General features: G+C 63.0%; 4 protein-coding genes across 16 annotated transcripts; 1 reads left to right on the top strand and 3 right to left on the bottom strand.

The window, feature by feature from the left end:
• Positions 1-10,008: 10,008 nt before the first annotated feature.
• Positions 10,009-16,422, bottom strand: TESPA1 (thymocyte expressed, positive selection associated 1). 4 transcript variants are annotated; one of them, XM_080368899.1, is made up of 11 exons: positions 16,273-16,422; positions 14,506-14,702; positions 14,381-14,423; positions 13,730-13,779; positions 13,487-13,540; positions 13,173-13,209; positions 12,989-13,072; positions 12,679-12,887; positions 12,116-12,426; positions 10,688-10,781; positions 10,009-10,572 (listed from the first exon to the last, which is right to left on the bottom strand). In XM_080368899.1, exons 2-11 carry the CDS (start codon positions 14,669-14,671, stop codon positions 10,460-10,462), a joined length of 1,161 nt encoding a protein of 386 aa, XP_080225025.1. In that variant the 5' UTR covers positions 14,672-14,702; positions 16,273-16,422; the 3' UTR covers positions 10,009-10,459. The 4 variants fall into 4 exon arrangements, with proteins under 4 accessions (XP_080225025.1, XP_080225026.1, XP_080225023.1 ...); XM_080368900.1 differs by having other exon boundaries at positions 12,128-12,426; XM_080368897.1 differs by having other exon boundaries at positions 11,315-12,426; positions 16,273-16,406.
• Positions 16,423-17,055: 633 nt separating this feature from the next.
• Positions 17,056-26,911, top strand: PPP1R1A (protein phosphatase 1 regulatory inhibitor subunit 1A). 3 transcript variants are annotated; one of them, XM_080368901.1, is made up of 7 exons: positions 18,113-20,946; positions 24,091-24,151; positions 25,046-25,083; positions 25,186-25,249; positions 25,497-25,685; positions 25,791-25,894; positions 26,213-26,911. In XM_080368901.1, the coding sequence occupies exons 1-6, from the start codon at positions 19,546-19,548 to the stop codon at positions 25,892-25,894; spliced, it is 1,857 nt and encodes a 618-aa protein (XP_080225027.1). In that variant the 5' UTR covers positions 18,113-19,545; the 3' UTR covers positions 26,213-26,911. The 3 variants fall into 3 exon arrangements, with proteins under 3 accessions (XP_080225029.1, XP_080225027.1, XP_080225028.1); XM_080368902.1 differs by having other exon boundaries at positions 19,054-20,946; positions 25,800-25,894; XM_080368903.1 differs by lacking the exons at positions 25,791-25,894; positions 26,213-26,911 and adding an exon at positions 17,056-17,147 and having other exon boundaries at positions 19,054-20,946; positions 25,477-25,643.
• A 197-nt stretch (positions 26,912-27,108) lies between these two features.
• Positions 27,109-39,330, bottom strand: PDE1B (phosphodiesterase 1B). 4 transcript variants are annotated; one of them, XM_080368906.1, is made up of 16 exons: positions 39,117-39,330; positions 38,630-38,765; positions 32,789-32,902; positions 32,519-32,704; positions 31,819-31,885; positions 31,210-31,326; positions 30,963-31,103; positions 30,403-30,503; positions 29,875-30,000; positions 29,684-29,785; positions 29,488-29,608; positions 29,326-29,407; positions 29,094-29,220; positions 28,828-28,964; positions 28,502-28,633; positions 27,109-28,424 (listed from the first exon to the last, which is right to left on the bottom strand). In XM_080368906.1, exons 2-15 carry the CDS (start codon positions 38,758-38,760, stop codon positions 28,518-28,520), a joined length of 1,668 nt encoding a protein of 555 aa, XP_080225032.1. In that variant the 5' UTR covers positions 38,761-38,765; positions 39,117-39,330; the 3' UTR covers positions 27,109-28,424; positions 28,502-28,517. The 4 variants fall into 4 exon arrangements, with proteins under 4 accessions (XP_080225032.1, XP_080225033.1, XP_080225030.1 ...); XM_080368907.1 differs by having other exon boundaries at positions 28,502-28,615; positions 39,117-39,328; XM_080368904.1 differs by lacking the exons at positions 38,630-38,765; positions 39,117-39,330 and having other exon boundaries at positions 32,789-33,105.
• A 2,464-nt stretch (positions 39,331-41,794) lies between these two features.
• On the bottom strand, positions 41,795-51,065 carry NCKAP1L (NCK associated protein 1 like). 5 transcript variants are annotated; one of them, XM_080368879.1, is made up of 31 exons: positions 50,868-51,064; positions 50,581-50,691; positions 50,157-50,249; positions 49,990-50,046; positions 49,763-49,905; positions 49,574-49,664; positions 49,350-49,487; positions 49,207-49,255; positions 48,917-49,073; positions 48,634-48,690; positions 48,204-48,300; positions 47,856-47,965; positions 47,529-47,661; positions 47,336-47,417; positions 46,982-47,040; positions 46,676-46,821; positions 46,218-46,350; positions 45,890-46,009; positions 45,499-45,638; positions 45,201-45,332; positions 44,873-45,091; positions 44,623-44,753; positions 44,441-44,538; positions 44,092-44,185; positions 43,882-43,964; positions 43,690-43,770; positions 43,400-43,493; positions 43,120-43,236; positions 42,759-42,868; positions 42,574-42,663; positions 41,795-42,080 (listed from the first exon to the last, which is right to left on the bottom strand). In XM_080368879.1, exons 1-31 carry the CDS (start codon positions 50,967-50,969, stop codon positions 41,955-41,957), a joined length of 3,393 nt encoding a protein of 1,130 aa, XP_080225005.1. In that variant the 5' UTR covers positions 50,970-51,064; the 3' UTR covers positions 41,795-41,954. The 5 variants fall into 5 exon arrangements, with proteins under 5 accessions (XP_080225005.1, XP_080225006.1, XP_080225007.1 ...); XM_080368880.1 differs by having other exon boundaries at positions 50,581-50,653; positions 50,868-51,060; XM_080368882.1 differs by having other exon boundaries at positions 41,941-42,080; positions 42,574-42,676; positions 50,868-51,065.
• Positions 51,066-51,307: the final 242 nt, after the last annotated feature.

Here is a 51,307-nt window from a genome sequence, read left to right as displayed (position 1 = left end):
AGACCCCCATATTGGCATAATTCAGTGGAGGGGCTGCTGGGCCTGCACAGGCTCAGACAACATCTGCTCGTGCACTGGGGGCTGCTCATGGGCTGGGTGTCCTGGTCCAGCTCTGTTCCATCGCTCCTTGACAGTTCCACAGGGGTCTCCATCCCCAGGCAGCCCTTTGCCCTCCCAGCCTGCCTGTGAGCAGGACCATCCATTTCCCCTTGCTCCTCTGTTTGCTCCAAAACTCCCTGGAATGCTCGTTCCAGTACCCAGCCCCATAATTTTGCTAATGAGCTTTTTTTCTCTACGAGTGCCGCAGAATAGCCCCGAACAGGCCAGGGCCGTGAGCAGGAGCTGCACAGCTCCCAAGAGGAAGAGCCATGAGCTGTCCCAGGTCGCTGCAGCCATGATGGCACACACAGCCCTGGGGCCACCTTGTCACCCCACTGTTCAGGAGGACTGTCACTCCCCAGGGAAGGCTGCAGCCCCACCACATACATGTGCAATGGTGCAGAGCCACAAACGGAGCTGGGCAAGCGTCATCTGAGCATCCCCGGGCGGGAGCTGACATCTGCTGGTAAGAAACTTCAGCAGCCGACAGCCCTGTGGGGTGCCCCGCATCCCACTTTGGGTGCTTGCCTGGGCAGCATCTGGGCATCACCGCAAATCTAGGAGAAGTGAGAGCTTGTCCATGCAGAGAACCTCGAGCAGGAGGGCTTGTGCAAACCTGTGTGTCCTCCACCATGTAGGGTCGGAGGCAGCACAGCCCCGGCGATGCTGGGTGGATCTGAGGATGCCAGGACATGGGGTACAGAGCAACCCCGGGGGATGCTGGCTGCATCTGGGGAGCCAGGACATGGGGTACAGAATAGCCCTAGGGTCACAGGACTCTGCGATGGGCACTGCCCTGTGCACCACCCAGCCCTGGGCGCCCCCCACAGCAGCCCCAAGGCTCCCCACCACTGCAGTCACGTCTACCACTTAAACCTTCAGGGTGGGAACAAGAGGACCCTATCTAGGCATCAGCAAGGTGGTCCCCGCCTCCTGGGACTGGATTCTTCCCTGCAAAGGGCTTATTGGGGTCTGCCCAGAGCCTGCCTCAAGTCCCCAGAGGTTTGTCTCCAGTTCCTCTGCTCCAGCCAGTCCCTCTGCAGGAGGAGGAGGAGGAGGAGGAGGGGGAAGATGTCTTGGCTCAGGCGGTGACACTGCTGTCTGGATGTCGACCACGGGCCCCAGATGTTGAGCTGCGGGCACGGCTTTGCCAGGAGCCGCCATCTCTGCCCGTTTGGCAACCTCCTCGCCCAGCTGCTGCCACCTCTCCTCCGGCTCCACAGCCGGGGCTGCAGTCCCCCCAGAGCATCCCTGGACTGTCCCCCGGGACCAACGGTGGCAAGAAGCCACTGCGGCACCTGGTCCAGCTTGGCCCTGACCCAGACATGTAGATTTGCTGGCATCCCCAGAAGGGCTTGCATGGACCTGCGCCAGCTCAGGAAGAGCATCCCTAGGGACGAGGAGCCCATGAATCTCTACAGCCACCAGGATCCAGCCGAGGGGGTGACACTGCTGGAGGAGCAGCAGAGAGGGACATTTGCCAGGGTCAGAACAGAGCATGCCCAAGGATGCCCAGCCTCCCTGGGGAGAAAGGGTTGCTCTTTGCAGGAAACATGGATTTTCCAAGAGTTTACAAGTAAATCCATTAATTAGTTTATGAGCTAAAATTAATTAGAAATGGGTCCTCTAAGGCCTGCTGCTCCGTGTCGGGTCGTTAGGTCCATCTGACAGTAATAGCAGTAAATTGAGTTAACTGAAATAATCGTGGTGACGTCTCCCAGCCAGCTGGGTCAGCTCCAGGCACAGCACAGCTCTGAGCTCCAAATTCAAACTGCACGTGGAGGCTGCAGCCACGGGTGCTCCTGAGGGAACCAGAGCAGGAGGTGATGTCCTGGGATGCTGCAGTGTCTCTGCCTGCTCCTCAAGAGGACCGAGAGCCCAAGACCCTCTGTGAGCTGTGTCCCAGCACCACATCCATACCCATCTCCTGCCTAGAGATGCTTCAGATCCAGAAAAAAAGATTTCCTGAAGCCTCAGAGCTGTCGGATGGAGGTTGGCCCCCAGCTCCAGTGCCCCCCACTCCAGTTACTGGGGACCCTGCAGTCTTTTGCGGTCACCAGCTCCCAGGTGGTGACATCCATCCAGGTGAGCATCCTCACTTGGGGGTTTTATGCTCCGCCAAAACCAGATCCCTTTTTAAGGTCAGTTCTCAAGGTTTAGGGACAAGGCCACACCTCACTTTGTGTGATAGGCAAACACGAGTGAGCTTTTCACGCTGGATTACACCACCCGGCACAAACCCAGGAGGGCTCTGTCAGCCGGAGTCTAATTTAAGCTCCACTCCATCCCCAGCAAATCCATTGCTAATAACACACTAACCCACCTCAGGGAACAATTACAGGGCGAGGAGCTGTCAGGAATAACTTGTGCCGTCTCCCGGGGGACATCCCACTCTGTGGAGAGTGGCAGCGCCACCGTGTCCCAGCTCTCAGCGTACCCACATGGAGTCTTTTCCTGGAGAAAAAAAATAATTTAAAAAATAGCTGGGTTTTTTTAGATGAGATTTATCTCACCTGGGGTGGGAAGCCAGAGGTGGCCGCTGCAGTTGTCACTGCATACATTTATCCACCCCCTACAGTTCCCTTGGCCAGCTCAGAGGGGTACTTTGCCATCTGAGCACTCTTATGTGCTTGCACGATGCACCTTTCACCTGTGAAACCGTGCAAACAAAATTCCTTTATTTACTCAAAAAGCTGCATATAAATGTCAGGAGGGAGGTGGTGGTGAGATGTGCACAGCAGCAGCACTGTACCCAGCTGGAGGAATAGCTGCAGCCAAGGGGAGGAGGAGGTGGAGACAGCTCCTCTGTGGGGACAAGGCATTTGCCTGCTCCAGGAGGTGCTGTGTATGCTCCGAGAAGGAATTTTCTGGGGGGAAAATCATTCATTTAGGGCATCCCACCACTGTTAAAGAAATGAGATGAGCTGGTCACGGGTGACTAGGTTTTGTCAGTCCTCCAAGGGGAAGGAAAGCCATAAGACTCTTCTCACTGGTCTCCCAAGCTGGAAACCAGTAAGCACTGGTTCAGCAACATGCCCTGGTTGCACATGGCTTTGGGGGCACAACTAAAAGCTGTACCCCGCAGACCTGTAACCTTCTCGGAATCATTCCAGGCTTATCCCAAATGGAGCCGTGTCTCTCAGGAGCATCCCATGACTCTGAAAAGACATGGAGCTTCTCCCTCCCCCATCCCCAGGAAGATCAACCTGCTTCCCACGGAGCTGCCAGCATCATCTGCATTGCCATGGCAACCAGGCAGCCCTCCCCCCCCCCCCCAGCCCCGCCACAGGCAGGGTTTGACAGAGCTGGGGGGCGGTGTCAGAGCTGCAAATCCAACACCCCGGCCCCCACAGGACCTCTATGCATGGGGGTGGGACAAGCACAGCGGTGTTTTGGACCCAGGGCCATGGCCAGGGTGGTCCACAGCTGGTGACAAGGAGCCCCTGGGTGGGAGGATCCCCCCTGCCCCAGAGCTGGTGATTGCCTCCTCAGTGATGAGCAAAGGGAAAGGGGGGAAAGCTGCTAGCCCCAAGGACAGAAGATGCTGGATGTGGCAGGTGTGGGCAGCTTGTCCCCAGCCACCCAGTGTCACGTGTGTCCCAGCCCTACTCCCAACCAGAGCACCAGGACATGCCAGCACATCATTGTCCCTGCACTGGTGGTGGGTAACTGTAGAGGAATGAAGGCATTGGGTTGATTGACATTGATAACGTGCAGCTGTGGCCTTGCCTCAGAGGCAGTGGGTTGGTTGACATGGATGATGTGCAGGTGTAGCTGGTTCCCGCTAAGTGGTTAAATAGCCCTGAGGAGGGTGGGAGAGGTGGCTGGGTGGAGGAGCAGGAAGAACCTGGGCCCAGCAGAGGCAAGGAGCAGCCTTGCACCCAGCCTTGCACCCAGCCTTGCACCCAGCCTTGCACCCAGCCTTGCACCCAGCCTTGCACCCAGCCTTGCACCCAGCCTTGCACCCAGCCTTGCACCCAGCCTTGCACCCAGCCTTGCACCCAGCCTTGCACCCGCAAGAAGCCCATGCTGTCAAGTGGGAAGGGTCCCAGGAGCTAATGAACTCCACTAATGAAGGACAGAGTGCCTGGCACCCAAGCCCTGCATGGGAAATGAGAGCCTAGGGACAGAGAGGTCTTGTGGGCTGGGGTCTTGGGATCTGTCTTTGCAGGGCAGACTCAAAGGCACAGCTGGATCTAGCTGAAGCCCTGCAGCTGGAGGGGTCCTGGCAGGTCTGGGAAGCAGTGGGGTGGTCTCTATGCTGGATAAGGACTGAAGACCAAGACTGTAGGGGCACAGCTGGGCCCGGTTTCAGTCCCTCATGGGCACAGGTTGCAGGTAAACAGCAGGCAGGACAAGGCAGGCAGCAGTTAAGGTGTTGCTTTATTGGAAGCTTTGGTCTGGAGTGATGTGTGTATGCGCTGCGAGAAGAGCTGTGGGATGAGCTGGGAGTCAACGAGATCCAGCGTCAGGGAGCTGCAAGATGCTTGTGCAGAGCCAGGAATGCTTGGAGGGAGAAGGGGGATGCATCCTGCTCCCTGCGGAGCACACTGGCACCCAGAGCCAGTCCTGGGAGGGAGCCCAAATCACACCATGGCAGGGGGCAGCTGGTGCTGGGTGCTCCACTGCTCCAAAACTTGCTCTGAGTTGGTCCTCCCAGCCTAGTGCTGGCTCCTGATGAGCCACTGTGAGATGCAGGGATTGGAGGTCCCTACTGTGGGATCGGGGGTGGTCTAGTGGGGTGATGGGGAGGTTTGGGTGCTCAGGGCAAGAGCAGAGAAGGAGCCAGGCATGGTCCTGGGCAGCCATAGGAGGTGGTGGGGGCTCCCAGCACACCCAGAAGATCATCTTCCCCCTACCCAACCCTGATCCCTGGAGCTGCATCCCTGTCAGTGACAGACCAACCCATGTACCAAGGCTCCCCCAGGAAGGAAGGGACTTACTGTGCTGGCTGCACACCGGTCACCTGGAAGAGAAAAAGCACTGAAGTAGTGAGACCTGGCCCACTCCCTCCATGCCACCCTCATAGGAGCACCCAGCAGACCCCCCCCAGCACCCACCCCCACTATGTCCCCCACTGGCATCCACCTCAGTGAGGTGGGCAGGAGCTGGAGACACCCCTTGGGGCAGCAGCATTGCTGTCCCTGCTGACCATGGCGGAGCCCTCCCGTTCCCCACTGCTCACCCAATGATGTTGGAAGTCAAATCGCTCAACAGCCTGTCCAGCACACCAACGAGATGGCTCAGTGCTCCTTCATCAGCCCTCTGGGCTGTCTCAACACCTGGAAGATGAAATGGAGATACCAGAGCACCCTGATGTGCCACTGACAGGGTGTTCCTCATTCAGTTCGTGGTGCCTCTCACCCACCCACCAAAAGCGGTGGCCCTGATGCCTGGCACGTCTTGAGCCTTGTGCTGACACCCTGGCTGAGGCCACCGTCCCCTTCCCTGGCCCCGAGGGAGCTGCCTCATGCTGCAGGGACTGCAGTGAGCTGGGGCTGCTCAGACCCCACCTGTGCTGTGTGGCTCTGACCCACACACTTCCCTGCCTGCCTTGGAGGGAAGAGAGGGATGCAGGAGCAACCTCACCTGGTAGGAACAGCCCCACCTTCAGAACAGGAGAAAAAAATATAAATATTTGCCATTCCCTGGAGGACTCAGGGGTCTTTGGGTGGGTGCCAAACCTCTGCCTTGCTGCCCAGCAACCAGACCCCTTGGGTGAGCAGGATTCACACGTGGGACCCCTAACTCACTGGAGCTTGCAGAAGATGTCTCATCAAGAGGAGCTGCAGGAGGAAGAAAGAAAAGGCACCACCCAGCTCTGCAGGGTGCTGGGACCTCCCATGGCACACAGTACACCCCCCACCCTGCGCCCAGCCTCTTGACATGCATGCCTGCATGAGGAGGCCTGAGCCCCTCCTCCTGCACCCCACCAGGGACCACCCCAGTGCCACCCTGCATCCCCCCGGGGACCTGCCTGACTCACAGCCCGTGGCCAGGCTGCAGGCAAGCCCGGCCAGCAGCAGAACGACCCAGAGCTTCATCATCCCAGAGGATTTCAGACAGTAGCCACCACCAGGAGCCACCCAGGGATGAGCTAGGGCTGGGATCTGTCCCTTATGAAGGCAACAGGCACCCTGCGGCATGCACGGGATTTTCTGAGTGTGGGAAGATGCTCATGCCAGGGGTAGGATTAGCCCGGATTAGCCCTGCAGCCCCTTGGGCAATGCAGCGAGCCCCGCTGCCAGCACCCAAAGCGGCTCCAGCCCGGTTCCCAGGGCTCCCAGCCCTCCGTGCACGGAGCAGCTCCTTAGTCCTCAAATTCCCAGCAGCTCCTGTAGCTCCATGGCTCCCACCTCATGTCATCCCACTGCACTCCATACCACCCCAGTATGGTCCGGCTCACCCACAAGCCCCCCATGCCCTCCCACACACCCTATACTCTCCAAGCACCCCCTCCCCAGCTCACTCCATGGCCCCCTGCTGACTCCTCAGCCCCTATATTCTCCTTGACCAGCAGCCCCCCAGCCGCTGACCTTCCTGCTCATGACGGAGCATGTTTTCAGCTCCAGCGCTTTATTTCTCACCACTTGACAGATAATGGGCAGCAAGGGAATGTGTGGGACAGTGCAGGCTTGGTGAGGTGGAGGGGTGTGTGAAGCCAGCCCGGCTCCAGGCCTGGCAGGGAGAGGGGATGCACAGGGGAGGTGATGGTGGGGTTGGTCGCACTGATAACATTCAGGTTCTGGAACACAGAGGTGACACGAGGGGAGCGCAGCTCCACTTGGGAATTGGGGAAGAGCTGTGCTTGTCAAGTGGCAGCAGGACACGGATGCTGCCAGAGCATCCTTGTGGTCCAGCCTGGCTCCAGCTCCTCATTTCAGGCATGAGTGGAGCAGAGCATCTCTCCCCTTTTGGAGACACAGGTTGAGCTTGTAACATCTTCACTGATTAAAGGGATTAGCTGAGCTAAAGGGGGCTGGTGCTCTGAGGCCGAGGGCATGGGCTGGAGCACAGGAGGGACCACCATGAGCTGCCTAAGAGGAGCCACAGTTCTGCAGGGAGAGGCTGCTGTGAACTGCAAAAAACCTGGAGGAATAATCTCCCCAGCACTGCTTAGCAAACAAACACTGTCCGGGGCACAGGTGAGGTGGGGAGGGAGAGAGCCCCATGTCATGTCTTTCCAGACACGCAAGGCAGGGGAGAAGCGTGGTGCCGACAGCCCTGCGTCAGCATCGCACCATGGCCGGGGAGGATGGAGCAGCCAAGCGTGACCCGCTGTGGTGCCCGCACTGACAGCACTGACAGCACAGCCAGGAGTTCAGCTGCACGGTTTCAGACCTCCAGGCTGAAAACACAGGAAAAAGGTTTAGGTAACATTTTAGGGAAAGCTTTATGGAGGCACTAGGGGAGGGTACCCAGGGGTGCCCCAGCAGGCTGGGTCCTGGATAGGGTTGGATAAGGTTGGATGGGCTGACGGTTGGTACCCAGATATAGGATATTGTCCATGCTTACAGCTCCTGGCCTCTGCCCTGCACCCCAACAAACAGCTCATACTCCTGATGGGAAGGTGCTCCCACGGCTTGACCGCATCATTCCTCCAGCCTTTGGGCAAGTAAATGTGCCCAGCTCTTTTTGCACCAGGCTGTGGGTTGTTCATCCCCGCATTTAAATGCTCTGCACAGTCTCAGGTCTTTATTTTTGATCTAAAACCTGCTAAATCACACTGTCCCTGCTCAGGTGGGGTCTCAGGAATTGCACAGCCTCTTTGCAACAGCCCAGAGCTCAGAGATGAGGGTGCTTATCCATTTGTACCCATAAATCACCACCCCTGGTCCCAAGCAGAGCCTTTGCTGCCTCTTGGCTGCAGACACAGGGAATAAATCCTCGGTATTTTCCAAGCCCTTCTCCTGCCCAGTGCCCAAGGGAAGGTTTGTGCCATGTACCCTGCTTGTTTCTTGTATCTCTAAGCACCCTGTTTGTTCATTCACTCCTGGTGGGAAGGGGGGGGGAGGAGAACCTCAGAGCACCCAGCTCTGCCCTGGGGTGGGATTTCAGGTACCTGGATGCAGGATGCAGGGCCAATCCCCCCGCGGGGGTGCAGGGCAAGCATGAGTCACAGCTGGGATCCTGGCTGGGGGAAGTAATACCCAGATACCCGGGGTGGGGAGGCCAGGGAGCCCATGTACTCACAAAACTTCATTTTGCTGCTGTGCCGTTTTGAAGGTACTCGATCCCACCAGATTAATTCATCACCGCCCTCAAAGCCCCCGGCTCCAGTCTCAGATGCACCGAGGGCTTCAACATGTGCATGAAATGTGAGGAGACTGTTGCTCTTGTTTCCCCAGGTTCAGCAGTGAAGCTGAATGAAGATGTCACACTGCATCCCCAGCCACATGCTGGGCTACTTGTTCCCAGTGATTCCTCCATTCAGTGCACTGGTTTTCAGCCAGGTCCCAGTCTCATTCCTGGTCGGGATGGGGCTGGCCTTGGGTGTCTCCAGGGATGGGTAACCTGCCCCTGAGCTCCTGCCGTGCTCCACCAAGGCTTTTTCAGGAGGCTTCTGACAGCCCGATCCAGGACCTGCCTGGCAAATCCCGGGACAGAGGAGGTTTTTTTTCTTGGATGAGCCAGGATACTGGGATGGCATCTGCAGGTCACTGCCACATCTTGCAGGAGTATCCAGGTTTGGGGGTCCCACGTAGACCCCACTGCAGGAACTGAGGGGGTGGGTAAAGAGCAGTCCTGGGCAGCCTGAGCCAGCATGGAGCCACCTCGGCAGGTTGGGACCATCCTACCCCATGAGACCCACAGCACAGCCGGCACGGGCTGTGGGAGCCAGGCTTCCTGCCAGAGGGGCTGTGGGGCTAATCCAGGATAATCCCATCTTTGGCTGCTCTCCACAGGGAAGCCCTGGGGTTTGTTTGTCCACCAGGACTTCTCTTTTCCAGTAACTCCAGTGCGGATGCCCTGGGGTTGGTGCCATCCTTGCACTAGACAGAAGAGGCTCGTGGACCCTTGCTGTGGTGGGCAGCTGGGGTGGGGAGCGTGAAAGCCTGAGGAGGAGCAGGACTGTGGTGGCTCCTTCCCGAGGTCATGGGGCTCTGACCTGGTGTGCCTTGTGACCTGTCCCCATCCCCTTGGTAGATCTGGAGAGGCAGAAGCGGAGCTGGACCCTGAATTTGTGGCTCAGGGAGACTGTGGGGTGAGCCCCGTGGGAAGCTGCTGGGGTGCCCAGCCAGCACCCACCATCCTCCGCTGTCCAGCTCAGGGCCATGCCCATGCTTGGTGCTCATGTCCTGGGGCAAAAGCCACCAGCAAAGCTGCCTGTGCCCAGCCCAAGATAGCAGCAGCAGCACCACCACCAGCAGCAGCAGCACAGGAGGGGTTAAGGAACAGGCAGCACTGACCCAGCACCATCTCAGTGCGGTTTCCTTCAGATGCCCAGATCTCTAAGAGGGGGAGAACAGCAAGCCAGAAAGATAAGGTGGCAGGAAGATGAAGAACAGGCTTGGAGCTATGAAATACCCCAACATAGAAACAAAAGGGAGGCTCAGCCAGGGCGGGAGAAGACAGCGGGGCCAAAGCACCCCGAGCAGCACCCGCTGCCCCAGTCCTACCCCTGGGCTTGCACCCCAGCTGGCACAAGTGTCTGTGGGGGTCCCTACAGGTCCCCAGCCCTGCCATGAGCCCTTGAATAGGGATGGGAGGGTACCCATGTGGGGTCTGCAGGGCAGGAACACCCCAACCTTGATGGTGGCTCCTCTGCCCCCAAGGAAGACTGTGGGCTGAGCGGAGCCCCCCAGCTCAGACACCTTTGAGGCACCAGGAGGCCACTCAGCTCAGAGGGGGTGGGCAGGGCTCTATGCCTTCCTCCAGCAGCTCCAGGCAGAGACACAGACACCATCATCCCTTTGGGAACTTTATTTCCAGCGTGCTGCTTGCTCTGCCCAGCAAACCCCTCTCCTAGTGTTACAGGTGCTGCAGCACAGGTGACCGACAGTGGCCAAAGTGCAAGTGATGTCCCCAGGAGCCAGGGCCAGGGGTGACATCCCCGGTGTTGTCCCACTGCAGCCATGGCCCCAGAGCCAGCGGGCTGGAGAGAAGCAGGGGAACACGTGTGGCCCTGGGGCAAAAGTCCTGAGTTACAAGTTTTTCTGTGCCAAACACCCACACGTGCACCCACACGTGCACCCATACACACACATGCACTTACATGTGCACACACACACACACACACACACGTGTACACACAGTGCTCAGCCCTTGGCTGAGCGTGGTCTCTGTGTCCAGAACGTGGCAGCATGGTACAGTCCGTCCTGCCGATGCTGGGGCAAGCCCAGGTCCCTCTGCGGTGGCCTCAGGCCGTCTGGTCAGTGCTGTGGAGCTGAGCGATGGGCGTCTGGCCAGGCACTGGCTCCTCCACAAAGCCACTGCTGTCGGACTGGCCACTGCTGGCATGCAGCATGAAGCCTGGAGCAGGGGGACACAGGACATGGGGACACGCGCTGGCACCAGGCACCCACTGGGCTGGCAGCCCCACTGTCCTCAGTGCCCCTCAGGAGGGTGGGGAACCCCCACAACTTACCTTTTTGGATCCTGATGGAGGGATGGAGGGACTGGACAGCTTCATTGCAAGCATCACAGTCGTCATCATTATCTTCCTCACTGGCGCTCAGCACCTGCAGGCAGGAAACGGCAGGGCGGGGTGAGGAGCTGCACCAGGTGAATGTGTCGGTGCACACGTGTGCATGAGGAGCTGTACTGGGCGAGTGTGACAGTGCACACATGCATGAGGAGCTGCACCAGGTGAGTGTGTCAGTGCACACATGTGCATGTGCAAAAGTGCGTCAGTGCATGTGTGCACCCATGCATCCTCCTGTGTGTGTGCAATGATGCTTGTGCATATGTGCAATGATGCTTGTGCATATGTGCAAGCCCACACAGGCACGCATGTGCGTGCAGGAGCTGGCCATCATGCCCATGACCCCAGCTCCCCCTTGCAAGAGGCTCCATTTGATGCTCTAAATCATTCAAACCTTAAAAGCCTGAGAATGCTCTGGAGACATTTCCTGCTCCAGCTCCTTCCCACCCCGCGCCAGCTCACCCAGCATCACCCGCCAGCTGAAGGGGCTCCCTGTACTGCTGCCCTCTGCTCCCAGCCCCCTCCAGCCCCCAACCCTTCTGCACCCATCACCTGGGCATCACCCCTCACCTCCTCCATCTCAAAGGAGTCCACCGGCTCCTGCCAGCTGCGACAGTGGAGCAAGGGGCCCTTCCCAGTGGGCTGCAGCCCCAGTGAATCACCCTGCTGCCGCCCAGGATCCCTCGGAGTACCCCCCTGGAATCGGCCCCTGCTCCACTGAGTCCAGTGGCCTCCAGCTCTTGGTGTGCCTGAGCCAGGGGAATGTACCCCAGTGGGGTCCAGGGGGTCTGGGCGGCACCCATGGGACCCTGCCATCCTCGTGGAGGAGGTCCTCCAGGAGCCAAAACCAAAGCTGGAGTCCCCCTCAGATCTCAGCCCCTCTGAGCACTCGGGGGTCACCCACATCTGGCTGGCAGGGGGAGTCAGGGGACCCAGCATCGTGGACAAGGTGGCATTCACCCATGGGGCAGCAGCATCCAGCCTGTGGTCCTCCATGGTGACCTGTGCTGCTCCCGCCAGGCACAGAGCATCCCCAGCCCCCTGAACCACTGCTGCAGGGCTGCCAACACTCCCCCGGCCATGGGGACAGGACCGCTCCAGGCGTCCCCACACAGCACCCACCAGCGCCCCTGTTGGGGCTGGCTGTGGGAATGGCTCCTGCTCTGCTCCACAGCATGCTGGGGCATCCACACCACCTTGATGGGAACACACAGGGACACCCTGCACCAGCCATGGTGGTGGCAGCATTGGGGGACCACCCTTTGCTCCCCACTCGTGCTGCACCGCCCCTGTGCGCCCACCCCTTCCCCAGCCCTTGAGGACATGGGCTGGGTCGAACCGAAACCTCTCCTCCCGCACCCGCTCCAGCACCTCCTGCACCACCTTCCCCATGGCACTGGGCTGGCTAGTGGGCACGGTGGGCACCCGGCCAGTCCCACGCGGGCTGTCCTCATCCTGCGGGGACATGTAGAGGCACATGGTGGACACAGCCTTCTTCAGACGCTCCACGGGCGAAAGGGTGCTGGGCTTGTTAGGGGTGATGCAGATGTCGGGGACATCTGGATAAGCCCAGGAGAGGTGGGAGGGGGAGATGCGCTGCACAGGGGTCCGTGAGACATAGGAGTAGAGGCAGAAGAAAGCATCTGCTGTGGCAGCCAGAGCCTGGACCTGCTGGAAGCGACCTGGGGGGGATGGGAGGAAATGGGGGGATTGGGGGTGGCTGTGGGCTGAGGGATGCCCGGTGAGGCTGGGAGATGGGGCAAGGGGCTGCAGCAGGGGTGGGGTGGGCTGGCTATGTTCTCCTAGCTCACGCATAGGGAAACTGAGGCACAGGAGCATCTTTCCCACCACCCCGAAGGGGAAAAGCCCAGCCAGCATGGTGGATCCCACTGTGGCTGTTGGCGTCTCCCCAGGCAGGGGGCTTGGGGACTCACTAGCCAGCATCAGGCAGGGGTCCTCCATCTCCATGCGCTGCACTTGGGCCTTGAGGAAGAGCTGGAAGTCGATGCCTTTGGCATGGGAAGGAGCTGAGAAGAAGCGTGCAGGGATGCGGGCCACAGCCCCCGGCTCACTCTGCACAAAGCCCAGGTTGTAGAGGATCTCCTCAGCATCCGCCTGCCACCACTCCAGGACCTCGGAGATGCTGCAGGGTAGGGGGCAGCCCCAGCTCAGCCCCACAGGGACCAGTCTCATGACAGGGTGACCTGACACCCCCCCACCAGAGAACCCCCACCTCGCTCCTACCTGGAGCTGGTCTTGGTGGTGAGGCTGGAGAGGGCACTGGATGCCATGCTGTGCCCCAAGTTGAGGTGCTTGTCCTGCGGAGCTCTGCAGCAAGGAGATGAGCAAAGGGGATAATGCCAGCAGGATGCACAGGGACAGTGCCCCCAGCCTCACTGCCAGCCTCCCCTGGGACCCCAGACCTCACCTGCCTGTGGCCTTGTCGCTCCCTGGGAGCAGAAGAGCTGGAAAAAGGGAGCAGAGAGGCAGCGGGAAATGAGACGGGGTATTTTGGGAAAGGTCCCACACTCACCACCCTGGGAGATGTCCTTCCTGACAGCTACAGCCTGGAGCCTGTGGGGACACAGAGCTTGGGGACAGCCCAGCTCCACCAAAACCCTCCTGGAGGAAAAGCTACCAATGGTGGCTGACCCCCCAGGTCTGCTCCTGCCTGTCCCAAGACCCCCTGCCTCTGCCCGGGCAGCCTGGGGACACCCCAGCGCACCCAGGGGTGGCTCGTACCTTCAGCTCCCAGGGTCAGGTCATCCTCGAAGCTGGTCCCATTGCTCCCACACACTGCAAGAGAGAAAAGCCTTGCAAGGTGCAGGCACAGAGAGCTGGGGACAGGTCTCAAGGTCCTCAGAGACCTCCCTGCTCATCACTCTGCATCTTGCATGCAGCCCATGGGCTGGGTGGGCTTTGGGGACATGCAGGGACCACCAGCCTCAGCCCCCCAGGAGAACCATGGTGGCAAAGCTGACATACCACAGGGGCCCGGCAAGCCCAGCTCCTCTGGCAGGACTTCCCCCGATGACCTGCAAGAGAGCAAGACCCCAGTCACATCCCCATGCCCCTGTGCTGGGGGGCTGGAGGTGGAATGGGAGACCTGAGCAGAGGTGGGGACAGGGACACAGACGATGAGGGACAGGGTGAGAGCAAGGAGACAGTGGCTGGGCTTGCAGGCAGGTGCTCCGTGGTGGAATGCTCAGGAGAGGGGGGTCCCCTCAACAGACCCCCAATCCCAGACCCCTGTGAGACACTGGAGACCTCCCAGCACGGTGCAGGGGGGCGATGCTACCAGCCTGTTCTCCCAGCCCAGCCAGGGATTTTCTGGATGCATCCATGTGATGCCAGGCACAGGACTGACACCCCACGCTGGTGGCCCTGGCATGTAGCAGAGCCACAGCCAGGTGCCACCTGCGCTTCCTGCATGGGGGCATGCAGGCAGTGGGGAGGGAGTGACACTGCCATCCCACTGACACCCATGTGCCTGCTCAGGTGCAACTTCCAGGAAGGGCCAAGTGTGACCATGGTCCCACCACCCTCCCCATCCCCACAGTGACACCAACATTGTTGTGGGAATGGCGTTACGGCACAGGCACCCCCAGGGCTGCCCCCGCCTGCCGCCCAGCTCACCCGCACTCCTGCAGCCACATCTCTATCTTGCTGGAGGGGTTTCCTGGGTGAGGGACAGAAACACCAATGAGATGAGCCGGCGCACAGGGACCCCCATCCCATCTGCAGCCCAGGGCCTCCCCAACCTTCGAGGAAGACATCGTCCAGGTGGGGTGGCTGTAGCTCAGGGACATCCTGCATGGCAGCGGCCGCCTCTTCCTCCACCGTGGTGGTCCGCCAGCACCGGCTTTGTCTGACCCATGCACGACGCTTCTCCCATGAGGAGGGGCTCAGCAGCAATGCTCCCTCCATGGCTGCAGCACCAGACAGGCCAGGATGGTACCTGCAGGGACAGGAGAGCCGTGAAGATGAGGGGTCTCCTCCAGCTCCTGTCCGTGGTGTGGGACTATCAGGTGCTCTACAGGCAGGTGCTGGGTGGGCTCTGGGAAGCCCAGGGGTGCTCAGCCCCTGGCCAGACATTTCCCTGGGTGCCAACACTGCACCAAGGGGCTGGAGGGGGACGGGGATGGAGCTGGCGGAGGGAACGGAAGATCTGGTGGGGCTGAGATAAGGCATACAGAGCTGCACCACAGCTGGGCATGCTCCAGTACAGATGATGCAGAGCTCCAGAGTGTGGACCTTCCTCGCTGGCGAACGCGTGCCTCTCCCCCCAGCTCCCGTAGGGAGGTGGCTCTACATCCATCCCCAACCTGTCCTACAGCCCCTGAGCAAAGCAGGGTACCATGTCCCCAAGGAGTTCCCTGTTCCTGAAGGACCTGAAAGATTACAGGCTCCCAGCATCCAGCTCCTCCATGGCACCCACTGAGGACACCTGGTCCTTTGTCCTCTACCCTCCCCAGCACAGGTCCTGGCTGGGGACAGGGACACCCCCCCCCCCAGCACAGGCAGAACCCCACAGCACCCCTGCAGCCACAGGGGATGGGGTTCTCAAGCTGTATGCCTGCTCCAGCCACGCATCCCCATAGCTGAGCACAGCCAGAGCAGGAGCACCCCAGTTCAGCAATCACCCAAGCATCGCTGGAACAGGAGCATCCCAGTCGAGCCGTCTCCTGCAGCACCAGCATCCTAATCCAGCCGTGGCCCACTGCACAGTTCATCCCCCACCCGACAGCACCTTGCCACAACCCTGCCAACAGTCCCCAGCAGAGGGAGGGCACCCTGTCACCATTTCCCCATTTCCCCTCTTGCCAGGCAGGGTGCAGGACAGGGTGAGGCCCTGGGCAGGACCCGGCAGCACCCACCTGGGCCACCCCAGACCCCCGTGATGCTCAGGGCAGGGTCATCACCCCCAGGCACCCGGCTGGGGGTAGTCAGGGAGCAGCGGCCTCGTAGCTGGGCTCTTCATCGAGGCCACATCCAGCCTGCCTGTGGCACGTGGCTGGGCAGTCTCCCCATCCCAGCCCCTCGGGAGCTGCAGAGCCAGGAGATGCTGTGACCACCCTGTGTAACCATTAACAGCCTACAGACCCCCTGGGCTGATAATGCCGCGGGGGCAAAGGGGCTTTGCAGAGCCCAGCGAGGGGCTGCGGCACACGGGACTGTGGTTGGGGGACCAAGCCAGGGCTCCTTTGTCCTGCTGCATCCCAGATCATCCCAGCCCCATGCCCTGCCACCCCCAGCCCTGTCTCCCTCAGCCCCTCTGGTCCCTACTCTGCTCCCCATCCCTTTGCTGCCATAAAAGAGTTTTCTATTTGCTCAGAGTAAGGGAATCGTCTCTCCCAGGTGCCCAGAATCCCCATCACACTCATGGCCCTTTTTCTTCCCTGCCCAAAACCCAGGTCCATCCATCTCCCATTCTTCTGCCCTCCATCTCTGCAACCCCCAGGTGTCCCCCTCCAACCCCTCATGGGCAAAACCACCCCCAAGTCCCCCTGCGTGGCTCTGGCACTCACCGGGGCAGGGGGCAGCTGGGCAGCCCCACCAAGCGCTGCCTATCTCTGGTGAGGGACCATCAGCCGTGGCGTCCTGCTGCACCACCACCACACCCGGCCCCCGGCGGCATCTGTCGTCAGCAAGGAGGGAGGAAACTCATCTGTTTTGAAGAGGAAATTAAAAAAATCAACAGCCAAACCTCAAACGTTGACCCACATCCGCTACCACAACGGGAAAAACTTAATGAGCTGCCAGCGTGGGTGAGGGTGGCTAATAATAGCCCAGGCACCAACGGAGCCACACAGGTCACCCTTGCCATGGGCAACAGGGCACTCACCTTCTGGCGGGGTGTCCTGCACCCAGCCTGCCCTGAGGTCAGCTGTGGTACCCCAGTGGGGGTCCCGAGGCCCTGAGTTCCCCACAGAGCACGAGGTGCTGGGTCGGCTTTCCACAGGGGATGTGAGGAGGAGCAGGAGGTTTGCTTCGCACCCCGCAGCACCTGGCTCCCTCCCGGCTGAGCATCCCAGGGTCTAGCACACTGCCAGGCTGCCAATGCCAACATGCCAGTCAGGGAGTGCGGAATGGGTGTGTGGCACAGGTGGCTTATTGCCTGCTGGCCATGTGAGTCCAGCACGGCCCCGATAAGGGGCTCTGCCCAGGGTGGATGAGCCAGGCTGGGGGGAACCCATGGGGTGACAGATGAAGCCACCCCCGGTTTGAAGGGTGACAAGGGTGTGATGGAGACAGTTTTCCCTGCAGGTTATTTGCCAAGCTGGGCTGGCATCTCCAATCCCACCCTCCAGCATCTCCTCCAGCAATGGAATGAAAGCACACAGAGGACATCTCCAACATGCAGACAGCACTCACCTCCAGTGGGGACATCACAGCTACCAAGGTAAGATCCCTGGTCCCTCATCCATGCCCTCAACTCCACCAGGAGTTGGGTTTCGGCAATATGGCAGCGAGGAGCCTGGGCACTGCCCCATCGTGAGCCACGATCCCGTCAAAAAAGGCAAGGAAGCTCCCAGCACAGAGCTGGCCAGGAATGGTGCTGCCCGCGGGAGGGATATTTTTAGCCTGTGAGTGCGGGCGAAGCCCTGAATTAACCGTTCCTCCTGCCCGGGGCTTCAGGGGGGGGCCAGATGACTCAGGAGTGGCTTCACCTGGCACATCCCCTGCAAAGGGCAGGCATGTAGGCATGTCCCTGCTCACATCACCCCTTGTCTGGCTCCACTCCAGGGTGGGAGCGGGAAAACGGCCTTGTTCTTCTCCCTGATCACATCCAGCACCCGAGATGCCAGGGCTTGGGGGGGTGGGGGTGGGCACAGAGCCCAAGGGTCGGGTGACATCGTACTTAGCAGCAAAGGGACCCAGGTTGCCACTAAGGTCCAAATATTGGCATTTTTGGCCCTGACAGCAGACAGTTTAACCTCAATCCTGGGGCAGAACATTGCCCCCCCACCCCCACCCCCAATTTCATATGCATTGCCATCCTCAAGCCCACTCTCATCACACTCTGCTCTCAGCCGTACACACCCAGCATCACCATGCCGGCATCTGGACGCCAAGCAGGAGCCAGCCTGTGGCCCAGGCTCCATCTCTCCACTTCATCCTCCCCCACAAACTCCTCTGCTAGGTGCCTACACAGCTCCAAAGATATTTTTATTTCCCCGCTGGCCCCCAAGACTTTTTTTCCCTGACAGAAGCAGCCCCCGCTGCAGGGAGCCAGGATGCTCAGGCTGGATAGAAAGAAGCTGGGAAGGGTTTTCCTGTAAAAGCCCATTGAGGAGCGAAAGGAAATGGCTGTGGGCAGAGCACGGGTGGGCAGAGGGATGCGCAGGAATGCCCCCCCCCCCCCCATCACTCAGCAGCCACAGGGGTCCCTGGGGAGGAGGAGGACCCCTATCTAGGGGAGTGGGGACCGCAAAGGCAAAGCAGCCCTGCGGAGAGAAACCCAGTACCAGGAAGGATTAAACCCCAGGAGCAGGTACACCCCATGGGGGTGTCACCAAATGCAACCACAGGAGTGAGGGGCTGGGGACATGAGTGCAGGGGGCTGGAGAGGGGCACAGCAGCACAAAGTGGCATTTTACCAAGTGCTTTTTGCATCAGTAATTAATGGTGGCTGCATCACATCGGAGCAGGACACCAGGACACGGCCCTGGAGAGCCACTGGGTTTGGGGATGAGGGGCCGTTCATGCCGGGGTTTGGGTGATCCTGCAATTTCACCCCCTGCAGAGCACCCCGCTCTTCTGGCAGCACCCTTGCCCAGATGCCCAGCGCCCTGTGGCCACGCACTGCCGGCAGCAGCATCCCCTTCCCACGCTGCCCTGGCCCCGCCATGGGGACCCCCCAGCGCCTGCTCCCTGCCCGGCGGAGGGCACAGCCCGGGCACCCGGGGGATCAGGCAGCCCCTGCCGCTGCCTCCCCTCCTGCCTGACCTAGTTAGCGAGTTCCTCCTGCCAGATCCCAGCAGCCTCCTGCCTGCATGAATAAGTGATGGGACACACATTCACGGCGGCTGTGGCAGGGCGCCCCCAGCCCCCCAGAGCTCCCCCCTCCCTGCCCCAAGTCCTGGGGGCTTTGCTGGGTGGGGGTGCATGGGGTACGGGGGTGCATTGCACCGGAGGGGTGCAGCCCTGTTGCAGGAGACAAGGGGTGGGGTGGGGGGTGGGGGGGCAGCCCCCGACATGGGTGGGGGCACCCTGCAGACCCCCACCCTGTGCCCCCTCCCCCCAGGATGTTGCTCACCTCAATCCTACAACTAAATTTTTCATCCTCATTTTTTTTTTTTTTTTAGGGTGTCCCCACAAGCTTGCTGCCCACAGCATCCGTGTCCCCGGGATGCCCAGGCCCCTGTGGCCACCCCGTCCATCCATCTGTCCTGTCCACTGGCACCAGGCTGACCCACGTCCCCTCCAGGACCCACTGTCACCCCGCTGGGACCCCCCCTCCGATGCATCCAGCGGGGGGCTGACACCACACCAAGCCCCTTCCATTGCCCTGCAATTAACAGCCTCATTAGGACAGACAAGGGGCGCAGGGCTGGTCACTGCAGAGGGGGGCACAGTCCCCGAGAGCTGCTGGCTGTGTCCCTGGCCCCGCGAGGCCAAGTGCAGGTGAACGATGGCAAGGCCACCCCGTGTCAAAACGGGGGCTGCCGGACTTTGGCCATCCCTGCTGGCACCCGCGGGACCTCCTGGGAAGCCCCCCCAGGGGAGCACCCGTCCCTGTCCTTGTCACTCCCCCTGACAGGCCCTGACCTGGCTGTGCGCACGTGCGTGGGGACTGCATGTGTATGCACACATCTGCAGGTGCACGCGCACACACCCGCCTGCGTGTCATGGGGTGTGCATGTGCATGCACACGCGTGTCAGCGTATGTGTGTGTGAGCATGTCCGAGCATGCAAAAGCATGCGCCGATCAGTGTCCGTCTGTGTGCCCGCCTGTCCTGGTGTCCATCTGCCTGTGCCTGGCTGTCCCACTGCTCGTGTGGCTGTCTCCGCATGTCACTGTGTGCCGGTGCCCGTGTCCAGGTGTCCGTCAGTCCAGGTGTGCGCCTCTGTGTTCACGTGCCTGTCTGTGTGTCCATCCCTGCGTCGTCACCCGTATGTCTGTCCCAGCATCCCTCTGCCCATGTGCCTCTGCGCCCCAGCGCCCGTCCTGCTGTCTGTCTGTCCATCCCAAGGCCTGTCTGTCTGTCCTTGTTTCTGCGTGTCTGTCCCAGTGTCCTGGAGCTTCTTTTTGTGTCCGTGTCTCTGTCCTGTTGTCCCAGGGTCCATCCACGTGTCCATCCTTGTGTCCAAATGTCTGTCCTTGTCTCCTGGAGTCTGTCCTTGTGCCTGTGTGTCTGTCCCTTTGTCCCAGGGTTTGCCCATGTATCTGTCCTTGTGTCCACGTCTGTCTATGTGTCCTGGGGCCTGTCTATGTGTCTGTCCTTGCCTCCATGTGTTTCTGTCCCTGTGTCCCAGGGTCCATCCATGCTGCCACTGTGTCCCGGGGTCCATCCCTGTGTCTGTGTGTCTGTCCCTGTGTCCCAGGGTCCGCGTCTGTGTCTGTGTGTCCTGGAGCCCATCCCTGTGTCCATGTGTCCATCACTGTGTCCCAGGGTCCATGCCTGTGTCCATGTGTCTGTCCCTGCGTCCGTCCCTGTGTCCCGGGGTCAGTCCCTGTGTCCCGGGGTCCATCCCTGTGTCCGTGTGTCATGGAGCCCATCCCTGTGTCCATGTGTCCATCACTGTGTCCCAGGGTCCGTGCCTGTGTCCATGTGTCTGTCCCTGTGTCCCGGGGTCAGTCCCTGTGTCCCGGGGTCAGTCCCTGTGTCCCCGGGGTCCATCCCTGTGTCCGTGTGTCATGGAGCCCATCCCTGTGTTCATTGCGTCCGTCCCTGTGTCCCAGGGTCCGTGTCCGTGTGTCTGTCCCTGTGTCCCAGCCCTGTCCATGTGTCCATCCCAGTGTCCCGGCGCGTGGTCCCAGTGCCCCCCTCTCCGTCCCTGCGTCTGTCCTGGCGGGTCCCACCGCCCACCGGGCGGGGGCGGGGCGGGGCGGGGCAGCCCGGGCAGGGCCGGGAGCCGCCGGGAGCCGCCGGGAGCCGCCGGAGCCGCCGCCCGCCATGGAGCCCAACAGCCCCCGCAAGATCCAGTTCACGGTGCCGCTGCTGGAGCCGCACCTCGACCCGGAGGCGGCCGAGCAGGTGGGGGGGGGGCAGGCACGGGCGGGGGGGGCGGGGACACCGGGTGGACACCGGGGCCGGGGGGCGCGGGGGGAGCCGGGGGGTCCTGCCGGGAGCGGGGGGGACAGCGGGCGGCGCGGGGGATTGCGGGCACGGCAAGGGCAGGCCCGGGGGTGGGGGGGTCACCGAGCGGCCCCCGTGCAACCGCCGTGGTGCTGGGGCGGTGGGCGATACGGGGACGCGCCCGGGCGCTGCCAGGTGGGTGCAACCGCCCCGGCACTGGGGACGCTGGGGGACACCGGGGGACACCTTCCCGAGTTCCACACACACCCCGCAGAGCAGCCCCCGCTGTACCGCGGCCACCCCCGTGGGCTCGGGGCTGGCTGTGCCCGTAGGGACCGGGTGGCCGTGCCAGGGCCATGTGCTGGCTCAGCGACACCGCGGGAGCCATCCCGGGCCGGGTATAAGGTTACCGCCCCCCCGGGCCCTCCCCCGGGCCCTCCGGCCCTTGCTCAACCCCTGCTCCACTGGAGGGGATCCCAGAATAACCTCGGGGCCGGGGCAGCGCAGCTGGGGGGCACGGCAGGGCTGAGGGCTGCCCGCAGGGGACCAGGAGCCCCCTTGGGCAGCCTGACCCCCCTCCCTGCCCGCCTCGCCCCACTCTGGCAATGCCCCTGCACCCTGGGGGCTGCAGGGGACAAGAGGAGTCCTGGGGGGACCACCCAGCCACACCGCAGTCCCCATCATCGCCAGGCATGGGAAGCTCTGCAGGCGCTTGAGGATGCTGATGGGGGGTGGGGGGGACTCTAGCCAGTGGTCCCAGCTGAGTTCCCCCACCCAGACTGGGGGTCCCTAGTAGCCAGGTGGCTCCTGGCTGAGTTACATCCGTGTGCCAGCGGCGCCAAGGCGAGTGTGGGCCACCTCCCTGGCAAGCATCTCACTGTCGCTAAATACGGCCACGCACCATCTGGGGCTGCTCACAGCTCATTTGCAGCGCGGCCCCCCCAGGAGGAGAGGGCAAGAGCCAAGGAGGGGGTGAGTGCAAGACCCCCGGCACCCGCCCCGGCTGCAGTGAGGAGCAGGGGTGCTCACGCCCACCTCCCATCACAGCCAGGCTATGGGAGGCTCAGGCATGACCCTGCCCTGGGGAGTCCCCTGCTTGTCCCTGCCTCAGTTTCCCCTCCCAGGGGAATTCAGCCACGTTTCGGCGTCTGTCAGAGCCCTGGTTTGGCAGTGCTTGGTGGTGTGGCAGGGCCCCAACAGCCAGCCCCATGTGGTGGCAGTAGGTGACAATGCTGATGTCCCCTCCCTGCATTTACAGCTCCCCTTTTTTGGGGTGTCCCTGCAGAGGAAGGCCTGATGTGGGTTCCCCTCGTTGGGGGCTTGCGCTGATGGGGAGCTCAGATGTGTCAGTCCCTTGCCAGGCTGCAGCACAATGTCCCTGTGTCCTGCAGGGTTGTCCCCAAGCCTGTCCAGCCCCACCCTCCAAAAGAACCTTGTCCCCATGGACTTTCTTGGGTCTCCACTGGTCCCGCAGCCCCTTGACCCCCACCTCTGGGAAGAGCATCCACCTGCCCTGGCACTCCTGGGTGCCACCCACGGGTGCCAAGCCTGGTCCAGGGGTTTGTCCTGCACCTCTGCCCAGGACCCCAGCTCCACCCTGCGCACTGCGTGTCCCCAAGGCTGGAGGAGGACCATCTGGGGGTGTTTGCTCCCATCATGTTGAGAGATGAGCTGGACCCATCCCATTCCCATCCCCGATGATGTTCCCATCCCAGCTCACCCCTGGATCCAGAGGGATCAGCCCCCCAGCGATGCCATGCCTGCTGCAGGCTGCCAGGGCTGGGACCTCTGCCACTCTCAGTCATGGTGGTTCTTAATCGATGGTGGAGATCGATCTAAAAATAGCAGCGGCAGGAGAGTGCAGCGCCCCAGCCGATCTGGGGATGGAGGGAGGGAGGAACAGAGGGATGAAGGATGGACAGACCAGAGCATCCCTTCCCAGGATGTCGGGGTGGGAGCTGTGTCGACGCCTGCATCCCCTGTCTGGTCTGGAGCAGGAAGGGGAGCACAGCTCAGGGGGCTCAGCTCCACCTGGGTGACCTTGAGCAGGTGGCACCAGTGTCCCCCACCCCATCCCAGTGCTGGGTGGCTGCACCATGGGGCACAACCCTGCCCCACACCTGGGGGAGGCTTCCGAGGTGCTAGAGCAGCCCGGGGGTGGCTCTGGCTTCCCCCAGTCCCTCACCAGGAGCTGCGGGGCCGCATTCAGCCCCGGGGGGAAGCCCAGTGCAGCCCAGCCCCATCGCTGGGCTGGGGGGGTGGGGGGTGGGGCGCGGTTGAACCCCAGCCTCACAGTGCAGGCTGGTCGGGAATCGCCCTGGCCCTGCCAGGGACCCACCGATGATTCCCAGCTCCCTGTAATCTCCGTTTAAAATCCAGATCGCAGGTTTCTATGGCAACGGGGCCGACACAGAGAAGATGCGCTGGGGGGGCCGAGGCTGGGGGAGGTGGGGAGGGGGCTCCCTTTCGCCCGCCCAGCTGCTCGCCTGCCTCATTAGCATCTCATTAGGCATCCCGCCTTGTTAGGGAATCCTCGCTGGGAAATTCTTTTTTTTTTTTTTTTTTTGAGCAACTTGTTCTGTTAGTGGGTCAGTGGGGAAAGGGGGCGAGGGAGCGCCTGTGGGACGTGATGTCACTGCTGTCACCACTGCCAGCCCTGACACTGGACAAAGCTACTGAACCCTCCAAATGGGCCACCAAACCCCCCTGATGGCACCGAGAAGGGGAACATGGGGTAGGAGCAGTGCAGGATGCTCGAGGTGACCTTGGGCAAGGACACAGTGCCCACAGAGGAAGGGCAGGTCCCCGGCACTGTTGCCGTACCGATGTCCCCGCGCGCTTCCTGGGGCTGGGGTATAATTAGCTCCCAGCTGTCATTAGGGCTGGCCAGGAGATGTTGATTTAAAAGACACGTGTGTCCAGGCACGGGAGCCGCTGGGTTCAGGGCCCCAGCCAGCAGCCTCCGTCCCCATGGGGCCGCCACTGCCCCAGGGACGAGGACGTTGCGGGGGGGGGTCTTGGTGCTGGTGGGGCTCTAGGTGGGTGTGATGGGGCTGGGAGTGCAGCTGCAGGTTCCAACTCTCTCCTGTTGTACCCTCCCAGATCCGGAGGCGCCGACCGACTCCTGCCAACCTGGTCCTGAGCAGCGACCAGTCATCCCCAGGTGGGTCTTCGCAGGTATCACCCCGCCACCCCAGGCTCCAGCCCAGCCAGGCAGCCCCCCAGCAGGGTGCTCAGGACCACAGCACACTGTTGCAGTGGGACTCATCCTTCACCCTGGCACAGCAGCACCCCACGTCCCCCACCCTGGAACTGTCCCCATGTCCCACCGAGCCCCGCTCAACTCCCACCCACTCCAGGGCTGCACTCCCAGGATCGGGCCCCAGTGTCACTCAGCCCATCCATCTCTGGGGGAAGCAACTGGCTGTGACACTGTGCCGGGAACACTGGGGTCGCCAGCACAGGGCCACCCTGCTGGCACAGGGAGCAGGGGACACCAGCTGTGACATTTAAGTGCTCCTTGGTCATCAGCCCAACCTGGCATGTGGCCTTTGGGGATGGGCTCCTACATGTGGCTGTGTCACAGCCTCCCTGCCCCACCCAGCTGGGTGGTGTCATCTGTCCCCTGCTTTGGGGACACCCCAGTGGATGGGACATTGTCCCCAAGTGCCACCTCCAGACCCTGCACCCACTCAGGGCAGCAGCTCTGGCTGTGAATAAACCAGCTCCATGTGACTAAGCATCATCCCAGGGTGGGTCAGGATGTGGTCTAGGGGCTGCCAGCCTGGCCCTGGCCCTGGTGCGGGGACACTGCCAGCCACCCCAGCACGGCAGGGGATGGGATGCAGGTTCCTGTGGCAATGCAGGGGGGTGATGACAATGCTGGGGCAGGGAGCAGGACTGTCCTGACAGCACCCACAGCCATGCTGAGCACCTACGGGTGACAAACAGACCCAGTGGGGCCGAATTCGCGTCGGGGGTGCAGGATGGAGCACAGCACCCCACACCCTCTGCTGAACCGTGGGTCCTACTGCCACCCCCTCTGTTGCTCCCCCAGAGATCGATGAAGACCGGCTGCCCAACCCACTGCTGAAGGTAGGTGCTGCTGTCATGCGGGGCTGTGGGGGAGCCCCCAGCCCCTCGGTGTACCCCAGTGTACCCCTGACCCCCACTCACGCACCTCCCCTTGCCTTGCAGTCGGGTCTGGCCATGTCGCCCCGGCAGAGGAAGAAGGTTTCCCGCACCACCCCGACCATGAAAGGTATTTGGGGGGGGACACAAGGTGACGTTCCCCCCAGAACCGCAGGGGACGTGCAGCTGGGATGCCACCACCTTTGCGCTGGCCTTGGACCTGCCCAGGGCAGAGCATGGCCGTGCCTGTGGGCATGGCAAATGCCACCAGAGGGGACAGGAGGCCACCAGGCTGCATCTCCTCATTGTCACCGGGAGCATGGGGACGGTCACCACTGCCCCCCGCATCCCCCACAGCACCGCTCCCTGCCTGGCAGAACTGCAGATGATGGTGGAGCATCACCTGTGCAAGCAGGCGCAGGGTGAGGAGGAGGAGGAGGTAGCTGCCACCAGCCAGGAGCGTGGTCCTGGCCACTGCCACCACGGTGACACCGAGCACAGCCACAGCCCTGGCGGCACCTGCCCGCTGGCGATGCACGAGGGTGGCCCTGGCCCCGGTGGCAAGCGTGAGTACCAGCACTACCCTGGGAGCCTCCACACACCCGGAGCCGGGGGGTTTGGGGGGGCTGGGGGGTGCGATGAGGGGCTGGAACTCAGCCCCTGCCCCACGGTGCCCGCAGGGACCCACGGGGATGGGCGGCAAAGCCTGGCTGAGGAGGGCACCCATATAGCACCAAAGGAAGGCGCCAGCAAGGGCACTGCCAGCAGCCAGTAGGTACGTACTGGGGTAGTGCGGGGGCACTGGGGCAGTGTGGGGGCACTGGGAGGCACTGGGGCACTGTACTGGGGCAGTGTGGGGGGCACTGAGACACAAGGTGGTACTGGGGCACTGTATTGGGACACTGGGGGGGCACTGGAGCACTGTCCTAGGACACCGAGGGGGTACTGGGGCACCATGGAGGTATCCTGGGCCCTGGGCCAGGGAAGGGGAAGGTGGCACCGGGCGAGGGTGGCTCTGGTGTTGCTGGGGCCTTCGTCAGTAGGGACCCCCACCACAGATGCCATCCCCAGCGTGACTGTCCTCTGTCCCCAGGTGCCAGTGGCAGCAGGAGCGTGGCCGCGGCCAGGTTGAAGGAGTCAAACACCACGTTGGTTTTTTTTATCCGATCGTTTTCTAAGATTTTGGCTGTTTTGGGGCTTCCAGAGGATTTTTTTTTTTTTTTTTTTACTGCTGTGGGCAGGTCCCCGCCCCGGGCAGGGGCTCTGAGGACAATGGCGAGCCAGGCTGCCTGCCCTGTCCCCTCACCCCCCTACAAACAAGTCCCCAGGGCAGGTGACACTGGGGACACCAAGCAGCACCCTCCCCAGCATGGCTCATGGCCGCCCCTCCCCCCCCCCCCCCCCTCCCTTCCCCGAGCTGTCCCCAGGGTCACATCCCCAGGCGTCCCACTGTCACCAATCCCCCCAGGCTGGGGGACATGCAGCCCTGTTGCTCCCAGGCACTCGGGAAGTTGCACCCCATGTGACACACACATGTGTGCATGCACACGCAGGTTGGTGTGCATGCTTGCACATGTGTGATAGGGGTGTGCACATGCATGCACCTGTGGGGGAGACCCAGGCATTTGCACACACCCCCTTCCTTGTGCACACATGGACACGGGGGCATGCCTGTGCACTTTGCACATGTGATTCGCATGCACGCCCATGTGCATACACATAGAGCACGCGTGCACACCTGGGTGGGCACGGGGACCCCCCACCACAGCCGGTATTAAAGGGATCCCTTCGCCCCGCTGCCTCCTACTTGCCTTCGCGCCGGGGAGAGGGGGCAGGACCCCTCCTTGGGTGCTGGGGTGCAGCACCCACCTCCAGGCTTCACTCCCTACCCCGGGGGCCTGATCCACCTGTGCCACCCGGGCATCCCAGCCCCCTGCCACCCCCCCGGGGTCAGGTGTGGTGCCCAGGACAAGGGTGGGACGTCCAGGCTGGTGGTGGTGTACGGTTTATTAATTGCTTATTAGTGGCAGCGCTTTGTTTCACATGCGTGGGTGGGTGGGTGCGACGTGGAGCTCTGCCAACAGTGACCAGGTGGGGACACAACGGACACGTTACTGCAGGGTAGAAAAGTACAAACACAGAGGGGCTGTGCCGTGGCGGCCAGGCGCTGGGCAATGGGCGCAGCAGGGCAAGGCGGCCCTAGCCGGGATGCCAGAGCAGGAGGATGCTGGGGCTGGAAGATGCTTGAGGCATGCTGGAGCCAGGATGCCAGAAGACACTTGAGGCACACCAGGATGCCAGAAGATGCTCAAGGCACACTGGGATGCCGGAGGATGCTCGAGGCACACCAGGATGCCAGAGGATGCTCGAGGCACACCGGGATGCCGGAGGATGCTCGAGGCACACCAGGATGCCAGAGGATGCTCGAGGCACAGCAGGGCCAGAGGAAGCAGGGGGAATACTGACAGGCATGCTGGAGCCAGAGGATGCTGGAGGCACACTGGAGTCACGCTGGAGCCAGCGATGCTGGAAGCACACCGGAGCCAGAAGGTGCTGGAGGCCCCCTAGAGCTGGGGGATGCTGCCACCAGGGAATGCTGGAGCCAGGGGCTGGCACCACCACTTCAGGGCCCGATCCTGCCCTCCCACCATGTCCCAACCCCAGCCCCCATCACCACCTTGCTGCCCCCCAGCTCCCAGCCTTGCACATGTAAGGCAGGACCCCCCGGGGTACCTCTGAGGTGCCCTTGGGGCCAGCAGACCTGGGGACAGGGATGGGCAGGTGGGGCAGGATGGGGATGACACAGGGGAACAGTAGGGGCCACCCATCACGGTGTCACTGGACAGACCCAGCAGGCACAGAGGGGACTGTGGTGGCCCTCAGGGTGATGGTGTATCCCACATGGCTCCTCCATCCCTTGGTCCCCTGCTGTCCCCAGCGTCAGTGTCACTGTCAGTGTCTCGAGCACCAGGCTCCCCAGTGGGGTGAGAAGAAGCTTTTTTAAAAAGCCACCAGGACAAAACCTGGCAGGAGGAGGCCGGGCAGCCGCTGGCATGGCAGTGAGAGGGTCGACATCACCGTCACCCGTGGCCCGAGGCCATGTGGCTCGGCAGCCAGCTTGGCACAGGCAGCCGGAGCTGGCTGGGCTGGGGGCTGCCGGGGGTGCCAGCCCCAGTGATGCTCCTGGCACGAAGGCTGGCATGGATCCTTGTGCGGCCCCAGGCGGCTCCTTCCCTGCAAATGGTGCTGAACTCGATGGCATTGAAGACTTTGGGCGAGACGGTGTCACTCGGCCAGACAGGGACCTGCCGTTGGGGTGGGGGACAGTCATGACAATGCCACCATTTCCCCCCCCCAGCCCCAGTTTGCCCCCTGGGCCCACCTCACTCCTCCCAGTGCTATTCCACATCCCCGTTCTGCCTGTGCTGGCTGGGGACCACAGGCGGTGGCTCCTCACAGGGTGACAGCTCCTCGATGGACACCTGGTTGGTGATGCCTGTGGCAGGACACGGGGCTGGGGGGGTTCACTCCTGCCACCCACAGGGGCTGAGACCCCCCAGCTCGTGTCCCTCTGCCCCACAAGTCTGGGGGCCACCATCCTGTGCTTGGGCCACCTCCCCACCCAGGGATGCTTGGCACAGACATGGCCCCATGCGTCCTGTGACAGTCCCCATCCCCTCCCTGGTGGCCACAGTGGCTACCACCTACCACTGGCTGCCCGCTCCTTCCACTTCTGCTTGTTCTCCTGGATATACTTGGCCCAGGTGGAGCGGAAGCCAGCCAGGTCAGCCTTCATGTCCCCCAGCTCCAGGTGCTCATCCAGGGATGGCTGCCGCCACTGCGAGCTGCAGGTACAGGGACAGATGGAAACAGGGCAGAGCCACCACTGCCACCTCCCAGGACCCAAAATAAGTGGGTGCCCCCACCACCTCCCCCTGGCGAAGGGGTATCTGAGGCAGGACGCCGTGGCCGACCTGGCCTGCTGGCTGGCCACTGGGTTGCCCTTGGCTTTGGTGCCATCCTCAGCGACAGGCAGCACCATCTTCTCAGCCACATCAGTCAGCACCGAGAAGGTGGGCTCCACGATGAAGTCAATGAAGCCTGTGGTGGGGAAGGGACACAGTGTCAATGGGGACACCCCCTGCCTGTGGCAGGGCTGGTGGCTGGGGACAAGGTGGGGACGGGAACGGACCCACCACCACTCACCAATCTGGGACTGGGCCACCAGTGTGGAGGTACGGTCGCAGAGGGGCGAGAAGGGCAGCCCCAGCTCAGCCTCCTTGTCCCCCTGGCAAGGCAAGGGAGACATGTCCCCAAGGGGTGGTCCCCATGTCCCACCACCTGTCCCCTGGGACACAGGCACCCTACCTGCCTGAAGAACTCCTCCATCAGGGCTTTGGTCCAGCGGCTGTGCACCGACCACTGCTTGGTGGGGTGGCTGATGTCGGCCGCGTGCAGCAGCAGCGACAGCACCTTGGACTTATCAATCCTGGGGAGGAGACCCCGGTGCTGAGGTTTGTCCCCAAAACCACATCCCCTGGGCCAGGTGGGCATCCACACTCACCTCTCCAGCTGCTGCAGGGACGTCTTCATGGACTTCACTTGCTGGAAGTGGCAGGACATATCAGTGGCCAGGACCATCTCAATCACCAGCGCCCGCAGCTCCCTGTGCCCCGGAGAGGGTTGTGGGGAAATGCCATCAGGGTCCCGTGTCCCCGCTGTGGACAGCCATGGGGAAAGGGACAGGGACCTTACGCAAACTCATCCTTGGTGAGATTAACAAAGATGTTCATCTCATCATCCTGCATCATGCGGAAGACAGCGCTGATGTGGTGGTTCTCCAGCACCGAGCGGTCGTTGTAGAGGATGGCACAGTCTGACCTGCGGATGCAGGGGAGGGTGGGACACCGGCACGGTGGCAGGCAGGGGAGCAGGATGTCCCCAGGGTGCCAGCACGACTATATCCCAATTGTATCAGCAGCCCTGGGTGCCCCCAGGGTGCCAGCACATCTATATCCCAGCCATATTGGTGGCCCTGGGTGTGTCCTGGGTGTCCCCAGGGTGCCACTCAGTCCTTTCCGTGCCCCACGTGTCCCCATAACAGGTCCCCAGCCCTGCCTGCTCTGCCCATGCTGTGCCATGCCACCAATGCCGCGCCATCTGCACCATGCCATGCCACCTGTGCCACGCCATGCCACGTCACCTGCACCATGACATCACCCATACCATGCCCTGCCATGCCACCCGCGCCATGCCGTGCCGTGCCGTGCCATCCGCCCTCACTTGGTCTGGATGTGGAAGCTGTTGGTGGTGCCTGTGTGCTCATAGTCGTGGATGGCGGCAGCGAAGATGATGGCCAGGACCTCGATCTCCGTCAGGTAGTGCTGGGGGGACGCAGGCATCAGGGGGGTGGGGACCGGCACTGGGTGCTGCGGTGCCACCCCGTGAGGGACACGAGGCCGAACGGTCCTCTGTGTGTTTGTGTTTGCACAACTGCATGTGCGTACACACATGCACAGCCACACATGCCTGTCACAGACACGCATGTGAACATGCCGTGAGTGTGCGCACGCGTGTCTGACAAGTATGACAGCTGTGTGGGGACAGCAGGGCACACGTGTGCTGCAGGCGTCACCCCACGTGTGCCCACACATCCCCCAGGCTGAGGGCACCCTGTCCCCCCATCATCCTGGTAAAGTTTCTATGGCAACAGCGCAGTCGCTAGGTGGCGACATCTCCGTGGCAACAAGCATCATCTGGACCAGCCAGACGGGCACCGGGCACCAACTCGGCACCCAGCCAACAGCCCGGGACCCCCGTGCCCCACCCCGCGCCCCCCGTACCAGCATGCCGGTGCGGAGCAGGAAGCAGTGGACGGTCTGGGTGACATCAGCGGCATGGACTTGGTTGTGGTAGGGGTTCCGGTACTTCCCATAGCCAGCCTCCAGTGCGTCCAGCAGTGTCGTCAGGAAGACGGTGGGGATCTAACGCACGGGCACACACGCTCACAGATGCACTCACGTGTGCAAAGCCACTGGCACGTGCCAGGCACCCAGCCCTGGGGGCACCCATGGGTGGGCATGGGCACACCTTGAAGCGGCTGTTGAGGTTGTGTCGGGTGAAGAGCTCGAAGACAATGGTCCTCAGGGAGTGATCATCTGTCACCCGGTTCAGTGCAAAGACATCGAAGCACCACAGGTCGAGGCTCTGGGGGGAGATGGGGGTGTTACACCAGCACAGGGGCAAGCCCAATACCTGGTGACACCCAGCCATGGCTAGCCATCCCCCAGCAATGCCCAGTCAAGCCCAGTGATGCCCAGCAACTCCCAGCGACACCTAGTCACACCCAGCGATTCCAGGTGATGCCCACTGAAGCCAAATAATTCCAGGTGATGCCCAGAAACACCCAGCCGTGCCCAGGGATGTGCAGGAATGCCCACCAAAGGCCAGCAATTCCAGGTGATGCCAAGGGATGCCCAGTGAAGCCCAGGGATGGCCAGCAATTCCAGGCAAGGCCCAGCCATGCCCAGGGATGCCCATCGATGCCCAGCAGCGCTGAGTGCTGTCTCCCCCAGGCAACCTGGGCCATATCCTACGGAGCCCATGGTATGGATGGAGCAGCCATGCCCAAGTGTTGCCAGGCTGGGGCAGCACGCCAGCACCTCGTGGGGTATTTGGGTGCCCCCCCACCCCCAGTACCTTCAGGCAGTTCAGGACGGAGGTGGAGTAGCTGGGCCCCACGGCTGTGTATGTCCGGCGAAACATCCTGTAGAAGGCAGGGGGGGAGTCTGGGCTGATGTAGGTGCCGGGGAACAGAGCTGGGTGCTGGGGGACCCACCTGGGTGCTTGGAGACCCACCTGACTGTTCAGGGACAGACCTCAGGTACTAGGGGACAAACCCTGGGGGCAGGAGATAGACCTGGGTGGTCAGGGACTCAGCTGGGTGCTACGGACAAACCTGGCTGCTGAGGACAGTCCAGGTGCTTGGGGACCCACCAGGGTGCCAGGGGACAGACCTGGGTGCCAGGGGACAGACCCTGGCACGTGGGGACCCATGTGGGTCACAGGGACAGTCCGGGTGCTCAAGGATGCACCTGGGTGCAGGAGACAAACTGGGTGCCTGAGGACCCACCTGGATGTGGGGGACAGCTCAGCTGTTTGGGGACAGACCTGGGTGCTGAGGACAGCCCTTGGGTGCTGGGAGACCCACCTGGGTGCTTGGGGACCCATCTGGGTGCCTGAGGATATCCCCTGGGTGCTCAGGGACCCACCTGGGTGCTAGGCACAGTCCCTGGCTGCCACAGGACAGCAGGGGACTGCCCTCCCACCCCCTCTCTCCATCCCAGCCGTACCCCCTAGACCCCTGCATTACCCAGGGCGGGTGCCCCCCAGCACCCACCTCTCCACAAAGATGCCAGCCTGGACAGCGTGAACGATGCTGCGGAACTTGGGCTTCTCCTCTGCGCGGCGCCCCTTGGCCCGTGCCTGCTGGGTGAAGGTGGCTGCCAGCCAGTCCCGCACCTCCGAGGGCACCGCTGCGTCCGAGCCCATCTCTCGCAGCTCATCCTCTGTGTCCAGCATCTGCCTGCAGGCCAGGAACAGGATGGGTGGCATCAGGATGGGCATCGTCCCCCACGTCCCCCTGCCGCCCTCCAGCTCTCACCCATACCTCGTCTCATCGATGTAGACGGCTTCCAGCAGCGAGGCGGCATATTCCAGGTTCCTCTTCAGCTCCTCCACATTCACCTCTCCTGTCTCCAGCTGCTTCACCATGTAACGCAGCCTGCGGGCAGCCGGGCACCGCGTCACCAGCCCCCCCAGGACTGGGGCAGTGGGTGGGGGTCCGCAGCAGCAGGGCCCCGGCTGCCCTGCGGATGGATGCACACGCCCTAACACGCGTGGGCAACACCTACAGGTGTGTGTGCATGTGTGTGCGTGTGTCCCACGCTGGTGCGGAGTGGTGAGCATCCACCCAGGGGACCCCCCACAGCATGGCCGGAGGAGTGTGGGGGACTGCCAGCAGCCAAAGCTGACCCTGCAGCACCCTGCACCCGAAACCCTTCAGCCTGCACCCACACAGCACCCAGAGCTCATCCTGCACCCAGCACCTGGAGCTCAGCACTTGAGGAACCCAAAAGGCCACAGGGCTCCCCCCAGCACCCCAAGCTTGGGGGTCACCCCATCCCCCACCCAGAGGGCAGCTGTCCCCACCACGTCACTCTTGTGGGAGTGCTGGCGCTGCACAGGGCCCTGGGTGACACCAGGGACAAAGTCCCTGCCAGCCCATGGGGTCAGTGGGGCCACGGCAGCAACTGGGATGTCCCTGGGGACGGACAAACCCAGAAAGGTGGGAGGGTGCAGCCTGGGGTACAGGGGGCTCCACAGCGGGGTGGCTTCACACCCTGGGGACCCACAGTGGGGTCAGGGTGCTCAGCCCCCCCCCAACACACTGCCATGCCTCAGTTCCCCCCTAGAAGCCTCCCTCGTGCTGGGTGCCAAAGGGCCAGGGGTCCCTGGGGACTCACCAGAGGATGGGGCCCCACAGGTTGTCCCTGCACCCAGCTCTGCCGTGGCAGAGGGGTGGCAGTGACACCCACGGGTGCCCGAGCAGCATGGGGACATGAGGACAGGAGCCCAGTGTGGCCACGCTCCCCTGCTGGCTTATGACACCCACACAGGACACGAGGACACAGAGCCATAAGGACACGGCAGTGTCCCAGCAGGAGGGCCCTGGGTGGCACCGAGAGAAGGGAGAGCACCCAGATCTGTGCACACACCAAGTGTGCACACATACGTGCCTGAATGCAGGTGTGTGCACACAGGCATGCACACATATGTATACACACATGCCCAAACACACGTGCAAGATGCATGCACACCAGCATGCACATATGCACACATACATACACACACGTGTACACAACACATGCACACATACAGTGCACACAAGCACACATATGCACACTCAACACAGCTACACACATCACATGTCCCAACACCTGCAAATACCCACCCACAGTGCACACCCCCACACACACACACGCATGCACATATGCACACATGTGCACACCTTTCCACTACACACACGCACGCCGCACACGCATGTGCACAGAGGGACACTCTCTCCCCAGCCCCCACCCTGGGCAAGCCCTCCCTGTTGGAGCACGCACGTGCCAGCCGGCCGCCAGCCATCTGTCTGTGTGTCCGTGTGTCTGTCGGGGGGGGGGGTGGGGGGGTGGGGGGATGCATGGAGGCGGTGGCAGAGGGGGGGGAAATCCCGTCTGGCCGCCTGGGGAAGCACCTCCCCCGCAGCCATGTCTCCCACTACAGCCGCCTTGCTCGCACACCAGCTGCCACTGGTCCCCATAGGCCCCCACGGCTCCACCAGCTCCCCCTGGGAGCAGGGCAACAGGGCAAATGCCAGCCCTTGGTGGGACACTGGTCCCTGTCCTGGTCCAGCTCAGCCCTGTGGCCACCCTGTCCCCTCCCAAAGACCTCACTGTCACTGTCATCAGTGCCCAGCAGGTCCCTATTGGTACCCACTGGTCCCCATCACTGCCTACCTGGCACCCACTGGTCCTCATCACCACCACCAGCACCCAGTGGGTCCCGATGGGTACCTGCTGGTCCCTATCGCTGCCACCAGCACTTAATGGGTCCCCATGAGTCCCCATCACTGCCCACCTGACCTCCACTGGGTCCCCGCCACCTGGCCACATGGTCCCCAAGGCTGGTGGCACATGTCCCCACTGCCAGCAGTTTCCCATGATGCTGCCAGTCTGGCCCCTGGCTTGGGGGACACCTCAGGGTGACCCTGACACCCAGCCATGGGAAGGGGACAGCACACAGTGACAGCCCCGTGGGATGGGGGGACACAGCGCTGGGGCAGAGGTCAGCCACCGCCTGTGCCGCTCCCATGGCCGCCCCGAACCAACCTCTGTGGCAGGATGCGGCGTCCCTGGCACCATCACCCTGTGTCCCCGCGGTGGGGACGTCACTGTCACCGTGGCCACAGCCCCAAGTGAAAACCCCGGAAGATCTATGCAGCAGCAGCTTCTGGACGGCTGCTCCAGCCGGTGGCTCCCAGTGGTCCTGTGCCTCGTTAGCACTAACGAGCTGGCAGCAGGAGTGAGGGACCTGCCAGGTGGGTGTGCGGGGGCAGTGAGACCCCGCGGGCCTGCGCACGCTTGTGCAAGGCTGTGCAAGGTCACACACACCCGTGCAACACCGTGCAGGTCTGTGCATGGCCATGCAGGGGGCACGTAGCCATGCGTGTCTCTGCCAGCTGGCCCCCAGCCACCCTGTCCCCACCAGCCTGGTCCCCTGGGGAAACTGAGGCACAGAAGGGGCCAAGGGTCATAGGCATGGTCCCAACTGGGGTCACAGGGTCCCTGCCACACCGGCTCCTCAGGGACCAGCCCCAGACCCACAGGTCACCAGCTGAGAGGAGACACCATCTCCCCTGTCACCCAGCACTGGGGACAGCCACTGCCAGCTCAAAGCCCCACGGGAAGGACACAACCAGTGGTGACCCTGCAGGTGCTAGCACTTGTCCCTGACCCAGGGGACAGTCCCCAGGCGGGGGCACTGCTGTGACCCCAGACAGCCCAGGAGGGACTGGCACCAGCACGGGGGCCAGGAGGGCCGTGGGACCCCGTGGGAACAGGGATCCTGGTCACAGGGAGGGGACAAGGGTCCCGCCACCTCTCTGGTAAGGGGCAAAGCCACTGGGTCCCCACGGCTGGGGGTCACAGGGCACTGGCTGTGGCGAGGATGAGGAAGGCTGGCAAGGGCCAGCATCCACCCTAGCTCCAGCAAGATTTCCTGCCTACTGATGGCAATTAGTTTTAATTAGCGGCTGCCACCCCTCACCAGGGGACCCACACTGCAGCCAGGTTCACACCCTGAAAGCATCCCCAGGTCTCCCCCAGGGTCCCCCTCTGTGTCCCACCCTGTGTCCCACAGCCTCCATGCTCCCCCCTGCCCCTCCCAGCACCTAACAACCTCCCAAACCTTGTTAGTGCCATCCCGGCCTGGCCGCACAGCGGGCAGCAACCTGTGCACATGTGTGTGCACACGGCAGGGGCTGGAGACCCCCATGTGTGGGTAAGTGTGTAAATGGATGCACAAGCCCACCCGTGTATGCACATCTGCATGTGTGTGTGTGTGTGTGCAAGCATGTGCAGCTGCTCGCAGGTGCCCGCACATGGCTGCAAACCAGAGTGTACACAAGCGAGCGTGGACTGTGCAAGGGCACACGTGTGGCTGGTGCACACCCACACCTCGCCCTGGTGCAGCTTCGCAGGTGGGGGCCACCACATCCCGCAGCCAAGGTGACGGTGACAGTGACAGCTGCCAGCGAACGAGCGAGTAAGGGGGGCCGGGGGGGGTGGCCAGACGTCACGTTCAAAGTCAGCATGAAGCTCCCAAGCCCGGCGGGCTGCGGGGGAATGTGACCTTGGGGAAGGTGGCTGTCACCTTCCCGCGCCCTGCCACCTATCCCTGGGGACACCCACCCCCTCAGGGACACCCATGCCTGCGGACACCCACCCTCGGTGACACAGCCACGGACGACCTTTGTGCCACTTGCCCATCACAGACCCCCAAGTGGTGCCCTGGGACGAGGGACAGCCACCACCCAGCAGCGGGAGCAGGAGTTGGGTTTCATCACGCTGCCAGGTGGGTGCCACCCACGCCCACAGTCCCCACGGGCTGCCTGTCACCACCCACATCCCCCCGCTGCTGCCAGCCCCCTCCTGCCACCCCCTGCCATGACCCAGGCCTGCTGTAGGGATGATGGTGCTTGCAGAGCCACTGCCACCCCGTAGATCCCTGTGGTGACACCGATGTCCCCAGGGCCACCCCATGCCCAGGGCGGGCTGCACATTGGCCTCAGGGTGCAGCCAGTGCTGGGGAGCTCCCCAGCACAGACACCACCGCCCCACATGCACCCACAGGTGTCTCCACTCCTCCATTGCCTCTCCTGCTCCCTCCCGCAGGGTCCCCCATCCCAGCTGATCCCCACGCTGGGGACCTGCCACCAGTCCCCAGTGCTCGGGGGGCCGGGACCCTGCAGCCAAGGGACAACTCGCTGCTCCCTCCTGTCATCCCAACTGGGAGCTGGGGACCGTCCCCAGGCTAGGGTCCCCACTGCCCCCTCAAGGCTGGCAGGGAGAAGGGGACATGGGGGGATGCGGGCTGGGATGCCCAGCCCCACCATGCCCCGCAGCAGGGGCAGCCACCAGCGATTTCTGGGAGGGGGAGGTGTGTGGGGGCAGGAAGCAGGAACACAGCCCACGCGCTTGCACACCTGCGGGTGCACACACTCCCTAGTGCTCACTCAGGTGTGCTTCGGCACACGGGTGTGCACACACACTCCCATGCATGCTCCCCAGCTCCCGTGTGTGCCGCATGCAGGGACCCCTGCTCCCACCCACACACACGCTGCTCGCACGCACCTCTGCACACACATGTGCACACCCCCACCCGATGCTTGCACACCCACTGCAACATGCACAGCTGGTTGCATGCTCAGGCTTGCACCACACCCGGAGAGCTCTGGCACCAACGTTTCACACCCTGGTGGAGTCCTGCCCTGCCCTTGGGTTCACGTAAAACATGCTCACCAGTGAGTGTGCAACACGGGCACCTGGCTCCTGTCCTCGTCTCCGTGTCCCCCCTGGCATGCCAGTACCGCACACACCCCTGCCAGCATGCACCCCTGCACAAGCGTGCCTTCGCCGGCCGCCACGTGCGTGTCAGCCCTGCACACATGTGCACACACAGCCACACACGTGCTTTGCACGCCCACGCCTGCACCCGCTGCACGAGGACCCGCATGAGTGCACGTGCCGCAGGTTCGCAAGGGGGCACACGCACACGTGAGCCCATGCGTGAGCACAACTGCACACAGGAGAGGGGGTGGCACCCCCGAGGCCACCAAGAGCTCCCCAGGGTGGGGAGGGGAGTGCAGGGTGGCACCCTGGGGTGTCAGGGGGTTGTCACCGCTCCCCAGGGCTGGTTGGTACCCTGGCATCCACTCTGTCCATCCCCCCAACCTGAGTTGGGGGCACCCCAGCCCTCTGCTTGCCCCACAGTGCCACCTGGGTGAGGGGTGCTCCAGCACCCCCAGAGCTGCCCCATCAGACCCACCCCAGGCTTATGGGTGCCCCCAGCCCGAGGGGGTCCTAGTGCCCCCAGCCCGAGGGGGTGCAGTATGTGCAGGGAGATCCCAAGGGTGACTGGGGGTCCTACATGAGGGTGTGGGAAGCGGTGCATGGGTGAGGGACACCTGGGGGGGTCCAGGGGAGGAAGGATCCAGGGGTACCTCGGTGGCAGCTGAAGTGGGTGCATGCTGGGTGGGGGGCACCAGGGGGCTCTTAGGGGAAGATAAGGGGGGTCTTCCAAGGGCGGTGTTGGAGGGTTCAGCAGAGTGCAATGCTCAGGTGGGCTCAGGGGTCCTGGTTTAGGGGTGTCCGGGGGGGGTCCCGGTTGTGGGGGGCTCACTCACAGCGCCCGGAGCTTGACCCAGATCTTCTTGCTGGGGACGGACTTGATCTCCAGCGGGGACGGGCAGCCGCCGGCCGGGTCCAGCCCCTCGCGGTCGGGATCCAACCCCGGGAGGCTCCGCGGCGGCTCCATGGCCCCTGCGGTGGCGGGGACGCGCCCTCAGCCCCGCGGCCGGTCCCGGGGCCCGGCGGGCCGCAGCGGAGCAGCCGCCGGTACCGCCCCGCCGCCCCGGCAGCGGCCTCCCCCCGGCCCGGTACCCGGCAGCTGCGCAGGCAGCACCGGCCCGGGCGGCGGAGCTAAGATGGCATCCCGGGCACCGGGGGTGGGAGCAGCGGGATGGGGAGCAGCGGGGATGGGGGGAACCGGCAGGGAGCACCGGGGATTGGGAGAACCGGGGATGGGGAGAACCGCCGTGCGGGGGGGGGGACGACGGGGGGACGGGGGGACGGGGGAACGGGGACACGATCGAGGATGCTGCGCGCTCCTACCCGGGGATGCTCGGCCGGGAAGCGCCGGTGCTGCCGTGCTCCGGTGCTGCCGGTGCCGCCGTGCCCGGTCCGCCCGCTGTTGCCGGCTCTGTCTCCGCCGACCGGGGCTCGCCGCAACTTTCCCCGAGCCGGCACCGGCGAGAGGGCGGGGAGGGGCGGGGGGAGCCGGGGGCGGGGGCCGGGAACCGGGGCCGCCCAGCCCTGCCGCCCCGCTCAGCCCTGGCCCCGGGACCCCCACAGGGAGGGCGGTGTCAGGGCCCCCGTAAGGGCTGTGGAAGAGGAAGGGCCCCCAGGACCCCTATGGGGCTGAAGGCGTGGCACCCCAGAACCCCTGGGGGGGGGGGGGTACCCCAAGACCCCTGTGGGTCTATAGGGGTTGTACCCCAGGACCCCTATGCAGGGGTGCCCCGGGACCCCTCTGGGGCTATAGGAGTTCCAGCCTAGGACCTTTGTGGGGGTGGTACCCCAGGACTCAATGGGGCTATAGACTTCGTACCCCAAGACCCCTATGGGGGGTACCCCAAGACCCCTATGGGGGGTACCCCAGGACCCCTATGGGGCTACAGGGGAGTCAGGTTCCCCAGGTCCTTGGGGGTTATGGGGGGCAGGTGCCCCAGGACTGCCATGGGGTTATGGGAATGTCACGGGGTTTGGCAGGCCCCACAGAGGGGCCGTAACCTCTCACACGCCACACGGGGGGTCTGCTCCAAGCAGTGGGTCGGAGCCTGCCCAGGGCGAGGGGCACCACGACCCCCACCTCCCCCAGCCCCACCGCCAGCCCTGCTCCCCACCGAGGCCGGTGACACGCGCACACTGTCCCCTCCTGCTGGCTGCAGGGCTGCCCCCAGATTATTGTAGGACCTTCCCAAACTGGGGGGGCTGCTGGGCCCCTCATGCCCCTGGGCTGATGGTGCAGGGGGGGTTAGGAGCAGCCTGAGCTCGAGGGGACCCTGTCCCGTGGGCTCACAGACATCCCATCCCTGCCCCGCGGCCCCCCGCACCCCTACCCCACACACAGCTGGTTCCCCACCCTGCGGCCCCCTGCATCCCACCAGGAAGCCTCGGGGTGCAAAGGCCGGTGCTGAGGGCCCCAGGGGCTCCAGGCACACACAGGGAGGGGGATGTCGGGGTGCCAGAGCCCCGAGTGGGTCCCAGCAAGCCGGGGGGGCACAGCAGCACCCGTGCTGCCTCCCGTGGCACGCGCTAAGCCGCAGCCCCCGGGAAATATTAATAAGCCCTTATGTAACGCCGTAGGTGTGTGCAGCACCCACTACCGCAGCACCGGCACCGGGGAGCCAGGTGGGGCCCCCCACTCTGGGCACCATCCCTGAGCCCCCACCTTGGCCCAACTGCCCCCAACAGCTCAGCCAGGTCCCTGCCTGCTAGGCCATGTCACCTCCCACCCTTTACCACCTAGCACCCATGGGTGCTGCCTGGGGATGCATCCGCTTAGCCTCCAAAAGGGGGTCTGTGCTCCCTCCCACAGGGGTCCTTTGCTTTGATGCAGGGCGTAGGGGGCACCCATGGGACTTCTGCCCGAATACTGGGGTCAACAGTGTGGGCTATAAGCCCCCGCACACAGCAAAGGAGTTCCCATACCCCACTGGGAACATTTTTGGGTCCTCAAACTTTTGGGGGGCTCAGAACCCGGCTGGGGGCAGCGAGTTGAACCAAGGGGGGGACCCCATGGTACGGAGCAGCCCAAGGCAGGGGGCCAGGGGGCAGTGGGTGCGGGAGAGGCTGTGGGCTGGGATGTGCGCGAGACAAAGCCGCACTGCCAGCAGGGAGCCTCAGCATCTTGTTACCGCTTAATATCATGATTGATGAGCGCGAAAATAGACTTTTGCAGCAATCTGGAATAATCAGCAGGTTCTGGGCGTTAATTCGAGGGAGTTCAGCCCCCCTGGGAGCACAGCCGGTGGGGGGCAGCGGGGGAGTCCAGCCCGCTTCAGAGCGGTTTTTTCACCACCCACCCCCCCCGGAATAAAATAATGAAGCAATTAGTGCCAGACCCACACACTTCAGGCTTGGCCATGCCATTGTGGCTGCAGTTCGGTGTGGCTGCCAGGACCGCATGCTCAGCCTCCCCCAACCGGGGCACCACCAGGCCCTGCCAAGGCGGCTCTGCTGAGGGGGGGCTCTGCCGAGGGGGGCTTTGCCGAGGGGGGCTCGTGGCCGTGGCAGCCACCGTCCCCCCCACCCCACACCAGCGTGGCTGGTGACTCATCCCGGAGCAGCTGGCCGTGAGCGGAATGGCAACGGCCGCCCCGCCATCTCCTTCCCTCGCCCCATTAATTTTCCCCTAAGATGCTGCATGGGAGAAAAATAAACACCCTGAGAGTGCCGGGGGGTGGGGGTGGGGGGGTGTAGGGGTGTGCGGGAAATGTGATTTGGAATGTCCCCGGCCAGGCAGGCAAAGGGAAACTGAGCCATGTGCCTGGCCAGGATCAATGCCATGAGAAGAAGCAGCTTTAATTAAAGCCGGTAAATCCTGCCAGCAGCTTCAGTCCCTTCACGTCCCAGCACCCCAAGGCCTCCGGCACCCCCAACGCCCATGGGAGACCCACGGAGGTTATTTCTGCTGGAGACACGGGGCCAGGCACCCACTCTGGGGTGCTGGAGCAGAGCCAGCCCAAAATATTCCCTGCCCCCCCCCAGCCACAAGCTGGACGCAGACACTGGGGGAAAAAGTGGTTTAGTGAAGGTGGCTAGGGCTGGGGGACAGGGTGGGAACAGACAGGGACACAAGTGGTGGCATCCAGCAGCTGAGGGAGGCCCAGGGGTCCCGGCAGGGCAGTTTGAGAGGTGTGAGGGGAGGGGGCAACATGGGCACTGGGCTCAGTGCGGGTGGACCCTGCTGAGCACGTTCTCGCGGCACACCTCGCGGTAGGCGTTGCGGAGCAGGACGTAGGGGAAGCAAGTCTCCAACATGTCCACCGTCAAGAAGGACGACTCTGCCACGATCTGAGAGATGCACACACCATCAGTGACCGCCCCTGCCTCAGTTTCCCCCTGTTGCCCGAGAGGGGAGTCAGTCCCCAGCCCCTCCCTGGCAGAGCTGGGTGCTCCCTCCCCAGTGGCTCCCTGCCCCAGCTCCAGACTGAAATATTTGCATTTAAATTGCTTTGCAGCGAGAACAAGCGTTCCCTGAATATCAATCCTGGGTGGTGGGTGCACGGCCCCCACCCTGTCATCCCAGCCTCTCCCTGGGGGTGTCAGAGCTGGACCCAGCCCCCACAGGCCCAACTGGAGCTGGGTAAGGGCTGAACCCCCAGAGCTGGCTGCAGTGTGAGGGCTGGAGCAGCCTGGACAGCAGAGCTGAAGCCCAGCAGAGACACAGGACTGGGATGTGCACACTCAGAAGCACCCCACAGCCAACCCAGGGGTACACGAGGGCCCACCTAAGCGGCACCCAAGGGTCCACCCAGGGGCACCCCAGGGCCCTGCCATCACTCACCAGCTGCATGAGCAGGGAGATGGAGTCACGGTTCCTGGCACGCACCTTGTCCATCTCCTGGCCCAAATGCAGGAGGCTGACAGAGGCCAGCTGGGGACAGATCCTGATCAGCACAGGGGACGGTGTCCACCCTGAGAGGGTGCCACCCCCAGCCCGGCACAGCCCTGGCCCCTGGTCACTCTCACCAGCAGGAACTCCTTGAGGTGAGTCTCAATGTTCTTGTTGTGGACAGTGAAGAGGGCGGCTGACACGTGGATGATGGCCTTGGCCAGGCAGTGGATGTTGTTGTTGTAGCCTGGGGACACAGGAAGGTTGGGGACAGCACAAGGTCTCCGCTGTGCCCACCTCCCTTGGCTGCAGTTATGGGGCACCAGCCTTGCCAGGCCTGGGGTCCTGCTGTCCCACCAACCCTCAGCTGTGGGGACCGATGGCCTCGGGGGGTGCCAGCACACACAAGGTGTGACACCAATGGGCTCAGGGTCATGGGGACATAGTCACGACTGGGGACATGGGGACAAAGCTGCTGGGGTTGTGGCCAAGCCTCACCATCCGTGTCGGTGTTGTAGATGGATGCCGGGTCAGAAGCAAGCAGGGGCAGGGACACAGCCAGGAAGACCAGGAGCAGGCAGGCCACTTTGTAGTCCTCCTCCGGGGACGAGCCATCTGCCAGGGAGGGAAGTGGCACCAGACAGAGGTCCAAGAGGGGGCCCTGGGGGACCCAGGGAGGTGACACAGGGTGGGGGAAGGTGAGCAGGGCTGGGGGTCTGTGGCAGGGTGCTGGCTCTCAGGGACAGCTTTCTGTGACCCCAGCAGACCCCCACAGTACCTGTCTTGCTGGAAGCCAGGACGTTCACCAGTGCGGGGTCGACCTCGCAGGGGATCCCCGTGGCCGAGGCCAGCTCAAAGATGCTCAGGGTGACCTGGGTGGACAGGGACACACAGGCTCAGGGCTGGGGACACACGGTGCAGCCAGGCACAGGGAACTGTGCAATGCCACAGAGTGCTATGTGATGCCACACAGTGTCCCATAGCACCAAGCGGTGCCACACAACATGGCAGGACAGCTGTCTCAAGCACTGGGGGTGCCACCCCATCCCCGCCCCCCTCAGGGCCCACCTGGATGTCAGTCTCAGGGGTAACAACATCCGTCAGACACTCAATGGGGCCCATCAGGAAGGGGCAGTGGTGGGAGAAGACCTGCAGAGAGAAGGTGGATGCTCATGGGGCTCCTGCTAACCCCTCCAGGCTGTGGGGCTAGTGGGTGGGGGTCCCAAAGGATGGAGGACCCATAAGGTGGGGGGCACCCACCTCCCGCAGGCCCTGCTGGGCCATGGCACGGAAGCTCAGGATCTCCCCGATGATGGTCATGCGCTTCAGAACATTTTCGGCTGCTGTGGGAGGAGAAGGGTCAGCGGGGACATGTGTGTGTGTGTGTGTGCACACGTATGTGTGCATGTACACCCACGTATGCCAGACCCAGGCTTCCCCCCGCGTCCCCGGTGTCCCCCTGTGACTCACAGGTCAGTCGAGGCAGCAGAGCCGCCATCTGCTCAGGCTTGCAGGAGCTGGAGCGCAGCTGCACCAGTGTGTCCATGTTCTCATTGACCAGCTTCTGCAGGGGACATGGGGCTTGTGGCGCTGGTGACACGGCAAGCCCACAGCCAGCTGGGGAAGGAGAGGGGCACCCTGGCCCCTCTGCCCCCACCCCCACACTGGATGGCAAGCCCGAGGGACAGGCAGGGTGCTGGGACGGTCCCCAGGGTGGCCCTGCCTGCCCTGTCACACTGTGCTCCGGAACCCGGTCCCAGAAGCCTGACCCTGGTCCCGGTCTTGATCCCCCAGCCCTGGTCCCAGTGCCCAGCTCTACCTTCAGCTCAGTGACCTGGGAGCCCACGTGCCACATGAGGTTGTCGCTCAGGAACTTCATGCCGTACGGCCCAATGAGCTCAGCCAGCGCCCGCATCTCTTGTGGGGAGATACACAAAGAAGGGGATATCAGCGGGGTCAGGGGGTGATGATCCTCCCCCACAGCATCCCTGCATCCCTCACCTGAGACATCGGAGAATTCGGCAGCGCTGAAGGGGGGCTCGCCCTCCCGCGGCACTGTGGTGAAAGCCTGCAGGGCGGGGGCCAGGACGATTGCCCCTGTGCTGGCCTGCCGCAGCAGGGCCTCCAGGTACCTGCAGACACCGACCTGCTGCCACCACCTGGCACCACCACCCACGGCACTGCCACCCATGGCACTGCAGGGCCACCTCCCACAAGAGAGGGAGGGTGCTGGTCCCAGTGTGGCACCTACCAGTTGGTGTAGATGGTGGTGAGCGTCTGCTCACCGGCTGCATCACGGGGCTGTGTCTGCTGCAGGAGGACACTGCGGATGATGCGCCCCGTGTCCAAGCCCACAAACTGCCCCAGTGACTGGATGAAGGTCATGTAGGCGCTCAGCCCCGCCAGCACCTCCGAGGGCCGCGCCACCTCCTGCGTGGCCTGGCTGTAGCCTGCCATGGCCACGATGGCCCTGCAGGGACAGGAAGGGGCCGTCTGGAGAGCCGCTGCCAAGTGTCCCGCACCCAGCAGCACCCACAGCCCACCCTAGCTGTGTCCCACATCCCTGGCGTGATCCCTACTTGGTGAAGCGTGTCTCCAGGTGGCTGCTGAGGTACTCGGCTGGCGTCACCACGTGCTCAAAGACGGTGAAGTTGGGCACGTGGTTGAGGCTCAGGGACAGCTCGGCCAGTATCAGGTGCAGCTTGTCCATGCTGGTGTGGGTGTGATGGGCACCGTCAGCCACACCAGAGCCCCATGGGGACAACCCCATGATCACACTGTGCCCCCGCATCACACCATTGCCCACACCCAACATCTGGTGACCACTGCTCCCCACCAGCCCCCTGCCCACCACTGCTAGCCCCAGGTGGCTCTCACTTGGTGGTCAGGGTCCGGTCCTTCCTCTGGCTTTCAGCCCCTGGCTTGTCCCGCTCAGGCTCCCCCTTCTTGGCTGACTGCTTCAGAGTCTTCTTGTTGCGGGCTTTGCTGACCGTAGAGGCGCAGTGCTTGGGCAGCAGCTGCCAAACACAAGCAGTGGGTTACCACCGGCCATGGCACTGACGACAGCCCAAATGGGGCCTCCAGGACCAGAAGAGACCATCCCCAAGGTTGAATTGACCCTGGCAGGTCTTCCCCACCGTGGCCTCTGCTGTCTCAAGGCTTTGGAGAACATGGAGGCCAAGGAGGTCACAGAGGTCCAAGAGAACAAAGGCCACAGAGACCCCAAAGGCCACAGAGAGCTCAGAGGCCCTGGAGACACGACCCTCACCTGCTCACTGAGCTTGTGCTGCTCAGCACAGACATCCATGATGCAGGTGCTGGCCTGCCAGGCCATCTCCTCCAGGAACTTGTTGCACAGCCCCAGTGCTATGGCCTTCAGGTGGGGATACTGAGGGGGGAAAGCCACGGCACTGTCACAGCACGTGGCATGCAGGCCACGACCACGTCTGTGGAATGCCACCAGCTGTCCCAAGGCCATGGCACTGTCATTGTCCCCCACCCACATGTGCCTGCCCCAGCCCCTCCACAGGTGGCAGGGCAGCAGCCAGCCACAGTGCCCCTGTGTCACCCATGCCCCCCCAGGCAGCAGGACCCACCTCCTCTGGGCACATGGGATGGACACAGTGGGAGAAGTGGCTGCAGAGCAGAGGGAAGGCAATGCTGTAGCGCAGCATCGAGGACTCCTCCATCGTCGCCACAAACATCTTCTCCACAGGGCGAGGGTAGAAACTGCAGGAGTGAGGGCATAGGGGCAGAAGAATGGGGCAGAGTGGGCAGGAGAGGGGATTTGTCTTTCAGGACACACTGATCCTGTGCCATGTGTGCATTGTCCCTGTCCCCATATCCATGTGCACATCACTTAATCTCGCCCAGCCTCTCCCATGGGTTACACATCCCCCATGGCCATCTCTGTCCCTTCCCACACCCACCACCCAGCACACACAGGCACCTTTCCACGTGTGGTGGGCTGCAGGACATGGCTTGAAGACCCCCCAGCCAGGGTCTTCCCCTGTGACTGTGGGGAAACTGAGGCAGAGCAGTTGGCTGTGCTCACCACAGGTCGGAGAGGTCAGAGGACTCAGCCAGTAGCTCCTCCAGGGAGTCAAGCAGTTTGGTGTGGAAAACAATGAGGTTCATGATGCGACCCACGTCAGGGTTGGAGCCCAGCGGCAGCGAGGCCTTCGCCACGCTGGTGTAGGCCTAGGGGGACAGTGGGCTCAGGGGTACGGCAGGGCAGGGAAGAGGACAAGGACAAGAACAGGGATGGGGACAGTAAGAGGGAAGGGGACTGGCATAGGGATGGGAACAAGGATGGAGACTGGGATGGGGACAGAGACAAGAACAGGGACAGGGTCAGCACCTGCAGGCGGAACCAGTCCAGGCGGAGCGGTGTGAAATCAAACTGCTCCTTGTCATCAACTGCAGCGAAATAGAAACATGGGGAGACACGGTTGTGGGGAATATCAGCCTGGGGCTGATAATCTGGAACTACTCGTCCTGGGGGTGCCAGTCTGGGGGTGCCAGTTGTCAGGGAGCTAGTCTGGGGTGGCAGTGCTCACCCCACAGGACCCCCAGGAGCTGCCATCTCCGTTGCCCCACAGGGCCATGCCTGGGTGCCCAGTATGGTCCAGGATGGCTGCAAGGCTTCCCAGGCAGGGGGGACATCAGTCCCCAGGCAGTGCCACAGACATGCCAGGGGGGACATAGTCTGTACCTTCCTTGACAGAGAGAGCCGAGAGAGAGCTGACGAAGGACGACAGAATGATGGACTCCTCCTCGGGGCACACGGAAAGGTTCTGTGGGGCCAGGGATGGGGTCAGGATAAGGGACAGCCAGGATAGGGCACAGGGGACAGGGACAGTCTAAACAGGGGACACAGATCAGCCCCTGCCAGTGCCCTGTGGTACCTGGATGACTTCGCTGAGCACCAAGGCATCGAAGCGGGCTAGGTACTGGACGTGGTAGCGCTGCAGCACCCCAACCCGCCGCCGCACCAGGCTCCGCAGCTGCTCCATGAGAAAAAGCAGCTCTGCGACGTGGCTGCCACCCATAGCCACCAGTCAGAGTCAGGGCTGGCTGCACCCCCAAATCCCCCCCGTGCCGGCTCTGTCCATGGCACCCCAGAGTTGCCCCAGAGCAATCCCCACCATGAGGCCAGCCTGCCAATTGCTGGAGGTGCCCCCCATGGGCATGGATCCCCTTGTGCGGTGCTAGTGCCCACACACTACACCAACCTGTCAGCGAAGTCCTCAGGTGTCTTGGTCTTGGTGACATGCTCAGCGTGCCGCACCAGCCAGCTCACCTCGTCCCGGCAGAAGGAGAGTGCCATGAAGACAAAGAGGGCCTGGGCAGAGCGGAGGTTAGAGGGCAGCAGGCACAGGGTGCTGCCACCAGGCACTACCGCAGGATTGGCACCAATGGCTCTGGGCACTGTCACTGCACAGCACCAGGCTGGCACCAGCTGTACCCCCATGCAGACCCCACCCACACCCACTGCACACCCCCAGGAGCATGCAGAGCCCAGCATCCAGCCGCCTGCACCCCCAGCACCCAAGCCCTGGCACCCCGGCCCCCACGCTCACCTTGGGTCCCAGCAGCCCAGGCTGGTCCTCCAGCAGTGCCTCTAGCTCCCGCACGGCCCCACGCAGGTACACCCGCCGGCCCCGGTGCAGGGAGCCACTGCAGGAGGCGTCAGGATGGGGGTCAGGGCCATGGCCACCCAACTGACCCCCCAGCCACCCCTCTCACCCAGCGGGGACATCACAGGCACCATGTGGCAAAGGTAGGGGCTATGCCACAGAGCTAGTATGGACCCAATGAGGTACTCCAGCCCTGCCCCCCAAGGTGCTGACACCCTCAGGAGCTCCTGGGACACCCCGCACTCTCTGGGATTCATGGGACCTCCAGGATCCTGCAATCCTTTGGGGCATCCTGGGATCTCCCAACTCCCCAGAACCCCTGGGACCCTCCCCAGCACCCCCAGACCCACTGTCCCCCCCTTGAGTCTCCAACCTGTGAACCACAGCATGTTCCTTGCACTCCTTGAGATCAGCCACCCGCTTCCCGTACCTGCAAGAGAGTCACAGCCAGGAAGCACCAAGCACTGCACCTAGGAGAGCCCCAGGCATCCCACAGAGACCCTGGCACAGCCCCCAGCCCCCAACACAACTCCCTGGCACCCTACAAACTCTCCTGGCGCCCAGCAGAGCTGCTGGCAGAGCCCCTCTAGCCCCTGGCACCCATTGTAACACCCCCCTGGCACCCTGCACGGCCCCAGTGCTGGCACGGTCATTACCCTTTGAGGCTGCTGAGCAACTCCTCGGTGACCTTGTGGATCTGGAGGGCTTCATCACGGAGGAGGGTGATGTAAAGTGAGCCCTGCAGCGCCAGCCGCCACAGCTCCAGGCACTGTGGGGACGAGCTCAGCGCCCCTGGGCACACCAGGAACCCCACTGCGGGCACAGGTATCAGGTGGGCAGGGGCTGCCTGCACTGCTGGCCCCACAGTGGGCAGGGTGACAGCCCGAAACCAGGAGCCAGGCTGCCCACACGGGGCTGGGGACCTGCGTACACTGCAGGGACTCACTGAGGATCCAGCGCTCCATCACCTCCAGGGACAAGTACTCACAGGCCATCTGGGGACACAGGCATGACCATGTCACCATCCTCAGGCCTCCCGCAGCCTCCCCCAGGACCTGCCCTTGGTTCCCCTCACATGGTGGCACTCACGGTGTCAGAGCTGGCAGGGCTAAGCATGGTGCCGGTGGTGCTGAGCAGACTGAGGAGCTGGTTGCTGCGCCACTGCTCAGCACCCTGGTTCCTCCGGGCAAAGAGGAAATGGAGGGACAGGAGGGCACTGGTGACAGCCTGAGGAACAGGGGGACATCACAGGGGTGTTGTGGGATGGACTGGGGAAGAAGTGGCCCTGCTGGCTGGGGGGAGCCCCATCCCACCTTAGTGTGTGGCCCAAATTCCTCCATCAGCTTCTTGAGGGGGTGGTCGTACTCCAGCACCATCTGTCCCAGGCGGGTGAAGCTGGGGTCACTGTGAGGATGGCGGCCCAGGGGTCAGGAACAGTCCTCAGGGACAGTCTCGGTGGGAACGGTCGGTGAGGACAGCCCTGGTGAGGACATCCAACCCACCTTGAGCCATGGCTCATCTCGTGGGCACAGTGGTACAGGCCGATGAGCAGCCGGCGGTCCTCGGTGCGGGCCAGCAGCAGGACAAGGGACACATAGGTGACAACCAGGTCCAGGTAGCTCTTGGTGAAATCATAGTTGACATGCTGGGGAGGGAACAGCCATGAGCACAGGGGCACAGCTGTGGCACACCCAAAGTACCCACCCAGGACCCCCAGTGCCCCACTCACGATATCGAAGAAGCACTGGTTGGCATCGATTGTGTTCAGTAGCTCATAGACGTGGTCCTGACAAGGAGGGGACAAGGGGCTGTGTCACTGCTGTGCCCCCCAGGCCTCAAATTCTGGCGCTGCCACTCAAAACCCCCCTCTGCCCCCCACCACACACCCCATCTCACCCTGAACTCCAGGACATCCAGGAAGGAGTGGTAAAAGGGTCCCAACGCCCGGGTAATGTCCCCCTTGTCCTTGTGCACTGGCCCTAGGTGTTGCTGCAAAGGGACAGGGGGGACACCCAGGGTGAAGTGACACAGGGGGGACACCTGGAGTGGGGCATCATGGGGCAGGGATGGCAGGATTACCCTGAAAGGGGGACAGAGGGGAAGCCAGGTGGTGGTGACACAAGGTGGGGTGACACAGACCGGGCTGACACATGGGGGACAGGGTGGACACTGGATGGTGGGACGACACAGGGTGGGGATGGTAAGGACAGTAGGGATGGAGTGACATGGGGTGCGGGGCAGCAGGGATACCCACGTAGGTCTGGGGGGCAGGGGAAAGGGACAGGGGGTTAGGGACAGAGGGGACATCCTGGTCCCTCACTGTGCTGCTCCGCACATCCAGGTGAGGAAACTTCTTGTTGATGAACTTGATGGAGGACTCCATGGCCTTGTCACTGAAGAAAGGCGGCCGTGTCTTGGGGTCGGAGCAGGTCTGTGGGGACCACCCCCCTGTCAGACCACCCAAAAAAACCCTACTGGGCTCAGACACCCCCCCCCCCACATAAGACCCATCAACCCCACCACCCCCCCAGGGCTGCAGGGGGACACCCCGGCACTGTGTGCCCCAACCCGCCCCTCCAGGGCACCCAGGCCCCACCCTGCAACCACCTTCTTGATGTTGTAGATGCGGACGAGGACACCCTGTCCCCGGTCATTGAGGATCGTCAGCTTCTCAGCGAACTTGTTCTGGTAGATGGAGGGCAGCGACATGGCAGCAACGTGCTGGGGGGCCACTCGATGTCCCCCACCGCCCCCGATCGGCCTCACAGGCCCAACACCCAACTTCCCCTTCCTGGGCTTCCTGGGCCGGGCCCCAGGCTGGGGCCACCTCCACGTGACACCGACACCACCCCATGACACCACCAGTGCCTGACGCCATGGCTGTGTGACACCACCGCCATGTAGGTGCAGCCACGGCCGTGCCACGCTGGCCGCAGGCCGGAGTCACCATCCGCAGCCATATGACGCTGGCTGTGGCAGGTGACACCACCGACAGTCGGTCAGCGCTGGCTACAGCCATGTAGCACCAGTCCCAGCCCCCAGCCGCG

This window comes from Falco punctatus, assembly GCF_963210335.1.
Source record: "Falco punctatus genome assembly, chromosome: 18".
NCBI classification, from domain to species: domain Eukaryota; kingdom Metazoa; phylum Chordata; class Aves; order Falconiformes; family Falconidae; genus Falco; species Falco punctatus.
The sequence above is the reverse complement of the archived record's forward strand: the minus strand, read 5'-3'. Positions and strand labels throughout refer to the sequence as shown.

What these genes read in the sequence shown, in the direction of transcription:
- PPP1R1A (XM_080368901.1), top strand. Translation starts at nt 19,546, where the DNA reads ATGTGTATGCACACATCTGCAGGTGCACGCGCACACACCCGCCTGCGT. An exon ending in TGCCCAACCCACTGCTGAAG is followed by an intron (nt 25,084 to 25,185) that starts GTAGGTGCTGCT and finishes CTTGCCTTGCAG; the next exon opens with TCGGGTCTGGCCATGTCGCC. An exon ending in CACCACCCCGACCATGAAAG is followed by an intron (nt 25,250 to 25,496) that starts GTATTTGGGGGG and finishes CCTGCCTGGCAG; the next exon opens with AACTGCAGATGATGGTGGAG.
- NCKAP1L (XM_080368879.1), bottom strand. Translation starts at nt 50,969, where the DNA reads ATGTCGCTGCCCTCCATCTACCAGAACAAGTTCGCTGAGAAGCTGACG. An exon ending in ACCACCATCTACACCAACTG is followed by an intron (nt 44,754 to 44,872) that starts GTAGGTGCCACA and finishes CGGTGTCTGCAG; the next exon opens with GTACCTGGAGGCCCTGCTGC. An exon ending in CCCAGGTCACTGAGCTGAAG is followed by an intron (nt 44,186 to 44,440) that starts GTAGAGCTGGGC and finishes TGTCCCCTGCAG; the next exon opens with AAGCTGGTCAATGAGAACAT.
- TESPA1 (XM_080368897.1), bottom strand. Translation starts at nt 14,671, where the DNA reads ATGGAGGGAGCATTGCTGCTGAGCCCCTCCTCATGGGAGAAGCGTCGT. An exon ending in ATGTGGCTGCAGGAGTGCGG is followed by an intron (nt 13,780 to 14,380) that starts GTGAGCTGGGCG and finishes GCTCTCTTGCAG; the next exon opens with GTCATCGGGGGAAGTCCTGC. An exon ending in ACTCCTTTGAGATGGAGGAG is followed by an intron (nt 10,782 to 11,314) that starts GTGAGGGGTGAT and finishes TCCTGCCTGCAG; the next exon opens with GTGCTGAGCGCCAGTGAGGA.
- PDE1B (XM_080368904.1), bottom strand. Translation starts at nt 33,087, where the DNA reads ATGCTCACCACTCCGCACCAGCGTGGGACACACGCACACACATGCACA. An exon ending in TGGAGGAGTTCTTCAGGCAG is followed by an intron (nt 29,408 to 29,487) that starts GTAGGGTGCCTG and finishes TTGCCTTGCCAG; the next exon opens with GGGGACAAGGAGGCTGAGCT. An exon ending in GGTGGCCCAGTCCCAGATTG is followed by an intron (nt 29,221 to 29,325) that starts GTGAGTGGTGGT and finishes TCCCCACCACAG; the next exon opens with GCTTCATTGACTTCATCGTG.